A 70,201-nucleotide genomic window follows, 5' to 3' on the forward strand; every position below is an offset into this window, starting at 1 on the left:
ATAGCTTATAACAAAACCCTGCAGACCCATGCCACACACAGCTCTCTACCCTCTCACCCTACTACCTAGAGGCAACCATTTTCAACTTAAAATTTCAGGAAGAGCACAGAAGAACACTGGAATGGGACTGACTGGCCTCCAATCCATCTCTCCTACTTACCAGCCAAGTGACCTTGGTCAAGTGAATTATAATCTTTTATCTTGGTTTCCTCATCTGTAAGATGGGAATGATAGTTGTACCCTTCTCACAAGGTAACACATCATTGACTGGCACATGGTCAACAAACGGTGATATGAAGAAGGCTCTAACTTGAAGAGCTGCTATGAGCACAGATATGGATGTTTAGCTTCACACTGTCCAAATAAATGTAAGGCATGAATGTGAGTCGAAGGAAATGACAAGAATACAGACTCATTTGAAGAGGTCTGTCTCTTTTCTTTGTCTTAAGGCTAAACTCTGTGTTTGTTCCTAGTTCCATTCCCTTCCTATCTCTTCTAGAACTTTGTCTGTATAATTATCCTGACCCTCATGACAAGCATTCATCTATTTTTTCTTTCTATGAAATATACACAGGCCTTTCCCATCTTGGAGAACATCCTTTATTTGATCCTCCTGTGTTTTTCAGCTCCTATTTCATTCTCTCCACTGTCAGATTTCTTAATTAGCACACACATCGCCTCCCATTCCTTCCTGACTCCTTCACTTTTCAGCTGCCCCCCAGCTTCCATCGCTGTTCTTCTGACACAGCTGTCACCAGGGTCATCAAAGACCACCTCATTAACCACCTGTGGGCCCTTGCTCAGTCAGCCTCCTTGACCCAGAGCATTTGACTCAGTTGACCATCCACTCCTTAACTCTCACATACCAAACTGCTTCATCATCTCTCTTTCTTATTTCTGTCAACTGTATCATTTCCCCTAACCATTCAGGAATAAACCTTGAACTCAGGGTTCATTCAGCTCCTTTCTCTGCCCACCCCCACATTACTTTTGAGTCTTACTGCAAATATTAGAAACTCGTTGAAGCTAGCTTTTTAGAAAAGTCTAATCAGAATATGGAGGAGTGGGGGACAGCTTAATGGAGCCCCAAAGACAGGATGCAGCTGGAGCTCAGGAAAGCCCAGGACTGAAGACTTGGAGTTAATGAACTGAGTTCTCTTTCTCTAGATATCTCCAGAAGGAGACTTTTGGGATGATCTGCACCCCAGAGTGTCAGACACACCCACACCCAGCTAGTCACAAGTCCTGTAAAAATTGCCATCTTTTGTGTCAGGTCCTTGAATCTGTCTCCTCTCCAGCTTCCCTTGTACTGGATCTCCTGTGTTTGTTTACCTCCTGATTACTGTTTCTGCCATTGCTTCTTCCTCCTGACACTGAGTAACAGCATTGATCACATTTCAGTTCTCTGTCCATTGCTCTTTCTTTGACTATCCTTCTGGGCTGCTGACTCCTAAACAGGAGTAGAGTGGTTAAGAGCGTGAATTCCTGAGTCCTAATGGCCTGGGTTTGAATCCCCTACCACTTTCTGTGTTGTTGTTATTTGTTTTTATTCATTTATTTTTGGCTGCTTCTGGTCTTAGTTGCCCCAAGGCATATGGGATCTTAGTTCCTGGACCAAGGATTGAACCCATGCCTCCTGCAGTGGGGGCACAGAGTCCTAACCACTGGACCACCAGGGAAGTAACCCCCAACTCCACTTTATAGTTGAGTGAACTTGGCAAAGTTACTTGAATTTTTGAGCCTTAATTCCTTGTCTGTGAAATGGGGGTAATACGGGTCCCTTCCTAACAGCGCTGATGTGAAGATTCACTGGGCAAGCACACATGAAGTGCTTACCCCTGCACACAGAAAGGAATCGATAAATGTCAGCTATTATCAGCCTTATCCTTGTTCTCTTTCCCAACATCACCAGCTAGTCTCTTCCATTGGATATCCTGCTGTGACCTCAGGTCCTCCTGTCAGAATTTGCAGGAGCCATTGGCTGAAAGATGCAGCTTTCTGAGAGCTGGAGGAGGGGCAAGCTGAAAAAGAGGAGTGGTCTCATCAGATCCTTGAAGGAATTCTGACCTAGCCTCAACCAGGCTCAAGCAGATAAGACTGAAGAACAGTTCCCCTGTAACCCTCCAAAAGCTGGCTGATTCTTGGAATCTGGGAGAACAGGCAGGGCTGCCTTTGAGAAAGCAAATGAAGGATGTGAATCCAACCTTTAAAAAAAAAAGCCCTGGGGGTGATGAGAGGAGAAGTAGCAGGATCAGTGGAGCTTCGGGGTGGGTGTGAACGGTGAGAACAACACCCTCAGGGCACTGAGCCGGCTTAGGCTGGGGCCTCCCTCCAGAGCTGGGGCTCGGCAGCAGAGAAGCCAGAGGCACTCCTGTTTTTAGCTGAGCTGTTGCACGTCCCCTTTGCTGCCCTGTGAACACTCCTCATTAAGCTCTTGTGTGGAACAGGGTGTACAGCTTTCACGTGCCCCTCAGCCTGGTGCTCCCACCTCCCTGTCTGCTGCTTGGGTGGCGGGATTTCTACCAGCAGGAGCATGGTGAGGGGCAGTGCCCCACTGTCACTTGGTCCAGAACCAGAACTGGGGTCGTGGGGCAGGAAGAGTAACCTCACTGAAAGCCCTTTGCTCTGAGGCAGAAGGCCAAGTAGTTAAGAGCTCTGGGCCTGAAGCAGAATGCCACCCCTCTTTGAATGCCACTTCTGCCATGGCTATCTTTGGGATCCCAGGCAAGCTGTTTAACCTCTATGCTTCATCTGTACAATAGGGATGATAACTGCTCACTCGCTCAAACATGTCCAACTCTTTTCGACCCTTTGGACTGTAGCCCACCAGACTCCTCTGTCCATGGGAGTTTTGACTCAAGAATACTGGAGTGGGTTGCCACTTCCTCCTCCAGTTCCGGACCCCGGGGGTTGAACCTGCATCTCCTGCATTCCAAGAGGATTCTTAGCTGCTGAGCCATTGGTGAAGACAGGGATGATAATAAGCCTATCTAATAGTTGTGAGTTTTAGTAAGATAATGCAGGTCAAGCATGAACTTTAGTCAACTTAGACCACCTGGAACCAAGGGTCCTATCCTTGTAGACACAGTCTTCCCCATCCCCGCCACACACTCTGTTGTCTCTACCCTATCTGTGTTGTCCTCTATTTACATGTCTATCTCTGCTATCAGACTATGAGCTCTAGTAGGTCAGCAACAGAATTGTATGAATCTGTGCCCTTGGTGCGCTGCTCAATAAATACATTTATTGTTGGAAGGAAGTGGTAAAACAATATAGAAGATTCAAGATTCTCTGGTCTCAGAGTCCCATCATTTCACCACAAATAGAGGGCCTACATCAGTCACTGTCCTGGGGGCTGGGGATTCCACAAGGAATGGAACAGGTTGCACTCCAGGCCTCATGGTATGAACTGTCCAGGGAGTGACAGACATTAAAGATATAACCAAAATGATGATATATTACAACTGGAGCATTGCTAGTAAGAAGCCTGGGCTGCTATGAGAGTATAAAAGCAGAGACTACATTTGAGGGTGGTAATGGAGAATCAGGAAATTTCCTGGATGATGTAACAAGTAAACTGAAGCCCTAAGAATGGGCAGCCTGGGTTGAAGTGGAAGGTGGAAAATAGCCTTCCAAGCACAGGAAATAGCATGTGCAAAGGTCCCGAAGTGCAAGGGAGCTAGGCTGCTGTGCAAAAGTTAGTGACTGGAGCCTACTAGGATGGAGTGGTCAGTGGCTTCTCCAAGGCCAGAAAGCTGGGAGCATGGATTATGCAGAGCCTTGTAGGTTATGGTGAGAATCTAAGCCTTTATCATGATGATAATAGATAACATTTATTCAATTTTATGTGTGTTTGTACTGAATAGAGCACTTTATGTGTGTTTTCTCATTTACTTTTCACAGTCCCCCAGGAGGGTGGTGATATTATTCCCATTTTACAGATGATGAAACCCTGGCTCAGAAGTTAACTTGTTCAAGGTCAACCAGTTGGCAGTGACCGATATGGGATTTGAACCATCAGGATGCCAATGCTTGCCCTCTTAATCCCTGAGTGGCTCAACGTAATGGGCTAAACGTCGTCTTCAGTCCGTGCGCTTCATCCTCAAAGCCTGCATTTTATTCTCAGCATGTTCCCAGTCCTTCTCCCGGGAACTGGAGGAACTCACGCAGAGGCTCGCCCGCAGATGAGCTCCCTGGCGGCGGGCCGGACTGCGGGTAGGGGCGGGCACCCAGCCGCCTCTGCGCAGGCCTCCTTCACCCACGTGAGGGGTCGGCGCGCGGGCGCCTGGAGTCGTGGAGCGCGGCCGCAGTGCGGTGGGCACTGGTATGTATGCTAGCGTTGCCGCGGCAGCTGTGAAATCTGGAGGTATCGGACCCCAGAGAGCCGCGGGGGTGTGGGGAAGGAGGGGCGCCCCTCGGCGTCCTGCCGAGGGCCCTCTCTCCCGGCGATGCCCCCCGTAGTCCGGATCACGTTCCCTCCACCCTTGAGGGAGAAAACAGCGTTCATTTCTGATTAAAAAATGACTGTTTTAAAAATGGGTTTTATTTTTTTCTCTCTGTCCTCTTCCAGAGCTAGAAAGGGGCGGAAAGAGACAGCGAGAATCCATTCCAAATGAGCAGCCAAGAGGAGACGCGGCAGCTCCCAGATGTTGATGTTTTGTTTTTTGACATAAATCTTTGCACTCATATGGGAGTTTTCATTGATTTATGTTTCCATCTGCTGAATTTCCTTTTATTTATTTAATACGGCTTTTTGGGGAAATCTTGCTCGGAAGCTCTGGAGGAGCATAAACTGTGCCCACCGCTGTACCCCTCCCCCCTCCTCCAAACCTTGGTTGCCAGGAGGAAGGGAGTGAGTGGCACCCCGTGGAGAAGGCAGCGGCAGGTCCTCTTCTGAAGGGGCGGGGCAGGCGCCCTAGGCCCCAGTTAACATGGCTGTTGCTTGGTGCCTGCAAACCCGACAAAGAAACGGCAGGAGAGACTCCAGTCTGTTCCTTCTCCCTCCTGCCCACACACAGTACTGCCCTCCCTTCACGCCAAGACACTTACTCTCCATCTCACAGTGGATGTCTTATTAAACAAATTAAAGAGTATCTCTTTCTACACCCCACCTCCGCCCCTGCACACCCCACCCCAGTAGTGATTCTTTGAGCTTCACTTCTAGAGTCAGACTGCCTGAGTCTGAATCCTGACTTCACTTTGCATAGTGAATTCTTGAGCACCTTAACTACTCTGAGCCTCTAAAATGAGCCTGTAAAACTACTCTGAGCCTGTAAAATGGGGATGATTATTGTTTCTTCCTCAGATACAGTTACATTTTACAGATGAGACATTGATGCTGAGGGTAGTTAAGAGATTTGCCTGACTAGCTTGGAGCCAGGACACATTCCTGTCTTTCTGATCCTCACCCTACTCACTCCCAACTCTTGCCCCACTGTTCCTCCAGCTTTCTCAGGATAGGCCATTTGCAGCAGAAAGGGGGCACCCTCTTTTCCATGAGGCAGAAGAAAAGATTAGTAGTTATGGTTCAGGATGTCTGACATCTTAGAACAATATCCATCTAACCTTAGAACACAGGCCCTGATTTGGGCAGCACCTACAGGTCATCTTATCCTGTCTTCTACCTAATCCATTCAGACTTTCCCCATAGATACAGAAAACTCACCTCCTTATAGCCCCTTCTATTTGAGGGTGCCTCTAGGTGGCTCAGATGGTAAAGTGTCTGTCTACAATGCGGGAGACCCAGGTTCAATCCCTGGGTCAGGATCCCCTGGAGAAGGAAATGGCAATCCACTCCAGTACTATTGCCTGGAAAATCCCATGGACAGAGGAGCCTGGTAGGCTACAGTCCATGGGGTCGCAAAGAGTCGGACACGACTGAGCGACTTCATTCACTTTCTAGGTATCAGGAGACTCACAGACCCTTTGAATGTAACAAATGACAATTTCCACAGACCAAGCGCCTTAAGACCCCTTATTGCTCAGAGGGAGGGATTACTCAGTGTGAGATTTTTCCTTAGCACGTGAGAGTTGGACTGTGAAGAAAGCTGAGCGCTGAAGAATTGATGTTTTAAACTGTGGTGTTGGAGAAGACTCTTGAGAGTCCCTTGGACTGCAAGGAGATTCAACCAGTCCATTCTGAAGGAGATCAGCCCTGGGATTTCTTTGGAAGGAATGATGCTAAAGCTGAAACTCCAGTACTTTGGCCACCTCATGCGAAGAGTTGACTCACTGGAAAAGACTCTGATGCTGGGAGGGATTGGGGGCAGGAGGAGAAGGGGACGACAGAGGATGAGATGGCTGGATGGCATCACTGACTTGATGGACCTGAGTCTGAGTGAACTCCGGGAGTTGGTGATGGACAGGGAGGCCTGGCGTGCTGCGATTTATGGGGTCGCAAAGAGTCGGACACGACTGAGCGACTGAACTGAACTGAACTGTGAAGGACATTCCCTCCCTATGTATATTCCATCCAGTCCAAGTTTCTCTGCATGTGCTCTGTGGGGCTCTCCCTGCAGGGCAGGACATGGCTATATATCTGGGACTCTGTGATTGATTGGTTCTAAGCTCACTCTGTAGGTGCACATGTCCTTAACTCTTCATCCACACGAGCTGTTTTCTGAAACTCCCTTATATGATAAACAGACATGCTGGATGTCTCTGTATGTGCTCAGTGTCTTGAAGTAAGCCCTCAAAATAAGATTATTAAAGAGAATGAGATGGTATACGAGGGCACTTCTGTTCAGTTTGCTCAGCAACTACCTGAAAGTGAAAGTCACTCAGTCGAGTATCACTCTTTGCAACCCCATGGACTGTATAGTTCATGGAATTCTCCAGGCCAGAATACTGGAGTGGGTAGCTGCTCCCTTCTCCATGGGATCTTTCCAACCCAGGGATCAAACCCAGATCTCCCGCATTGCAGGTGGATTCTTTACCAGCTGAGCCATCAGGGAAGCCCAAGAATACTGGAATGGGTAGCCTATCCCTTCAGCAGATCTTCCCGATCCAGGACTCAAACCCGGGTCTACTGCATTGCAAGAGGATTCTTTACCAACTGAGCTATCAGGCAAGCCCCCTACCCCCGCCCCCATTACCTTCTTCTTGAACTGAAACCTACTACTTGGTTACAGAATTTATCCTTGAGATTGCCATGAGACAGAAAAGAAGAGGAACATTATTAGTAAGGTAAGCAAGGAAGAAACAACTCTAGAAATAATGGGGGGAGGGGAGGCAAAACATTGTGGTGAGGGGGCTAATTATCCACCAAAATCCATCTTCCCCCCTGTCCGTGGTAACAGATTTGAGCTGGGATATGTCTGTCTGGTCAGTCTATATTTTCCACCATCCATCACAGCTAGGTATAGCCAGGAGACTAAGAAGTGATATAGAGCACTTTCAGGCCAAATTTATAAAACCTTACATGTACATAAAATCTTGCTTTATTTATTCATTTGGCTGTGCTGGGTCTTAGTTGAAGCACATGGAATCTTTAATCTTTGTTGTAACATACAGGATCTTTAGCTGCAGCATGCAAATGCTTAGCTGTGGGGAATCTAGCTCTGATCAGGGATCGAACCTGGGCCCCTGCACTGGGAGTGTGGAGTCTTAGGCACTGGACCAGTAGGGCTTACACATGATTCCACTCTCTCGCCAGCTGGATCTCGAACATGGCAGCAATCTGGCCTCAACTACGTATTTCATGACAAAGTCCTAGAGTAACCTAGATTTCTTAATGGCTTGTAGAACAGAACTGCCTACTGATCTGAAACATTCCCTTCAGACCATTATATGAGAGATTTATATTTTAAACTACTGAGTTATTACTGGTTTTCTAGTTACAGCAGTTGAGTATACCTTAATTAGAGCAGAGGGTAGGTAGTGAGCTGGTTAAGAGCCTGACCTTCAAAGTCAGATTGACGTGGTATAAATCCTAGCTCCCCTCCACTTGGAACCAGTGATCCTGAGTATCCGTGTCCTCATCAGTAAAATGAGAGGGATAAACACAACACGAAACACAACCACTTTGAAAAACAATCTTTGGGATTGTTCATCACAGCTGAAGATACTCATATTCTATGATGCAGCAATTCCATTACTAATTATATATGTGCTCTAGAGAATTATGGACCCATGTACACCAGAACTCATGTACAAGAATGTTTGTGTGGTCTGAAAAGGAGAAACAACCCCAATGCCCATCTATAATGAATGGAAATATAAATTGTGGTATTTCATATAGTGGAATATATACCAATGAATACTAGTTAACTTCAGATATGTGAAACAACATAAATGAATTCTACATAGATTCATGATAAGGAAAAACCTTTAGAAGGTATATATTGTATTATTCCATTCATGTATAGTTTTAAAAGAAACAAAAGAAAACTATACGATTTAGTAATGCATGTGCTAAGTTGCTTCGGAAGTGTTCAACTCTTTGCGACCCAGTGGACTATATATATAACCTGCCAGGCTCCTCTGCCCATGGGCTTCTCTAGGCAAGAACACAGGAGTGGATTGCCATGTCCTTCTCCAGGGGATCTTCCCAAGCCACCACTCTTATGTCTCCTGCATTGGCAGGCAGGTTCTTTACTACTAGCGCCACCTGGAAAGCCCTAGGAATGCATGCTGCTGCTAAGTCGCTCTTCAGACTCCGTGTGACCCCATAGACAGCAGCAGACCAGGCTCCCCCGTCCCTGGGATTCTCCAGGCAAGAACACTGGAGTGGGTTGCCATTTCCTTCTCCAATGCATGAAAGCGAAAAGTGAAAGTGAAGTCGCTCAGTTGTGTCCGACTCTTTGCGACCCCATGGACTGCAGCATACATGGGTAATAAAACTATAAAGAAAAATAAGGGAATGTTTACCACAGATATATGTGATAATGATACATGATCTACCAATGTTATAATATTGTTATTATATTAATATATTATAGGGGACAAGTATGTGTCAAAGAGTTCATATACATGTTTTAGACATCTTCTGTGTATCTGTTATATTCTACAATTAAGCTTCTAAAGCATCGTATACCTGGTAGGGTCCTGTGAGGATTGAACGGGGTAATGCATGGAAGTATTAAGCTCTGTTTCCTAGTGTATAGTATGTGCTTAAAGGAAGTGACTTTTTTCATGTTGAGAGAAATATCGGGGGCCTTGGAGAAATGCCACGTAATTAGCCAGTAATAAAAATTTTAAACGCTCTGGTTTTTCCTTTGAGACACACTGTCTTCCTATTTTTGTGATATCTGGTATGTAAATATAAGTCTGTGGGGGGCGGTGGTTGGTGATTTAGGGTTAATTGACAGTCATAAGCTTAGTGCAGAGCTGGGAAACTTCACTCGCCCCCTCAGAGAAGACACAGAGGGGAGGGTAACCCTAGGGAGCCTGGATGGGAGGGGTAAGAGCAGTGAAGAGAAAACTGCATTTTGCAGGCCTCATCGGAGAGGTCCAGGCGTGAGGCTCTGGCCATCTTCTGGGATGTCTCACCTACACCTTCTGGACTCCATCATGCTTCCTGCAGTGTGGTGGGGCCTCAGAAGTCTGCACAGGAGACAGCAGGGTGGCTCAGGCCCAGCTGAGTGACAGCGAGGGAAGCCACTCTGCTGACAGTATGCTTGAAGGTACCGCGGAGGCAGCCACCCAGCCAAAAGGCACTGGGCTCAGCCAGGAGGCTGGGAAAACCTGGCTAAGTCTTCCAGCCAAGAGATGCCAACAGAGGTGTGTACCTCTAGATGCCATGTCTGAGGGCCCCAGAACCGAAATTGCTGTCCCCAGGCTTGGCCAGGAGCTCCCTAGCTGTGTGCCTTCCCATGGGGACCCCAATCTGGGTCCTGGGGAAGGCCTTTCCCAACCAGAGTGTGCTAGTTTCCACACCAGGGAGGATACACTTCATCACTCAGTGAAACTCATGGAGAGACGGGAGTTGAAACATTGGATGCGCTGCCATGAAGTGATGGGACTGGATGCCATGATCTTAGTTTTCTGAATGTTGAGCTTTAAGCCAACTTTTTCACTTTCCTCTTTCACTTTCATCATTTCATGGCAAATAGATGTGGAAAAAGTGGAAACAGTGACAGGTTTTATTTTCTTGGGCTCCAAAATCACTGTGGACAGTGACTGCAGTCACGAAATTAAAAGACGCTTGTTCCTTGGAAGAAAAGCTATGACAAACCTGGACAGTGTTATTAAAAAGCAGAGACATCACTTTGCCAACAAAGGTCCGTATAGTCAAAGCTATGGTTTTTCCAGTAGCCATGTATGATGTGAGAGCTGGACCATAAAGAAGGTTGAGTGCCGAAGAATTGATGTTTTCTAATTGTGGTGCTGGATAAGACTCTTCAGAGTCCCTTAAACAGCAAGGAGATCAAACCAGTCAATCCTAAAGAAAATCAACCCTGAATACTCATTGGAAGGACTGATGCTAAAGCTGAAGCTCCAATTCTTTGGCCACCTGATGCGAAGAGCTGACTCATTGGCAAAGACCCTGATGCTGGGAAAGATCAAGGGCAAGGGGAGAAGGGGGCAGCAGAGAATGAGATGGCTAGATAGCATCACTGACTCAATGGACATGAGTTTGAGAAAACTCTGGGAAATAATGAAGGACAGGGAAGCCTGGCATGCCGCAGTTTGTAGGGTCAGAAAGAGTCTGACATGACTTAGCCACTGAACAATGAAGCAATGAACAAAAGGAAAAGCTTAGGTCCTGTGGGAAAGTATAGTCAACAGGAGACTTAAGATGGTTTCTCAAAAATATTTACCTGTACCTGCATCAGGCACCTAAGGTCTTTGCAGAAAATTCAGATTCCTGGGCTTCATACCAGATCTACTGAGTCAAAGACTCTGAAGGTGGGGCCAGGAATCTGCTTTTTTCTTCATCGGAGCAAAATTTACACAACAAACAATAGCTTTAAAAGTATACATTTCAGTGGCATTTAGCATATTCACAATGTGGTGCAATCATAACTTCTATTTAGCTCCAAAACATTTTCATCACCCATCCAGCAGTCATTCCTCATGTTCCCCTCCCCCCATCTCTTGGCAACCACTAACCTGCTTTCCATGAATTTACCTATCTTGGATATTTCATCTGAATGAAATTACACACATATGACATATAACACTTTGTGCCTGTTTTCTTCAACCTGTAATATTCCTGAGGTTCCTCCATGTTGTGGCATATGCCAGCACTTCATTTCCTCTTATTGATGAATAATATTCCATTAGATGAATATACTATATTTTGTTTGTCCATTCATCCATCGATGGGCATTTGGATTGTTTCCACATTTTGGCTATTGTGAATATTGTCGCTGTGAACATACATGCACAAGTATTTGAGTATCTGTTTTCAATTTTCTTGGGTATATACCTAGAAGTGGAATTGTTGGGTCACATGCTAATTCTATGTTTAGCTTTTTAGGGAACCACCAAACTGTTTTCCACAGTGGCTGCACAATTTCACATGCTCACCAGAAATGTACAGGGGCTCCAAGGTCATCACATCCTTGCCAACAGTTGTTTTTTGTTTTGGTGAGTTCGTTTGTTTGCTTGCTCTGTTGGTTTTAGTACAGCCATTCTAGGGGATGTAAAGTGGTATCTCATTGTGGTTTTGATTTCCGTTTCCCTGACTAATGAATGATGTTGAGCATCTTTTCATGTACTTATTGGCTACTTGTACAATCTCCTTTGGAAAAATGTCTATTCAAGGCCTTTGCTCATTTTTAAACTGGGTTATTTGTCTTTTCTTCGCTGAGTTGTAAGAGTTCCATATAGAACCTTATTGGAAATATAACTTGAAAAATGTCTTTCCACTTTCTTAATGGTGTCTTTCAATGCACAAAAGTTTTAAATTCAATGATGTCCAATATGTCCATTTTTTCTTTTGTTACTTGTGTTTTTGGTGTCACATGTAAGACCGTTGCCAAACCCAGGTCATGAAGATTTGCTGTTATGCATTCTTCTCACAGTGTAATAGCTTTAGCTCTTATATTCAGGCCTTTGATCCACACTGAGTTAATCTTTATGTATAGTGTAAAGTAGGGGTCCAGCTTCTCTTCTTCTCTTCCCTCTTCTCTTCTTTCTTCTTGCATAAGGATCTCTGGTTTTTTCTGCACCAAGTGTTGAAGAAACTATTCTTTCTCCATAAAATATTCTTGACATTCTTGTCAAAACTCAATTAACCATAGATATATGAGTCTATTTCTGAACCCAATTCTATTCCACTGATCTATATGTCTATCCTTATGCCAGTACCACACTATTTTAATTATTGTAGCTTTATGGTAAGTTTTGAAATCAGGAAATGTGAATCCTCCAACTTTGTTCTTTTTCAAGATTATTTTGGCTAGTCAGGGTCCCTTGTAATTCCATATGAATTTTAGGGTCAGCTTTTCCATTTCTTCACTGAGTCAAAACCTCTGAAGATGGGGCCTATGAATCTGCTATCTGAATTTTTTAAATTGTGGTAAAATATACATAATATAAAATTTACCGTCTTAACTTTTTAAAAAAGTATACAGTTCAAGAGTGTTAAGTATATTCACATTCCTGTGCAACCTATCTCCAAAATTTTTTCATCTTGTAAGACAAACTCTAAACACATTAAAAAAAAACCTCCAGTTTCCTTTTTTTCAAGCTCCTAGTAACTCTATTTTATTTTCCATCTGTATAAATTTGACTACTCTAAATACCTCGTATAAATGGAATCATATAGTATTCATTGTTTTGTCACTGATTTATTTCACTTAGCATTAAGGTCCTCGAGTTACATCCATATTGTTCAGTTCAGTCACTCAGTCGTGTCCAACTCTTCATGACCCCATGAATCCCAGCACGCCAGGCCTCCCTGTCCATCACCAACTCCCAGAGTTCACTCAGACTCACATCCATCGAGTCAGTGATGCCATCCAGCCATCTCATCCTCTGTCGTCCCCTTCTCCTCCTGCCCCCAATCCCTTCCAGCATCAGAGTCTTTTCCAATGAGTCAACTCTTCGCATGAGGTGGCCAAAGTACTGGAGTTTCAGCTTCAGCATCATTCCCTCCAAAGAAATCCCAGGGCTGATATCCTTCAGAATGGACTGGTTGGATCTCCTTGCAGTCCAAAGGACTCTCAAGAGTCTTCTCCAACACCACAGTTCAAAAGCATCAATTCTTCGGCACTCAGCCTTCTTCACAGTCCAACTCTCACATCCATACATGACCACAGGAAAAACCATAGCCTTGACCAGATGGACCTTTGTTGGCAAAGTAATGTCTCTGCTTTTGAATATGCTATCTAGGTTGGTCATAACTTTCCTTCCCAGGAGTAAGTGTCTTTTAATTTCATGGCTGCAGTCACCATCTGCAGTGGTTTTGGAGCCCAAAAAAATAAAGTCTGACACTGTTTCCACTGTTTCCCCATCTATTTCCCATGAAGTGATGGGACGGATGTCATGATCTTCATTTTCTGAATGTTGAGCTTTAAGCCAACTTTTTCACTCTCCACTTTCACTTTCATCAAGAGGCTTTTTAGTTCCTCTTCACTTTCTGCCGTAAAGGTGGTGTCATCTGCATATCTGAGGTTATTGATATTTCTCCCGGCAATCTTGATTCCAGCTTGTGTTTCTTCCAGTCCAGCGTTTCTCATGATGTACTCTGCATATAAGTTAAATAAGCAGGGTGATAATATACAGCCTTAACGTACTCCTTTTCCTATTTGGAACCAGTCTTGTTGTTCCATGTCCAGTTCTAACTGTTGCTTCCTGACCTGCATACAGATTTCTCAAGAGGCAGGTCAGGTGGTCTGGTATTCCCATCTCTTTAAGAATTTTCCACAGTTTATTGTGATCCACACAGTCAAAGGCTTTGGTATAGTCAATAAAGCAGAAATAGATGTTTTTCTGGAACTCTCTTGCTTTTTCCATGATCCAGTGGATGTTGGCAATTTGATCTCTGGTTCCTCTGCCTTTTCTAAAACCTGCTTGAACATCAGTATATGTCAAAATTTCCTTCCTTTTTAAGGCTGAGTAATATTCCATTGCATGTATATACCACTTTTCATCTAGTGATTCATCCTTCAAGGAACATGTGGCCTGCTTCCACTGTGAATAGTGCTGCTGTGAACATGGGTGTATAAATATCTCTTTGAGACCCTGTTTTGAATTCTTTCAGGGTTATACCCAGAATTGGAATTGGTGGAACATGGTAATTCTATTTTAAGTTTTTGAGGAACTGTCATACTATTTTCCAAAGTGGCTGTACCATTTCACATTCCTACCAACAGTGCACAAGTGTTTCTGTTTCTCCACACCCTAGCCAGCACTTCTTACTCTCTCTCTCATTTTAATAGTATGTGGTGTTATCTCATTATGCTGTGACTTGCATAGGAATCTTTTTTAAATAAACTTTTAAATTAATATTTTAGAATAATCTTAGATTTACAGAAAAGTTGCAAAGATAGTAGAGAGTTCCTGTGTATCTCTCATTCAGTTTCAGTTTCCCATGATGTTTCATCTTACATTACCATGGTACTTTGTCAGACTGAGAATCTGCTTTGTAATAAGCCATCCTCACACACACACACACACACACACACGATTCTTACATGCACTAAAGTTTGAGAGCCATTGATCTAGGGTCAGGAAAGTCCTTCCAGGGAAATACATTTCAGCTGTTACTTGACAGATGCATATAAGCAAGTAAAGGAAATGGGGTGTGATCCAGGCAGAGGGAACAAACTGTGCCAAAGCCTGGGGGTAATAAAGAACTTGGAGCGTTTGAGGATAATCATAATAGCAATAATAGTAATTTATTGACACTTACCATATGCCAAGCACTGGTAAGCACTTTAGAACATTATTTTACTTAATTTTTCACAACAGTCCTATAAAGTGGGAAATGTTACCATCTCCATTTTATAGAAGAGGTGACTGAGACTTGAAAGAGAGAAGTAGCTTGCCCAAGGCCACCTAAGTATAAAGTGGCAAAGGCAGAATTTGAACTCAGCTCTTTCTTTTCCAATTCCTTTTCTCCCATCAGGCCCCAGGAAAGCTTCACCATCTACTTGCAGCAAGAAGCAAAGCACTGAACACGTGCCTTTCTCTCCCCTGCTTTACTCTTCCCACTCTCTTCCCCAGGCTACTCAACCTTCAGGGCTCCAGAGAGGCCTTTTCTTCCAAAGCTGTTCCCTATTACTCTCCCTCATTGTCTTGGTATTTGAACGAGTGAATGAATACAAATAAATAGCATTAGCAACAGTTTGCACTTATTCATGTGTGTATCTGTTTAATGTTTCTCTCTCCTGTTATCATATAAACCCACATGAAGGCAAGGATTCAGACTGTTTGGTTCTTCTAGTACCTGTAGGTGCTTACTAAGCATTTATTGAATAAAGGAAGAAAGGAACTCAATGAGCATTTTTTGGATGTTGAATGAGTGTTTTTTATTTTTGAGAAAGAAAATCAAATGGAGTTTTTGGATGTCATTTAAAACATTAACCATAGATTCCCTCTCTGTCCAGCAAAACCCTCAACCTCACTTCTCCAAAACCCATCACACCCTATAGAAAGTGCCAATGATTTTGATTCCTCAGAAAGAGATACAGGAGAACTTGGTCTGACCTAAGAAACATCTCTGTCACTTTGGGGAAGTTTAAGTCCTGAAATGGGGATGGGAAGCCTCTATTCAAGAATATTCTCAAGAAGAAAATAGAACATCATCTTAACAGCCTCAAAAAGTCAACTGCCTACAAGCAGGGAAAGGGACAAGTCACCTCCCCCACCTTTTCCCACTCTAGGATTCTGCTTTCCAACATAGCATCAGAGAGCTAGCAGAGTGACCAGGCTGCAGGTGAAGGCATAATTGCTCCTCGCCTCCCTTGGCTTCCCCAGTGTTAAATTAGCTTTATGTCAATACCACACCCGCAGCTGGGATGAATTATTGAAGCTCATTCACTGCAAAGGGCCCAGGTTCCACTTGCTTTATGGGATGGAGGTGAAGGTGAGCATATTATTTCTGCTTGCCTTGTGGTCAGTACATTTTCGGTCCATGAATATGAAAGGACTCGGCCCTGACCAGCAGATAATCCTAGCCTCTGCATCTCATGAGATCAGTGGAGACAGGCATAATGGGAGAGGAAGAACACAGGAACATGCCTGCCGGCCCCAGACTCTTAGTTATCACAGTTGACACTGGTCCCAAACACCTATTCATACCCACATAAGCACGTACAGTCAGCATTCACACACATATAGATGTATGCATACATTCAAAGTCTCAATAAAGGTATGCTCACTCACCAGGGGCTTCCCCAATGGCTCAGCAGGTCAAGAATCTTCCTGCAATGCAGGAGACACAGGAGATGAGGGTTCTATCCCTGGGTCTGGAAGATCCCCTGAAGGAGGAAATGGCAACCCACTCCAATATTCTTGCATGGAAAATTTCATGGACTAAAGAGGCTGGCAGGCTATGGTCCATGGGGTTGCAAAGAGTTGGACACAACTGAGCACGTGGCACTCAGCGAGGGCCCAGGAACAAAAATATGGAGGATGCTGATGTTCTAAATATCAATTTTCTAAAAGACTGTGCAAATTTTAAAGCCTCTCCTCCTCCCCCACCTTCAATACCAATGCTTCACTAGCAGGGCTGCTTAGTCTGCCCCTGACACTTGGCAGAGATGGATGATCTGAGATGTCCAAGGTCAAGGGTGCGGGGTTTAACTGGTGGGGGCTCTATGTGCATGCAGGGGAAGTTTTCCTTCTTGGTTCTCCTGCATCTCCCCCATGAATTGGCATATCCCTGGATTTAAAGATATGTTTCTGCTGCATGGCCCAGATGTCAAAATTATTACTTATAGCTCTGCATTTATTCATACACACCTGCACCTACATTCACAGTCTCAAACAAGCATTTACATTCCAACACAGAACGCATACCCAGAGATAGGCTTCCTGGCCACATGGTGTGGTTCGAATGCTGCTGAGAAGGCCTCCTTACCCTATCAGCTGGTCACATGTCTCTCAAAAACCCCACCATTAAATATTTATCCCTCTGGGAGTCCCCAGTCAAGAATCAAATACCTCTGGTGAAGGCAACACACCATAAAGTTATCATCTAACATTTTGGCAGGAACTCCCTTTGCCCAGGGCACTTCCCCCTGCCTGGCTGGCTGACTCTTACTCATTCTTCAGGTCTGCTCTGGCCTTCCCTGCTGCTCCCTCTTCCTCTAGACTAACAAGGGAGGTTACGTTCCTCCATCATCCACTCTCATTACTCTCTGTCATTTTCCTTAAATACATCCACTATAACTGTAATTAAATGATTATTTGTGTCATTATAGTTGCATAGTTTGTGGCTGCAATAAAACTGAGAGCCCCCAGGAGGTTAGGGGCTGTCTTTTTCTCTGATCTTCACTGTACCCCCAGTGCCTAACATGTTGCTGGTACATAGTAGATGTTCAATAAAATTCAAATGGAGTTGGAGGGTTTGAGGAAAGGAAAGGAGGAAAGGGGGCACAAAAGGTCAGAGCAGATAATTCCAAACTTTTAAAATCCTGGGCCTGTCAATATTACTAGTCTTGCCTTTCCTAACCTGCCAGAGTGACATCAGGTCCACTTCCCTGGGTGATGTTAAGATGTCTGAATGGGTCCACACAGGGACAGCCCTAGGATTTAAGCTGACAGAGACTTCTCAGCTGGAAGAAAGAGGGGCATCCTGCCTGGTCTGGCTCCCTACTTTTCCCAATCATGACTAAGAACTCGTACTTCTAGAGCAAGCCTTGTATGAGGATGCCCCTCTTCTAGATATCTCCTGGTAAATAAAATGGAAGCTTTTTGTATTGTATTGTCTGAGAAAGTACGACATCAATAATAATAACAAAATACTAACAGCTGGCATTTACTGAAAGCTTACTATGTGTCAAGAACTGAATCAAGCACTTAACAATAGTTACATATATAATTATTTCAATTAGTTCTCCAACCGTCTTGAGAGGCAAGTATGTATTATTCCCTTTTACAGATGGGGAACAAGCTCAGAGAGATTATGTCATTGGCCCAAGGTCACCTAGGGCCAAACTAGAAAGCAGTTGAGTCAGGACAGGACTCTAGAGGCCAAGTTTTTACCCACCGGGATATACTACCTTCCATTTTAAGCCCTATTCACACTGTTCATGGAGTTCTCGAGGCAAGAATACTGAAGTGGTTTGCCATTCCCTTCTCCAGTGGACCATGGACTGCAAAGAGATCAAACCAGTCAATCCTAAAGAAAATCAACCCTAAATATTCATTGGAAGGACTGATGCCAAAGCTCCAATATTTTAGCCACCTGATGTGAAGAGCCGACTCACTGGAAAAGATTCTGATGCTGGGAAAGATTGAGGGCAAGAGGAGAAGGGGGCAGCAGAGGATGAGATGGTTAGATTGCATCACTAACTCAATGGACAAAAGTTTGAGCAAACTCAGGGAGATAGTGAAGGACAGGGAAGCCTTGTGTGCTGCAGTTCATGGGGTCACAAAGAGTCAGATACGACTTAGTGACTGAACAACAATTTTAAGCCCATGAAGAAATGCCAGCCTATCCCTTATCCTTAGACTTTCATACTTACTCAGAAGATAGAAACTGACACCATTTATAAACTTGGGGTTTATTTGGGATCTTGTCCTAGAAGCACCTAGACTCAGCTCCTGGTTCCTAGAGTCAAAGAAGAGGAAAGATGCCAAAACATCTGGAATTGCAGGAGGAAGCAGATACATACTGCTAGAAGGTGCCAGTTCCTGGATATTCCCCAGGAAAACATGCCTGGGTTCAGGCCCTCCTGCTTGAAAGTCGGGCCCACTTTAGCCTTCCCTCTGGACTTCTCTTCTCCCAGAGGTGATCCTGAGGGCTCATTTTAGACTGATGGCTTGAGGTAAGTGATAGATGAGCCACACAGGGTCACATAAACCCAACCCAGCCAGTATGAGGGAGGGTCTACCACGGAGCATGGGTTCTGTTTTCTTGGGATCTCACTTAGGGTCCTGGATTATTGCGTAGAGCCCCGTCTAGAAGATGAGAACTATTGTGGACACCAGGTCATGGTCTCTTTTTTCCCCACCTCTCCCTCGTGCGCTCACCTCAGTTTTATTCCTCCAGTGATTAGCAGAGCCTGAGCTCCAAAGTAGGTCTGGACTCAGTTTAAGACCATTAAGGTCCCATGCGGCTGAAATTTGGTCTGTCACAGATACTTTCCGGCTTATCTTTTTAGCCTGCATTGATCCTGATGTTTTCTCCTCTAGTCTGTGAACTGCTAAAGGGCAAGGTCCAAATTAGTGTTGAACAGGGTCAGTGGGCATGCATCCTCTACTGTTGCTTTCTTCTACTGTGTTCTAGAGACTAGAAAGCTAGACTACATTTCCCTGACTCCCTTACAGTTAAGTGCACTTGTGTGACTGGAAGGCAGAAAAGTGGGAAAGGCCTCCTTTCTACTATTTTGGGCTTTCTGCTGGTAAGCAGGATTCTGGAGAGGTGCAGTTCTCCTGCAACAGTCATTCCAGCTTCCTGGTCTCTTCTTCCTAATTCCTAGATGGCAAAGCTTTGGCAGTGTGTTCTTTAATTCAATAGTACCGATGGTGGCCTTTTGAGTCCCCATTTCTGATTATGGAATATGTCCTAGCCCTCTTGGTACAGCTTCTAGGAGTCCACTCCACAAATCTTTAAACATATTTTTGTAAGGACTCAATTCCCTATATTAAATTCCCTTCAGTTTAAAACACCTAGAGTAGTTTCTGTTTCCTGCACTGAATCAAGCCCTCAAAGAGTTGTGGAATGACTTCTTGGCGGGGCAAAGTAGGTAGATAGTAGGAAAAGAAATAGACATATTTCAAGGGCTGTAAGCCTTGTACAAAGGGGATAGAAGGCAAATAAGTACACAGTTCAAATGTATGAGTTCAGAAGTCTGTTACAGATCCACCACTGAATGCACACTCAATGTGTGTGATCCTTAGATACAAACACACACGCACGCACACACACACACAGAGCATGACTCAGGATTCTCTCTCCTAGCTTGAAAATTCAGCCACCTTTATTTAGTATGATGGCCCCAAATGGGATGGAGAATCATGTAGAGGATAAAAGGTGTGTGTGTGTGTGTGTGTGTGTGTGTGAGAAGGATAAGAATCAAGGTGAAGTGATAAGACTGCAGAGAACGAATGAAGTAGGAATAATAAAGGAAGAGCTGGAAGTATGTGGGAGAGTAAACTGGGAGTGAACTTAAATTGAAAAGAGGAAAGGAAGCGAATGAAGGGGTACTTAAGGGGAGATAAGCAAGAAAACCAACCTCCTCACTCCTGAATACTTGATTTCTATTGCACAGTGCCTGGAAAATAGCAGGCATTACATATACATTTACTAAACTGAAGAACAAAGTTAGGAAGGATGGAGGAGGCAGGATCACACAGGATGGGGTATGTGCGTACTTACAACCACTAATATTCATCAAGTTTTACCGTGAGCCAGGCACTCTGCTAAGCATTTGACATGCATTATGGATTTAAACACACAAAGCTCTCTATGAGGCAACTGTTAAAGTATCTTCATTTTATAGATGAAGAAACTGAGGCTCAGGCAGTTTAACTCATCCAAGATCACACAGATAGTAAGTGGCAGAGTTAGGACTTGAATCCTGACTTGTCTGACTTCAAAACCAGTATTTCTCACCACCACATTATATGTATTCCTGTTTGAGTCAAAGGTAGGTCCACCACCCCACCCCCCATCCCCCTGCATAAGTTCAGAGGGCACACAAAGGGACATGTGCCCAGACCTGGTCTATCAGAGAGGAGAGGGCTGGCAAAGGAGGATAGGGAAAGCAGCTGGGGCCAGGCCAGTTTCCCTATCTGGGGAGGGACCATATTAAAGCCTCATCTTCAACAACACACAGAAAAACAATTTGAAACTTAATCATCTCCCAGAATTATGATCCCTCCCCGCAGCAGGGAGCACATTAGCAGAGCTGGGAAATGATAATTCAGCAGCCCCCAACCCAGCAGGGAGGGAAAGAGAGGAGGAGGGTGGAGAGAGTTAGGAAAACAGAAACAGAGGCAAGGCAGAGATGGGGGGAAGGGAGGCAGGGCCTGAGCTCTCCCAGTTTTTTATTTAACTCTATCAGAGACAGCATTCCAGGGGAGTGGCCTGGTGGCACTTGACCCTTCAATTCTCCTCAGATAGGGCAGGAGTCAAGTTGCCCCTTGGGTCAGTTCTCAGCACCCATGGATGCCCATGTCCAGAGCTGCACCCATGCCCACCCAGGCTAGGTGTGGTTTGCAGTGTTAGCCTAGGTGGAGGAGAACTCCCAAGCTCCCAGCCAGCTGAGTCTGGCCCTGAGCCCCTTCTGGTGTGATGGCACCTAGGCGAATCGTTGGTCCGTCAGGACCCGAGGTGCTGGACAGCTCCCAGCCCCAGAAATATTTCTCCAGAGAGAGCCAGAGAGTTGGGGCGAGGCTTCTACCCAAAACCGCGGCAATTCCCACCCTTAGGAGAACCGCGAAGGCTGCCGGGAGCAGTAGGGGAGAGGGCTTGGGGTCGTGAGGGGGTCCCGATGGAGATGTGGTGGGGACCTGGAGACTGGAGCCCTGGGGGCAACTTCTCCAGACACATTCCTTCCTTCTGAGTCGAGACCCCCCACTGATTCCACCACCCCCTGCCAGGGACAATGGTGCCTTCAGCCCCCAGAGATGAATGGGGCCTTTCAGAGCCGCACGCCAAGGGGTCAGCAGCGGCCACTGGGTCCCAGGGCTGCCCAGCCTTCAGAGCACAGAGTCACTGGTCTGGGGCGATTGCGTAGCTCTTGGGGGAGGGAAGGTATTCTATGATCCTGGTCTTAGACTAAGACTGGTGCCTCCTGGGAAAGAGAATCATCCCAGATCAGAAAGTTCCTGGTAAAGAAGGATTTTAGGGGTGTGGGGAAAGAGGAACTCCCCTTCTTTGTGCCAGGCAAGGAGACAGTTGTGTGCCTCCTTGGGAGGCAACAGAGAAAGCTGTGTAGGGACAGAACCTACAAAGATTCTCTCTCCCCTCTCCAAATCAAGGTCCCCCCTCCCTTAGGATGGGGCAGTGTCCTCCTCTCAGTGTCCAGGTCCCTTCTTCTATGGCTGTCCCTGAGGTCTGGTCCCTCCTCCCTGCTCCTGTCTCCCCTCCCCATCTCACACTGCATAGACTATCTGGTTTCTATGGTAACAGGCCCAGGAAGGCTCTGCCAGGAGGCCAAGGCCACTATTGCTGTTGGTGGGGAGAGGGCTATAGGAATTGAACATAAGGAGCAGAAGATGAGTTCTAGCTCTCAGAGGGGGACAAAGACCTGTTGGGAGTGAGATTTTCACTGCTGGAGGGGCTCGAAGAAGAGAAGCCAGAAATATAATTTTGTGATGTGACTCAGGCAGAGTTGAAAGGCACCTTCTTGTTGCTCCGGTTCTTAGAGGTCTAGAAATCTAGACAAGCCCCATCAGAGGGGTAATTAGTGGGTGAAGAAGTGAAACAGGTAGTACCAAGAGTTTTGCCCCTGCCTTTTCCACCTGAGGCTTTATTGTTCTACTTCTCCTGGGGACATGCCCACTTGAGAGAAGGAAGTCCCCAGGAAACTAGAATGCTATTGGGGGGAAACCAGAGTGGGTGTGGGTATTCAGGGCTGTTCAGGAATTTCCTGTAGGCAGCTGGAGCTGGAGGTGGCCAGAGCCTAGGAGTGTCAGGTGCTTTTGTGGCATCTCTCCTCATATCTCCGTTGAAGAGTTGGGGGTGGGTCTGGAGGCTGCAGCTTCCTCCCCTCTATCCAACCTGTCAGGATGCTGGGGTATGAAAAGAAGAGAGTGGAGGTGACCAAGCAGGGGTTGGGAGGAGAGAAAGTAAAAGAAGCCTGAGGAAGGAAGGAGGGCCAGAAGAGGGGTGGATGGAGTAGTGCAGACATGTATGGTGAGGGCAGGGAGGGAGCTTCATAGAGGCTTGACTCAGCTCCTGGGAAGTGAACCCCAGTCCTCACATCTTCTCAATACCTCTTGGGCAGGGACCATTGGAAATCTTAGAGTCCTGGGAGAATTTGTTGGGGGGGATTCCCTTGGGAAGAGGCCTCTGAGGTTATCAGAAGGTTTAGCAAAGCTTCCCTGGGGAAGAAAAAGGGTCCCTTGGGAGCCTAGAGTTTCCTGGACTTGAGCCATTGGCTCTCCCTCGGCCGGAGCCCCCAGAACAGTCGTTTTGGTGTTTGCTTATTTTGGTTATTTTTTGATCAGATATTTTGGCACTGTGCAAACTGTCTCCTGTTGCCATGGCAGCCGTGACAGGGGCTGAGGCACCGTGAGAAAAATACCAAAATTAATGAGTGAGCAAAAGTGCAGCCGAGAGAAAAACAAGGTTAAAAAAAGAGTTAAAACAGTAATGAAAACAGGCTTCCCAGCTTCACAGCAAAGCAGCTGCTGAAGCCTCCCAGAGCAGCAGCCCCCGCCCAGCTTTGGGCTCCTGGCATCTCCCAGACCTCAAGGCAGAACTCATTCGCCTTCCCCCACCCAGCCAGCCACAGACGAAACAGCCACTCGGGAGCCGTCCCAAGTACAACAGTAGATCAGCTCCAACAGAAGATCAGCTCCCATCTCAGGTAGCATCCTGCTTCCCAGAACAGCTTCCCAGGGAACAGCTTCTCATCTCCTAGGCAACGGAGTCTGGGCTCCATCCCCCACACAAGAGTGGTCCAGCTATATTACCAGGAAATGGCCTCCCAGCTACATTTGAGCTTCAGAGCTATGGCTGCAGGCATAACAGCATCCCAGCTAGAGTCCCGCACACAATAATAGACCAGCCACAAGCCTGGGCAACAGCATCTTAGCTATAGCCAATCCCCAGTATGCTGTCATCACAGCTATAGTTTCAGGACCAATAGCATCCCAGCTACAGTCCTATACACAACAGTAGCTCTGCTCTTATCCCAGGTAACAGCCTTCCTCTCAGGTACAGGCTCCTAGCAACAGCCTCTCATCTCCTAGGACCTAAGCAACGGATCCAGCTACAGTTCTACCTACGTCATATGAACAGAGAACAGCTTCTCAGCTATAGCCAGTCTCAGGTATGCCAGCCTCTCATCTTCAGCTTCAAGGCTTACAGCATTTCAGTTACAGCCCTCCTTTCCACATGAACACACACGACAGCCTCTCTCATAATCTGATTGTTCTGGAGATAGCCTAGGCACACCAGCATCACAGCATCACAACAGTGTCCCAGCTGCTATCAGTGGCAACAATTTTTTTGTTACAATGCCAGGATCTACACCATCCTAACTTTCTTAGTCACAGTCCATCCCAGGCACATACATATCACAGCAAGAGCCTTAGGCCCCAAGCATCCCAACCACTTCCACACCAAGCATCACCCAGGGTCCAATCCCCAGCCATAGTCTCAGCTGGAATCTCAGGCACCATCAGTTTAGAACTTGACCCCATATCCTACTTGTCAGTCAGGTCCTCCTCCCAGTTTGGTATGGGGCCAGGAACCTGGCTTCTCTCCTCAAATGTAACCTCCCGGTCTCTGCCCTCTGCCTGCCCTCCTTCTTTGGGAAAACAGCCTCATCTTCATTTCTACACTGTCCCAGGCTCAGGTCCCCCAGAGTGCCCAGCCTGGCAGAGGGTTAGGAAGGGAGAGAGAGCAGGGAGAAGAGTAGACACACCCTGGCTTTGCGCCGGCCCAGTTCTGCTCCCACCACTTGGTGCAGGATTTGGGCTTGATGGTGGTAGAGTAGGGAGGACGGAGGAGAACATCTGGGAGATTAGCATTTCCTGCCCAGCTCTGCGGCTGCCTATCTTGCTCAGCCCTGAGCAAGGGAGGAGAACAGAGGAGCCTTTGAATGGCTCCCAGCAAGCAGACCGGGGAGGGTTTGCTGCAGCGGGCAGCAGGCACATGCTGGGGGCAGGGAGGCTGGGGCAGCTCCTCTGTGGAAGATTTCTTGTCTCTGGGCCACTGATTCCTCCCTTGGAGCTGTGCTCAATGATGGGGAGAGTGTGAGTTTTGCAAGGGACAGAGAGAAACCACCTAAAGGACAGATTTGCCTGCCACTAACTCACCTCATTTCCCACCCAGAGCCCCCCACCTGGGATTCTAGGGCTGAGGGCTAGGGGTGCAGACTAGAGCAGGGCCCAGGCCAGAAAGGGAGTCCAATGGAGAGGGGGCTGCTCTCGGAGAGATCTTGGCCAGCCCTTAGCTGGCCGGAGAAGCCCACCCTTACCCTGAGGAGGGCTCCACCGAGAATCTAGGTGTCAGAAGGGGAGATAGCAGGGGAAAGAGACAAGGGGTAGAAGAATGATAGGGATGGGAAAATGCGGTTGGATAGGGAGGAGGAGTCAGAGGCCAAGGCAAATAGAGACGCAGATATCGGTCATCCCGTATTAGACCTTTCCACATCCAGTGACAGTCCTTGCCAGGAACACAGTCTTTCTCACTCTTCTGAACTTCAACCCTCTGCGTTGGCTTATCCATGGCGAAAGGCTGGAGATCGTATTGGACTGGGGTACTTAAGAGCCTCGGGTACCAAACACTGAGCGAAGGAAAAGGAATTCCCAGGCAGCTCAGCCACCTCTAGATGGCGCCAGAGAGCCAAAACTGAGTGGGAGAAACTGAGTTATCGAGTGTGTGAGACACTGCGTGTGCCACCGTGTGTGAGTCGGTGAGTGTGAGTGTAACAGAGTGTGGCACTGCGAGGGCGTGTGATACAGGCCGTGACACCGCGCGGCTTCGCGGGGTAGGGACCCGTGTGACTCAGTGTGAATATGTTTGTCACTGGTAAATGTGTTGGGGCCACAGCTCCATGCCGCCCAGAGGACAGGTGATTGGGGGATCCTCTAACAGCCCGAGCTGAGGCGCGTCACCTCATCCTCACACTTGCATATTTCCCCAGTCCTCATTCTAGGGGAGCCTCCGGGTCCCATTACCCTCCCCCTTCCACGGTCCCCTCCGTAGCCCCACCCCCAAGACTTGCTGCGGCCACCGACGCTGACCGCTCTGCGGCTTCGGCCAGAGGGGGAGGGGTGGACTTCCCCAGAGCGCAGTGGGAAGGGAGGGCCACTCGGGGTGCTCTGGGGGTCTGGGCAGGAAGAACGTGGATCTGGAGGAGCAGATGCCCAGAGAAGGCATCGGGAGACATTTCCCGTGCCTCGACTTCCCAGGGGGGCAGAGTAAAGGACAGGTGTTTGAATGAGGTTGGGAAAGGAATTCGGGAGGGGTTCCAGATGGGGGCACGGGTGGGATAAGTGTAAACTGAAGAGCCTGGGAGGGGGACAATCTACGTATACGGGCCTCGGGTAGCGAGGAGATAGCAAAAGGGGTCCCGGCTTTGCGGAGCGGTGCTGGGGTCCCCTCCCAGCAGAACCAGAGCGGTCCCGAGCTCCACCTCCCGGCCACGGAGCGGGGGGAGGGGGACAGGGAGGCGGGCGGGAGGCGGGCGGGCGGGCCAAGAGGGAGGGGGAGGGAGGGGGCGGGCCCGGCTGTGCGCTCCGCTCGCTGCTGGCTCCGCCGCCGCCACCGCCGCTGCCGCCGCCGCCGCCGCCTCACACACTCCGGGAGCGGGAGCGCGGCGCGGACGCGAAGCCGCCGGGGCTGCTGCGCGCAAAGCCAGCCGGAGCCAAGCCTGAACCGCAGCGCCAGCCCGAGCCGTGCTGAGTCGCAGCCCGGGCCGGGGCCGGTGGCGGCTCATGGACTGCAGGGCCCGCGGCCGGCGCTGCCCAGAGTCGGGTAAGGATCGGTGGCGGTGGAGGCGGCGGTGGCTCCCGCCCGTGAGCGGCCATGGCCGGCGGGAGCCGAGGGAGGGGCGCTCGGCCGAGCGAGGCCACGGGGGCCCAGTCGGTGCTCCGCGTGCCGGGGTGGAAGTGGGGGCGTTTGGAAGCTCGGAGTGGGGGTTGCGGCCGGGGCACCCTGGCCTCCAAGGTCCGCCGCAAGAAGCCGAGCGAGGAGAGGGAGTGCTGGACTGGACCCCAGCCTAGGCGCCCTGCACCCCGGTGCGCTTGGAGCTGCGAGGATAAGGGGGCTCCGGGAGCGCGAGAGATGGAGATGGTTTGGGGCAAGAGCGCAGCCCCCAGTTGGGGGGGCATTCCCCGAGGACGTAGCAAGCAAGGACCCTCATCCACAAGCACACACACTTGTTGGGCGACCGGCTCGGATCACTCAGGCGCGTCCAGCTCCCCGCGGGCACCCGGAGGGCCAGACCACGGACATATGTACACACATACATACATATGTGCACACAGGCATACCTCCCGCACACCAGCGCCCGCTGGGGCACCGTCACTAGCTGAGAATCCGCTTCAGCGCCTGCACGCTCAGCGGCACGGACACACAACCTGTGGTCCGACAAAGCAATAGAACACAACCGAGGGTGACATTCGGCGACTTGGACACACAAACGCAATCTCGTGCTCTAAAACAGGAGTGTCACGGCCACAGTTCGCCAGATGAACACTCAAAACCCAGTCACAAACACATTCCTTTAAGGAACACACCCTAACATAAATTATGTTACACTCCTTGGCCAGAACACAGGTACACAACGCGTCTTGCTTGCACCCCTCGATTGCACCCATAAACACAGAACCCAGTGTTTCCGCACACGCCTTGAAGGCATACACCCTAACACAGCAAGTGGCACCCACAACAGCGCTTCACGGTCACAAACACAGTTTATTGCTTCCCACATCTTAACACTGGATTCCACACACACCTTCCACCAACAATATCATATTACACCTTGCGGGGTATACACACAAACACACGCGCTCTGTCCCTCTCCCTCAGAGGCCAGATTCCGTCCTGGGAAGCTGCCGGGCCGCTGGGAGAGCCCCTAGCGCCCCTTCCCCTTATCACGATACAGGCAGTGTAAATATCGGCGGCGGGAACCCTAGGGGCGGGCTGGCCGGACCAGCTTCCCCGCCGGCGCCTCCCCCACCCCCACTCCCGGGCCGGCCGGCTGGGTATTCCCGGAACAAGCTGGACCTGGCAGGCCGCGCCACCCCGCCTCCCCAAAGCTCCGGGGCACTAGGCCCTTTTGCAAAGGGTGCCAACCTTGGGCAGTGTTTGCGACCCTCTTCGGACCATTCAGTTGCGTTCTCCGAACCACCTGGATCCCCAGTAGACCTGGGTCCCACACACCTGTGTCTCTCTCACACCTGGGCGTCCCTTGCGCCAGGTCCCGGCTGCAGGCCAGAGTCTTGTGCGCGGGCGAGGCCCTGGGACCAGGAGGGCACGCGCGGCACGCGCAGGAGCAGAATTGGCAGGCGACAAGGACTCGCACTCCTTCCCCCCACCTACCCTCGGGAGCCCAGACTTCTGGCCTCTGTTTCTCAGCAGTGGCCGGCGACCATTCCTTCTAGCAGGAAATATTCGGAGCGGCTCTGACATCTTTCATGATTGAGAGTAGGGTAAAGCCCCCTTTTCTGCTGTCCGCAAGAGGCTCGGTTTTACGAAAATTTCTCCTCCGGGCCGGGCTCGCCGCTTTGTGATTCCGGCGCCGGCTCCTTCCCTGCCCCCTCCCGGCGCCCGCGGCGCGGCTCTCGGCGACGCCGGCTTGTGGGGGTCCGTAGGCTGAGACCGGGAGTGCGGAGGAGGAGGGATTCCCCGCGGCGGCCCCTGGGGCAGGGGGCGCCTGGGGCCCGCTGGTGAGGCGCATTCTCCCGGCGCCGCACTCACGTCTCGCCTCGAGCTCGGGGAGGCCCGGCGCCGCGGGGGTGAGGGTGGGGGTGGGGTGGGGCCGAGCGATCCCGAGGATGCTGGAAGAACTGCCGCTGTCCCACCCCCGACACTCTCCAGTGTCCTCTGGGAGGAGATGCCCCGAACGCAGGGTGTGTGCCGCGAGCGCCCGCTGACCGCAGCGGTGTAGGTTGGGGTCTGCCTGCTCCGGCCTGTCCGGCTGAGTCCAGGATGTCGTGCCGGAAGACGCCGAGAGCCTTCCATTACCTGCTTTGAGCTAACCCTTGGTAGCTGCCTGGAAAGAGGGCGCCCAGAAGGTGTTTGTGACAGCCAGAGGTCTAGGTGTGTGTGGGTTAGGGGTGGGGCAAGTGTTACTTGCTTGATGTGGGGGTCTCGGAGGATTGAGATCTGTAATTATAACTAGACCAGGGCATGGAGTGGATCGAGGAGAGAGGGATGAGAAGGGCCTCCAGAGACTGCCGAGCAGGATGGCAGGGGAGCAGGTCTGGTTTCAGTTCTGGCTGCATTTAGTTTCTCCCCTTCCCTCCCACCCAGTCCCCACCCCCAAAAGGGATTTCAGCTGGAAAGGGGCGTCTTGCTGGCAGAGGTTCTGCTGCTGTGGCTACTTGGTCACGGGACCTGGGCTAGGTAGAGATGGTGAGCTAACTGCTTCGGAGTGTGGGTGGAAGGGTCAGGAGAGGGTCTGGGAGGATGGAGGGAGGAGCTGAGCAGGAGTCAGGGCTGGGGAGAGGAAATGGGGAAGGAGGAGATCCTCACATGGGGTGAGGGCTGCCCCTACCATAAGAAAGCATAGTTGGTGCTGCAGAGATTCTTTCAACCATGTATTGAGCTCCTACTGTCTGCCAAGGCCCATGGTGGGTGATGAGGATGCAATACTGTAGTAAGATACACAACTACCCTTGCCTTCATAGGTCTTCCCAGCTGGCAAGGGATTTGTTCCCTTATTGATGAAACCAGTGAGCACCTACTGTGTGTCTGATGCTGGAAATGAAATGCTCCATTTAGGTAGAAAGATATCGCTCCTTTACAATAGACCTTAATGTATCAGCTCTCATTTAATCCTCCCAAATAATTTCAAGAGGCAGGATTATTTCCATTCCACAATATAGAAATATCTTCAGAGAGGTAAAGTCACTTGGCCAAGTTCACACAGCTAGCAAGTGGTGGAACAAGGGTTTGAACTCTGACAATCTGACTCAAGAATGCAGGTGCCTGGAAACCCCACAGAGGCTAATAGAGGGTTGTAAAAGAGAAGGGAGAGGAGCTGAGGGCTGTGCACTTATTCACTGTGGGAAGCCTGTGAGCAGCTCCACCCCATACAGCCCAGCTTGCTTGCCCTCCTCTCCCAGATGTTTGCTTTGTCCTTCAGTGTTTTGTGCCCGCAGTGGTGGTGGCTGTTTGTTACACTGCAGGGGTGGGGGTCACAGCTGACCTGGCCTCTGGGGCTGTGACATCTGCCCATGTGTGTTTCCTCTCTGGCCACAGCATTCAGGAGGAAATGGCCCCTGGTCCCCGAGGTGGGCTGGCAATGAAGGTTCCAGGTGACCCCCACAGCCGTCCTTCCTGCCCAGATGTTGACACAGATGGCATTTTCCTTGGCCTTCCCTGGCCTCTGCCCTCCCACTTCACTGTGCTCGTGGAGCCTGAGAAGAATGAGTCACTGACCCTCCTGAGGCTCTGACTGCTCAGGGTCCTGGGTTCCCAGTGTCACCAGGTGGAGGTGGGGACACCCCTGCCGGGAAGGCAGCCAGTGCCTGGGCAAGGGCAGATAAGGCACTAATGGCTTCAGAGGCTGCCGTCTGGGACTAATGACTCCCTGTAACCAACCACCAGGACAAAGTTCAGGGATGGTGGGAGCAGGAGTAGGAAGGGCTGCCTCACTGCCACTCCTGGCTGTTCTGTTCTCTCTCCCTGCATCCAGGGAGGCCTGGAGTCCTTCCGTCCTTGAACCCTAGACCCTCTCTTTCTCTTTCACTCCTTGCCCTGCAGGTTTGGCAACCCAGGGATTGTGTGTGTGTGTGTGTTGGGGGAGGGGGGGTACATAGCAACCAGTGATTTCTGTTGATTTCTCTTCCTCCATCCAGCCTTTTCTCAACTCATGTGGGAAGGCATTCTTATTTCTCAAATCCCAACTCTTCAGCTTACTAGGGGCTTCTCTAGTGGCTCAGTTGGTAAAGTGTCTGCCTGCAATGCTGATGACCCAGGTTCAATCCCTGGGTAGGGAAGATCCCGTGGAGAAGGAAATGCCAACCCACTCCAGTACTCTTGCCTGGAAAATTCCATGGACGGAGGAGCCTGGTAGGCTACAGTCCATGGGGTTGCAAAGAGTCAGACACGACTGAGCAACTTCACTTTAACTTTTCAGCTTACTATTTCTATGACCTAAGGCAGTTATTCTTTCTGAGCCTCAGTTTTATCATCTGTACCAAGGGAAGCCATGTAATAATAAACAGGACCCATTTCAGAGGATTGGGAGGATTAAATGGGAAATGGATGTAAATGTAGTAGAATCTCTGGGAGTGTTAGAGATGATGATGGTAAAGGTGATGACAGAAATTATACTTCATTCTTAATTCCAAAGACCTAGAGTACCTCAAGGTTGTTCCCAGAAGGTTCCAGACCCTTGCTGCCTCCACCTTGCTGCCTGGGGGGTTTCTCCAGGCCCCTCTTCCAGAATCAGAATTCCTAAGGGTGGGGCCAGATTGTACTCATTTTAAAGGGACTCTTCAGGTACTTAAAGAGCCTAGCCTTCTTCAGCTCTTGATCCTACTCTGGGCAAGCCTCTCCCAACCCCTGGAAACTCCCCCTGCCCCCAACCATCTTTGCCTTGGATATTCCTTTTTAGTGTTCCTCCCAATCAGAAGTTAGATGCCACAATCCTTTCCTGACTCCTAAGGGTGACAGGGGGGCTTCCCTGGTGGCTCAGTGTCACAGAATCTGCCTGCCAGTGCAGGAGATGCAAGAGTCGTGGGTTTGATCCCTGGATGGGGAAGATTCCCCGGAGAAGGAAATGGCAACCGGCTCCAGTATTCTTGCTTGAAAAATTCCATGGACAGAGGAGCCTGGAGGGCTATAGCCCATGGGGTCGCAAAGAGTCGTACACGACTGAGCGACAGAGCAAGGGTGACAGCGTGAGTGAGAGAATGTGTATGAGTATTAGGAGGCAGGCGGGAGGTGGGGAGAATGTGTCACAAACACGCTATGTTTGTGCTGCCTGGGAGGCCTGAGGGGTCAGAGCCCCCCTGGTTGTGACCTGAGATGGGGAAGGAAGCCCCCAAGAATAGTGCTTAATCTGTAGCTCTTAGAGCAGCTACAAATCAAAGTCACCCTGACACTGCCAGACCACGGACCTCTGAAGTTGTAGCCAAAATTTGTGAACATTCGTTCTTCTTGGAAAAATCTGCCATGTAGTTTCATAAAATTCACTAAGGGGGATGTGACTCTAAAAGGTTGATCTGGAGAGAGTGAGTGGAGGCAGGCCGTCACTGCTTTATTTCTCCTCTTTGTCAGGTTTAAGCCCCACCCAGCCAAGACTTGGAGTTGGTGCTCACAGTGATCCCATATTGTGTGTGTGCTGTGCAAGGGAGGACAGAATAAGGTGCCCAGAAGAGAGTGAGGTTCTTTGGAGATAGGTGTGTTTGGGTTGGGGCTTGGTGGTAAGATGAGCCCAGTGCCAGGTCCATGCGGAGAGGGGAAATGGCTGAAGGATGGATCCAAATCGAGTGTCAGATAAATTCCTCTCTCCTTTAAAGAGATTAAGATTGCAGCTGGGAACAAACACACACTACTCATCTGATAACAGCCTCACATGTGTTGAGCCTATTAGTGGGAGAAACGACCAGGGAGGGGCTGTGCTTGTGCAAGGAATCTGCATTCAATGACCATTTGCTGAGATCTAACCTACACAAGAAGGGTTAGATCAGAGCCCGGGGGGTCTTCAATGGAGTGGAGAAAGTGGATGAGGACGAGCAGTGAACACACACCAAGTTCCAGGATAGGTTAGCTAAAATAATCGCGGTCATTCATAAGCTGAGGCTGAGCACCCACTGTGCTGTGCGGAGGGGCTTCCCTGGTGGCTCAGTGGTAGAGAATCCACCTGCCAATGCAGGAGACCCGGGTTCAGTCCCTGGGTCAGGAAGATCCCCTGGAGAAGGAAATGGCAACCCACTCTGGTATTCCTGCTTGGGAAATGCCGTGGACAGAGGAGCCTGGCGGGCTACAGTCCATGGGCATGCAAAAGAGTTGGACATGACTTAGTGACTAAACAGCAGCAGCAGCAACTGTGTGCAGGGTCCAGGGCGAGGCCCTCAGGATGGATATACGAGTAAACAAAGCAGAGGCTCTCTTAGTTTCTGCTCACAGAAAGACAAACCATTCACAAATTATTCCCCAAACAGCTACCTAACTACAACTGTAAGTGCTTTGAGGGAGCGTTTGTTGAGTGCCCATGTGCTAGGCATTCAGCCCACATGATCTCAAACTCCCTAGGAAAGAGGTAGTAATATTCCCATTTTACTGACAAGGAAACCGAGGCTCTAAATCAACTGCTGCAGCTCACATGGTCAGGACGTGGGCAGCTGGGGTCTGCCTCAGACTGCCTGATGTCACGGTCCCTGCTGTCTCCATCCTGCTGCCCTATACCTGTCAAATGGGTACAACCCAACAAAAGTGACAACTAGTCTTGAGTTAGAATGGTCAGCTCCACAACGACAGTCTGCCTCTGTCTTGTTCACTGCTGTGTTCCACTGCCCATAGAGCAGTGTGTTCCACTGTGTTCCATAGAGCCTGGAACATTTTAAGTACCCAATAAATGTTCCCTGAAAGCATGAATGAGCACTGTAGTGAGCCCAGCTCTGGGAAGGGGATGAATGCGGGGAGCCCTGTCCCTTCCTTCAGCATGCTTGGGGAGGTGGAGAACACAGGACTAGGTGCACAATATGGGGACTGAATAACACAGGCGGGCGGTGTCCCCGGCTGCACGGTGATTCATTGCCGAGGGATTGGTACACACAATAAGTGGCTGTGAGTTGGAGGAAGGAGAGGTCACTGTGGGCTGAAGAGGCTGGGAAGGCTTCCCGGGTGACCAGCGGCTGCCTTCAGTGGGGTGGGTGTGGCCTGTGACAGGGCCTGAGTAGGATTTCCAGGTGCGGGGCACCTATTCCGGGGGCAGGCAAGGAGCTGGGGACAGGAGATCCAGCCTGAGCCTCTGTTGAAGATGCCAGGCCAAAGACTTTGGATTTGCAAAGCAGGGCTGGTTGTGGCGTGGTGGTGCTGGAGAAGAGGAGGTAGTCGAGGCTGGTACTGAGCTGGAGTCTGCTGACACACAGCTCAAAGCTGAGGAGACCAGCAGGAGCAGCAAGCTGCTGTCGTGACTGCGGTGCAGATTGTGGTTGGCTGGGGCATACAGGCCTCTCACTGGAAGGATTTGGGGGTGGGCAGGGAGAGGCAGATGCGAGATGGGGCTGGACCGGTTAAGGCCGGGAGGGGCCAGGTGTGAGGCAGGGGCCAGATACACACTGGGAGACTGAACAGACGTGTGGGAAGTGGTCTGGGCAAGGCTGCTCGTGTCATAGGCAGCCCAATCCCAGTTAGACCTGCTGGACTCCTAGTTTCTAAGGACAGGCCAGGGCGGCTCCCAATGCCAGTTCCAGGGCTAGTCAGCTCTGACCACTGACTGCCCTGACCCCAGTATTGACGTCTGCTATCTTCCACGTACCTGCCCATGTCTCTCCTCCCCACCGCCCCCGTGGAGAGTGAAGGCGGAGGAGCTGTGTGTGCACACACAGGTGTCCATGCTCAGGGGCATGTGTGTTTGCAAGGAGGTCGGGGAGGGAGAACCCCCTATTCCTCAACCTTGTTTGCAAGCCTCAGTTGGGGCCCTGTTCAAGCTGGCCCTTTGTAGGGGTGGGCACCCTGGTTAGCAGGGTGATTAGTGTCAGAAGGGCATTTGAGATGTCCTACCTCACATGCGCACACTGACTTGGCATCTCAGAAGGGATAGGAATGTGACGTCATCCCTTCTGCCTGCAGCCAACTTGAGCGGCCCTCAGCGTGGGCGGTGGTGATGATTGGGGTCTGGGGAATGTGAGGGTTCCTGCGTCTCTCTCCTACTGTGTTCACGGCAGGGGGTGGGGGGCTCCAGGTCTCGCCCTTGCACTTGCTGTCTCTCCCTATCTCAGTATCAGGGTAATTAGCATGGGTGACTAAGGCAGGATGCTGGTGAGAAGGAGGTGTTGGGCAGAGAGCAGGGAGGGAGGGAGTGTCAGGTAGGTCCGGGCATTCCAGGGGCGGGAACTGCTCTAGACCTGTTCCGGCGCCTACCGGCTCCTCCAGCTGGAGCAGACACCGCTGCTACGCTGGGCTGTGGGTGAGACTCCGGGTTCTGGGTCCTGGAATCAGTATTCTCTCTCCTGGAGATCAGTGTGTGGGTGGGAGAGGGGGAGTTGGGGGCGGCTCTGGGCAGCCCTCAGAGCCTGGGCTCTCCTCCCAGCTGACCACTCTGTTCTGTCTCTCCCCCTTACAGCCCTCCTGATTCTGGAGCCTGCCCCAATGGGGCCCCTGAGGCACAGCCCAGGCCCCGGGGAGCGACGTCTGCTGCTGCCCACCCTGCTGCTAGCACTGCTGCTGCTGCTGGCTCCGTCCCCGGGCCATGCCACTCGGGTGGTGTACAAGGTGGCTGAGGAACAGCCGCCCAATACCCTCATCGGGAGCCTCGCCGCTGACTACGGTTTTCCCGACGTGGGCCACCTGTACAAACTAGAGGTGGGCGCCCCGTACCTGCGGGTGGATGGCAAGACGGGCGACATCTTTACCACCGAGACCTCTATCGACCGTGAGGGGCTCCGTGAATGCCAGAACCAGCTCCCTGGTGAGCCCTGCATCCTGGAGTTTGAGGTGTCTATCACGGACCTTGTGCAGAATGGCAGCCCCCGGCTGCTGGAGGGCCAGATAGAGGTTCAGGACATCAATGACAACACGCCCAACTTCGCCTCGCCAGTCATCACGCTGCCCATCCCCGAGAACACCAACATCGGCTCACTCTTCTCCATCCCGGTGGCTTCGGATCGAGATGCTGGCCCCAACGGTGTGGCGTCATATGAGCTGCAGGTGGGGCCCGAGGCCCAGGAGCTATTTGGGCTGCAGGTGGCAGAGGACCAGGAGGGGAAGCAGCCGCAGCTCATCGTGATGGGCAACCTGGACCGGGAACGCCTGGATTCTTACGACCTCACCATCAAGGTGCAGGATGGTGGCAACCCCCCACGTGCCAGCAGCGCCCTGCTTCGGGTCACCGTGCTCGACACCAATGACAATGCCCCCAAGTTCGAGCGGCCGTCCTACGAGGCTGAGCTGTCTGAGAACAGCCCCATAGGCCACTCAGTCATCCAGGTGAGAGGCCCCTCCGTCTGTCAGGGTGACCCACTCTACCCTGGGTCTACTCTACCCTACGTCTTCCCTGCTCTACCCCGTGGCTGACTTCCATTTAGAAATGGAAGCCCACCCCAACCTCATGAGAATTCCCTTCACTTAAGGGCAAAACGGTCAAAATACTGCAGCGAGATCTCTTTTCCCAGCCCCTGCTTGGTGAGACTTTCCTACCACACCCCAGCAGGGGAGTGACTTTCCTCTGTCAAGCTATTTACGTGACAGTGACACAGCATAAGAACAGTGATCCCCCGTCCCTGAGGCGGAGTCAAGTTGGAGAAACCTCTGCAAAGTGAAACCCCCTCCCAAGTCAAATGACATTCTCCTCCCCAGCCAAGCGAGCTGAACAAATGAATCGCCTTTTGTCCAAGTAGATTCTCTCCAGAGATGGGAATATCTTCCCAACCAGGGGCCCGTTAGCCAGATGAGAGTTTCCCGAGGCTGAAAGCCACAGCCTACCTTTGCCCATCCCTGACAGTCAAATGAAGTCATTTTAGCCAGGTGAGTCCTCAGAATTCTAGAAACTGTGCTCAGATATCTATACATCTGTCTCCTCCCCTAGGCACTGGGCACCCATGGGTATGGGGTGCTGGGCACAGTTGGGGGGTTGGTGGCCTCTGTTGCAGTTCTCAGCACCCCTTTCCGTGGGAACTGCCCCACGGGCTGGGCAGCTTGGCGGGGCCAGGGCCTGGGAGGGAGCAAAGAAAGCGTCCCTGCAGACAGGTGGGTGTATCTCGTGCTGTCATCTCAGCCCTGGCCTCCTGCCAGCCCCAGAGCCTTTCTCCTTCCCCATGGGCTGAAGTTGTCTGTCTTTGATGTGAGGGAGCTAAGGAGGGCTCAGACTGCCCTGCACACCGTTAGCTGTTCTGGGAAACCATTCCTTCTACATCCCCAAACTGAAGCAGGGCACAGGGGGAGTTTGGACCTTTATTTAGTGGCTGGTGGACTGGGATCTGTAGAAGAAAGACAGAGAGAAGGGAGACAGACAGTCGGGGATGGTGACTAATCATAGCCTAGGTGCTGGGCGCTGTTCTGAATACATTCTGTGTATTATATCATTTAATCCCCACAGTACAAAGTAAGCATTATCCCATTTTACAGATGGGGAACTGAGCCCACAGAGATTAGGAAACTTTCCTCATGTCACCCATCTGATGTATTCAGATCCCACCTCGGCCACGTCCAACAGTTTGACTTTAGAGCCCACGGGTATAAGAGTCAAGAAGTTGGATGAAGCAGGACAATGGGGCATAGACGAGGCTACAGGTAGATAGAGCAGAAAAGAGAGGATAGGAGAGAACCAGCAGTGGGAAAGAGGCTGAAGAACTGAGCAAGATGGGAGAGAGAGACAGAATTCAAGAGTCAGAGAGAGAGGTAAGCTGACACAAAAGGCGGATAAGGAGGTGGGTGACCAAGCTAGAGACAGGGAAGCAGACAGTGGGAATCATAATGAAAAGTCGGTGACAGGCTGAGGGGATGGAGGGGCGAATAGAAACTGTTAGAGGAGTGAGCAGAGATCAAGCAGCTGGGAATCCTGACCCACGTGTCTTTACTGTCAGAAAAAAATCCTGATGGGAAGGAAAGACACTAGCAGTGGCCCATAGAGTGTCAGCACTGATTTTCAGAGGTGAACGGGTGGACGGCTGAATGGATGAACAAAAAGAGACATACATGGTGTTTAGGGAGCCCTTGGCACATGCCAGGCAGTGTTAGACATTTTTACCAATATCATCCCATTTAATCCTCATCACTACCTTGTGAAATAGGTTCTATTATTATCCTCCTTTTACACATTTGTAAACTGAGGCTTGGGGATGTTAAATCACTGGCCCAAGGTCACGTTATTGGGAAGCAGTGGACCTGGGATTTGAACATAAGACTCTGTTGCTCTGCTCTGCAGAGACTGCCTAGTTGCACCCATCTGTTCTCATCTCCCCACACACACTGCCAACGCATTCTGCTGGGCTGTGACCTAACTCTAGGTCGCATGTTTCTGCCTGACCGGTGCTCCCTCATGGCCATTCCCACCTGGCTCCTGTTGCTCCGTCACCACCCGTGTTTGTGTAGACTTGGGCCGGGTGCGCGTCGGCCTCAGCGCAGGAGGGCGTGCCCGCTGCAGAGGGACAGGCAGTTCGTTGTTTGATGCTGGGAGCCCAGCCTGCTGCCAGCAGGCTCTGTGGCCTGCACCAGTCCCTCCTTCTTGGCCGCAGGCTCGGCTGGATTCTTCAAGTTGGTGCCTAGCCAGCACCAGACCTGGGAGGGGAAGAGACTTGAAACAGGTTTCCCCGGTTTGACAAGGGTAGTGGCCTGGCTTGGCGGGCTCCCTCTGACCCACATCCCTATCTGGCTGTTTTCAAAAAAAGCAGTCCCCTCACCTGTGGCCTCCAGGTGGGCATGTGGGTCTCCATTCATGTACAAACACACACGTACACAAACACACATACCTTCTCACATAGTCACAACACGTGTATGTTCATGCATGCCTGTTATACACATATGCCATACATACACACCAGCTCTACTACTCACACATTCCCAGCTCTTCAGAAGGGTTGAAGGTCAGTTAAATTGGGTGGAAGGGCTACCCTGCTTGCTAGCTGGATCCTCATCCCCACGTTTGGGTGGACTAGTATAGAAATGATAAGTAGAGTTCAGTTCTGCCCTGTCCCATCTCTAGTAGTAAGCCTGCAGCACCATCGAGGATTTGTGGGCTGTTATCTGTGCTCTTCAGGAAAATAGATCAGTAATATCAGCTACAGTGTCAGGAACTGGGAAAGGGCAGGGCTCACACGCGCTGCTTTTGGAAAGGCTGCCTTATTAGATTAGTCATGTCTGCTGTGCTCCCTGGAAAGGCAGCCCTGGTGTCCCTTAATTTGTTATCCCCAAGCTAACCCAGCCCTGTTTCCCTCGTTTCTACCCCTGCCCTGTAGGTGAAGGCCAACGACTCAGACCAAGGTGCCAACGCAGAAATCGACTACACTTTCCACCAGGCACCTGAAGTCGTGAGACGCCTTCTGCGACTGGACAGGAACACCGGACTTATCACTGTGCAGGGCCCCGTGGACCGTGAGGACCTGAGCACCCTGCGTTTCTCGGTGCTTGCCAAGGACCGTGGCACCAACCCCAAGAGTGCCCGAGCCCAGGTGGTGGTGAGTGTGAAGGACATGAACGACAATGCACCCACCATTGAGATCCGTGGCATAGGGCTGGTGACGCACCAGGACGGGATGGCCAACATCTCAGAGGATGTGGCGGAAGAGACAGCTGTGGCCCTGGTGCAGGTATCTGATAGAGACGAGGGAGAGAATGCGGCTGTCACCTGTGTGGTAGCAGGTGATGTGCCCTTCCAACTCCGCCAGGCCAGCGAGACGGGAAGTGACAGCAAGAAGAAGTACTTCCTGCAAACCACCACCCCGCTCGACTATGAGAAGGTCAAAGACTACACCATCGAGATTGTGGCCGTGGACTCTGGCAACCCGCCACTCTCCAGCACCAATTCCCTCAAGGTGCAGGTGGTGGACGTCAATGACAATGCGCCTGTCTTCACCCAGAGCGTCACTGAGGTCGCTTTCCCAGAAAACAACAAGCCGGGTGAAGTGGTTGCTGAGGTCACTGCCAGTGACGCCGACTCGGGCTCCAATGCTGAGCTGGTTTACTCTCTGGAGCCTGAGCCAGCTGCCAAGGGCCTCTTCACCATCTCACCTGAAACTGGAGAGATCCGGGTGAAGACATCCCTGGATAGGGAACAGAGGGAAAGCTATGAGTTGAAGGTGGTGGCAGCCGACCGGGGCAGCCCTAGTCTCCAGGGCACAGCCACCGTCCTCGTCAACGTGCTGGACTGCAATGACAACGACCCCAAGTTCATGCTGAGTGGCTACAACTTCTCAGTGATGGAGAACATGCCGGCACTGAGTCCAGTGGGCATGGTGACTGTCATTGATGGGGACAAGGGGGAGAACGCACGGGTGCAGCTCACGGTGGAGCAGGACAATGGTGACTTTGTTATCCAGAACGGCACGGGCACCATACTCTCCAGCCTGAGCTTCGATCGGGAGCAGCAAAGCACCTATACCTTCCAGCTGAAAGCTGTGGACGGTGGTGTCCCACCTCGCTCAGCTTACGTTGGTGTCACCATCAACGTGCTGGATGAGAACGACAACGCGCCTTTTATCACTGCCCCTTCCAACACCTCGCACCGGCTGCTGACCCCCCAGACCCGTCTGGGTGAGACGGTCAGCCAGGTGACAGCTGAGGACATTGACTCTGGTGTCAATGCTGAGCTGACCTACAGCATCGCTGGTGGCAACCCTTATGGACTTTTCCAGATTGGGTCACATTCTGGTGCCATCACCCTGGAGAAGGAGATTGAGCGCCGCCACCACGGGCTGCACCGCTTAGTCGTGAAGGTCAGTGACCGCGGCAAGCCCCCACGCTACGGCACAGCCTTGGTCCACCTGTATGTCAACGAGACTCTGGCCAACCGCACGCTGCTCGAGACCCTACTGGGCCACAGCTTGGACACGCCGCTGGACATCGACATCGCTGGGGACCCAGAATACGAGCGCTCCAAGCAGCGCGGCAACATCCTCTTTGGCGTGGTGGCTGGTGTCGTGGCCGTGGCCTTGCTCATCGCCCTGGCTGTGCTCGTGCGCTACTGCCGGCAACGGGAGGCCAAGAGTGGCTACCAGGCTGGCAAGAAGGAGACCAGGGACCTGTACGCCCCCAAGCCCAGCAGCAAAGTTTCCAAGGGCAACAAAAGCAAGGGCAAGAAGAGCAAGTCTCCCAAGCCTGTGAAACCGGTGGAGGATGAGGATGAGACCGGCCTGCAGAAGTCTCTCAAGTTCAACCTGATGAGCGACGCCCCCGGGGACAGTCCACGCATCCACCTGCCCCTCAACTACCCACCAGGCAGCCCTGACCTGGGTCGCCACTATCGCTCTAATTCCCCACTGCCTTCCATCCAGTTGCAGCCCCAGTCGCCCTCCGCCTCCAAGAAGCACCAGGTGGTGCAGGAACTGCCGCCTGCAAACACGTTCGTGGGCACCGGGGACACGACGTCCACGGGCTCTGAGCAGTACTCCGACTACAGCTACCGCACCAACCCCCCCAAATACCCCAGCAAGCAGGTAGGCCAGCCCTTGAGGCTCAGCACGCCCCAGCCCCCACCCCACCCCTACCATGGGGCCATCTGGACCGAGGTGTGGGAGTGACAGAGCTGGTGTCTTGAACCTGCTCTGCTCACCAGCCCAAGGCAATGGTGGGAGGTGGAACCAAAGGTCAGGGAATGCTGGGACCGGCAATGACCCTGCTGCCTCACCCAGGCTTGGAGGGCTGGGCCCAGTGAAAATGGAGGGTGCGTTCTGTGTCCCCCCCACCCACTGCCCCTCCCCACGGGGAGAGGCCTGTGGTTTGTTACATCCTGGGACAGGACAAGATGCTGGGTGCTGCAGGTGGGGGCTGATGGGCAGGGGAGCAGAAGGGTTTGGAGGCAGAAGCGTGGAGGGAAATGGAGACTAAGTCTCCTTCAAACCTGGATCTCTGTCTGAGACCAGCCATGGGTGCTTCTCTGAAGGGGACACAGGGAGACCTGGGCCCTGGTGGGTAACCAGGTGGGGACTCTGTCAGGGAGGGGGGCCCCCCTTTGTGCCTTCTCTGTGTACTGCGTGTTACCCTCTTCCCCACCCCAGACTCCTGGGCTGGGCCCCCCATTCCTCCTCCCCCATCCCAAACACTTCCCCCTGATAATAAAGTTCTCTATTTTTGGAGTTTTGGTTTCTTATTTTCCTGGAAGTGAGAGAAGAAGTGAGAGAGACTGGAAACAAACCTTTGTCTGGAGGTCCTGCCTCAGTGTCCCCATCCCTGCTCTTTGTCCCTCCCCATGTCCCAGACCTGCACCTCTCTGCCAACCGTATCTTAATTGATCACCTTCCCCTACACCAACCCATGACCATGACCGTGTCCATGTCTGGGTGAAGCACCCTTCAAATAGAGCTGTCCAGCAGTGTATCCCTCTCCTCGTGGTTTTTTGTTTTTTTTTTTAAACAATATTTATTTCTTTAGGCTGGGCCAGGTCTTAGTTGTAGCATGTGGGATCTAGTTCCCTGAGCAGGAGTCAAATCCGGGGCCCCTTGCATTGAGAGCACAGAGTCTTGCCCACTGTACTACCAAGGAAGTCCACCTCCCCTCGTGTTTGTGAGGCCTCCCTGGGAATGATGCCCTTCATCAAGAAAGCGGGTGGAGAGACACCCAAGTCCTGACCTTTCTCCACTGACTAAGACTTGACCTTTCCCCTCTGTGCAGACTGAGCAGTTCCCAATAGAGCTCAGACCAGAGCAGCTGGTAGGGGTAGGTGGAGTACAGTCTGGCTGCCTCAGGTGAAGGCACAGAACCTTTTAATTATACTAGGCAACTTCCCTAGAGGCAAGATCTTCCCAAGTCCCTTTCCCAGCCTCTTCATCCCAGTACCACTCAACACCCAGCAATCAGCCTGTTTTGCCCTGTCTTCCCACCAGGGTCACCAGCCTGGGCTGCCGGGAGGGCGGGCCTAGGGAGAGGGGAGGGAATCCTCCAGTGCCGTGGGCCGACCTGCTCTGTGTCCCCACTGCTGACCCGGGCTGAGGCACTCTAGATGGCCCTCTCCCTTCCCTTCCTTCAGCTCCTTGCTCTGGCCACCCTTAGCTGCTAGCTGTCATTCACTCTCTCTCTCTCCATCTCTCACTTCTTGCTCTCCTGGGTCTGCCCTGTCGCTGGCTGTGCCCAAGGAGGAGGCTAAAGTCAGAGTGAGGGGACTCAGGTCCTGGGGGAGTCTCTGAGGCCAGAGGCAACCTGTGTCCATGGTGACTGAAGAGGCTTGAGACACTCCCAGGAGGTCCAAGGCGCCAGCTCTCTATTCTGATTCCGTCCACAAACTCCCCAATGCCCTGGAGCACCCCCAAAGTAAAAATCCTGGGGGTTTTGGAGGAGTGGGGCATGGGGAAGTGAAATCTGGTTTCATCTCATTTCTCCTGGACGAATAAGCATCTCTCGGGTGGCCTCCGGCAGCTCCTGACCAATCATCCTTTCTCTCTTGTTCCTCTCCTTGCTGCCGCTGCCTCTCCCTCATTCTTCTGTTCCTGTAGCTCTTTCATCTCTTTTTCTTTTCCGAAGTCTGAGGGATTATCCTTTACTCAGCTCCAGACCAACCCAGGGATGGAGCCACACTGCACATTTGAACATAACCAAGTCATGATACCGCTGTTATCATCAAAACACATAGGCTGAATCCCTACTGTGTGCTCAGCACTGTGCTAGACCCTGAGGGAAAAATGGTCATATTTCTACAAGACATACAAGTGAAAAGATGAGGCAGTTGAGAATCTTGGTGTTGCTTCTCGCCAGTGAGAATGCCACGTAGAAAAGCTTTTCCCAACTTGTTCTGCCACTACTCGCTTTCTTTTTTTTTTTTTTTGAGTCTTTACCAGGTGCAACGTACCATGCTAAGCATTTTATGTGAATTAGCTCATTCAACGCTCATAACTCTTTGTGAGTAGGTCATTTTACAGAAATGAAAACCAGGTAGCGATGGAGTCAAATTCAAATCATCACGAGATCTGATTGCCAGAGTCTGCTATTTTCCATTATGCACTTTTTGACTAAGTTCAGATTAACCTAATAAAGGCTCTACAAAGTTCTGCAAGAAGGGAGAAACTGTTAAGCTTTGTATAACTCTGGGTTTTCCACATTTATTTGACCATGGTGTCCCCTCCCTTTCTTTGAGGCATGTAGTATGAGAAGACATGGGAGTGGGCTCCTGAGAGGGGAATGTGCACCTGAACCAGCTCTTCATGAAGTGAGGAGCAGGAGATGGACGGGAGGCTGAGCCAGTCCCTGAGGCAGGAGTGAGTGTCACCAAGCTGGAGGCAGTGAGAGGGCAGAGAGGGGACTCTGAACGGAATGGAGGATGGAGTGGGGAGCTGAGACAGGAGATTGGAAGGTGTAGGCTATAGAGGACATAGATGCCTTGTCAAAAGTTCCTTAAGAGGAAATAGGAGCCCCTGAAAGCTCTTGAATTTGGGGTGAACTTAGTTTTAGAAAGTTCACTGGAGTGTATGGTGGATTTAAGTTGGTAGAGGTGAAGGTACAGGACTGAACCCCTAAGGTCTAGGCAAGGATGGTGGCGAAGGGAATAATGGATGGATGGATCAGGCTGACGTTCTGGAGAAAAGACCACAGGACTCAAGGAATAATTGGATATGGGGTAGGGGTGGGGAGTGAGGGGAGAGCTACCAAGATTTCCAGATAGATACCATCCTTCTGAGTCTGGATAAGGGGGATAATGGTAAGATCATTGCCCATGCAGAAGCTGACTGAAGAAAAAGAATTTGGTTTCAGGCATGTTGAATCTGAAGGGTCCATGGGGACACCAACTAGAAATATCCAGGAAGTGTCTAGAACTTCTGGACTGGGGTGTTTGAGACAGATTTTGGACATAGGCTTTTAAGATTTATTTATTTATTGGCCACACTGCACGGCATGTGGGATCTTAGTTCCTCAACCAGGGACTGAACCTGTGCCTCCTGCAGTGGAAGTGTGGGATCTTAACCAATGGACTGCCAGGAAGTCCCTAGACTTTTTAAAATTTGATAGTCATAGAACTATAGGGAATATTTAGTATTGAGTATGACCCAACCCTCCATTTTAAAGAAAAGCATCATAGAAAAAGACCAAGTAATGTGTATTCCAGGAGGCAGGATTGCAGCCTTGGATTACCAGGCGCAGGTTCTGCAGGGACGGAGGGCTGCTGGCTAATGTCTAAAAAGAAAACTGTGTAGGCAGGCTACTCTGTGCCTCCCAGAGCTCCTGGAACCTATCGTCAGGTCAGTTTGGGAGATCTTGTCTGTTATCACCCAGACCTTTCAGTGTTTTGGATCCCGACATGGATCTCGAGAAGGGTTGCCTGTGCCTGAAGATGGAGTGGGAGGCAAGGTAGGCAGGCAGCTCCCTGTGCTGATGCCCTCCCCCACCCCAGCGGCCTTGAATGGGACACAAATTGTGTAGGGTATCAGGAGGGTGGGTCTGCAAACCTGGACCACCCTCCATCTCAATAATCTCCTATTGAGAGTTTTAAGAACAAAGCAGCACAAAGTCAGAGGATTAGAGGGAACCTGGAGACTCATCAGCAGGGGCCTGGGCATGGGCTGCTCCCACCCCTGGCCTCCAGGGGCCCTTGGTCTTCACCCTCCACAACTCCTAATTTCTAGTTGGCAGGAGAACCAGTGGCAGTCCCAGGTGGGTATCTGGGTGATTGGTTGGTTGTGCCAAGTTCCAGGCTGAGGTTGCCAGGTTCCTGGGATGATCATTAACCCATGGCAGGCAGACGGAGCTGCTGGCTGGAAGCAGCCTGTCACTTTTGCACTCCCCCGACCCCAGCTCCCAGTCTAAATCCTGTCTCCACCAAGCCGGCAGCCCCTCCCAGAAGCTCCTTCCTGTTTCCTAGAAGGAGTCTCCATCTGAAGCCAGTCTTCTGAATCCCTGATGGATGCCACCTCCCCCTCCTATGCCCAGGTCCTCCTGGGCCCTGCCCTCTTCAGTTAATACTGTTTCCTGATGTGGAGGGCTGGGGAGTTTCCATTGTTCTGCCACCCCACCCCCAAGGTGCCCTGGTTTGTTATCAGGCTCCTTTTCCTTCTTCCTTCCCACCTTTTTCCACTCCCAGGCCTCTCTGAAGGGGAACAAGTGGGGACAGGGGCTGAGTGGGAGAGGACTTAGCAGGGAGTCCTGCCTATGGCATTACAAACCAGGGGGCATTGCAGACCAGGGGCGAGGGAACAGAAGCTCAGAAAGCGGTTAGCAACCCCACTGGATGGAGGCAGTAGGAAGTTATGGAGCAATGAAACAGGTGAGGAGCTGGAGTCTGGAAGCTGCTATTTGGAAATTAGGGAACTGTTCTGGTATTGGTGAGCTGTTTTGGAATGAGGAGTGTGTCCTGCTTTCAGGGAGCTGTTCTAGAAACTGGAGGCTTGCTGGTGTTTAGAGGCTATGCTGGAATTAGGGGAGTTGGCTGGTATTGTGCTATTTTGGTGTTGGCTGTCTGGAATGAGAGAGGCTGTGCCAATACTGGGAAGCTGTGCTCTAACAAGTGGTTGTACTGGATTAGGCTTATCGTTGCTGGCCTGGGGGCTATCGTAACACTGGGGCCTGTGCTGTGTTAGGACTTCCAGTGTGTGGTCCTGGCTGTCCTGCGAGATGTCCTAGAATGAAGGGCAGTCCTCTATGAAGGTGTCTGCTTGCTGGGGGGCTGTGCTGTGCTGGGGGGCTGGGCCTCTTCTTGGTTGCTGCTGAGGCCTAGAGGACTAGAAGCTCTGGGGGTAGGCCTGGCTGGGGCTGCAGCCTGGTGTGGTGGTGGGCCCGTGGGGCAGGCTGGCCGGCCAGCAGTGACACTTCCTCTCCCCACAGTTACCTCACCGCCGCGTCACCTTCTCCGCCACCAGCCAGGCCCAGGAGCTCCAGGACCCGTCCCAGCATAGTTACTACGATAGTGGCCTGGAGGAGTCCGAGACGCCATCCAGCAAGTCGTCGTCAGGGCCCCGACTGGGTCCCCTGGCTCTGCCGGAGGATCACTATGAGCGCACCACCCCTGATGGCAGCATAGGAGAGATGGAGCACCCCGAGAATGGTGAGGGGCGTTGGCATGGTCAGGCACCCCAGGAATGAGTAGAAGCCTGAAAATGATGACAAGACCTTACAAAACAGCCTCCATCTCTTGAGCGTTTCTGTGGTCAGCAGTGATCACTGTGCAGAGTGCTTTCTGGCATATATTCGTTGAATCTGCATAACTACTCTGATCTGAGATCTTTATTGTGCCCACTTTACAGTGGAGAAAACTGAGGCTCAGAGAGGTTGAGTCACTTACCCAAAGTCATATACAGGAAGTGACAAAGCTGGGAAGGATTCAAACCCAGGCTTCTCTGATTCCAAAGACTTTGCATTTAGTACTACTCTATATTGCTTCCTGGGAACAGGGACCCCAAGAATGGGGGCTAGAGGGCTCAGACAGTGGTGAGGGAGCCTTGAGGCAATCTTTTGATGTAATGAGAGTCAGAGGGCCTTGAGGATGCTCAAGGGACCCTGGATGCTCTAAGGAGCCCAGAGAAGGGTGTGATGGTCCCCGGGGGAGCAGGAGATGGTTTGGCTGAGGAGAGGGGTGGTGGGGCTGGGGAGGGGAAAGTCTTGTCTGGGAGAAGCTTGGAGAGTGATGGCAGAAGTGAGGTCTGGGCAGGAGCAGTATGGGGACAGATGGGGGATGTGTTGTCAGAATGTATGGGTGCAGTGCGTGTGTGTGTGAAGGCATCTGTGGTAGCCCACAGCGGGGAGCCTAAATCAGCTTGCCCTTGGGATAGACAGACTCTCCAGCTTGGAGCTTTCCTCAGGTCTCGCCCCCTCCCTCAGGCCGAAGTCCCGAAGCCCCCCAAAAGATGAAAGGTTCCACACCTCGCCCCGCGGGCACAGGTTCTTATCTGACCTCCCAGGCCCCAGGTCTCAGGGTGTCCTCTCTCCCCACCCTGCCCATCCATGCGCGATCTCACGCCCGTCTCGTCCTTTTTGTGCCCGCGCAGAGCCGGCTGGCAGGAGCAGGCCCTGAGGCGGACTGCCAGGTATGTGGGAGCTACTCTGGGGTCTGGGGTCTGTGGGACTCGGCCCAGCACCCAGCCCCGCCCACCCAGTGCCTGTGCTCTGCTCCATGCCATGTTGGGTCCCCACTCTGCCCTGAGCTAAAGAGCCTGGGTGCTTTGAGGGTTAACGACAGAGCTGTCCCCTTCTCACTTTGCACTGGCAGGAGACCAAACCAGGGTGGGTGGTGCCAGGGGAGCCCCCACCCCAGGTGGCGCTGCTCAGTCATGTCCCTGGCGGGGGGGGGGGGGGAGGTCACCGCCTGGTGCTGTCCCCAAGAGAGGGCAGGACGGGGGCAACTGTGACAGGAAGTGCTCCAGGCCCAGCCGTTCCCATAGAGACCCCGGCTGCCCAGCAACCACACCGGCTACTGCTGATGTCAGGCGACCAACTCCTGTTCCCGTGGGTGTTCTGGGCAGGGAGCCGGGGCAAGGCCAGGGGTGGTGGTTGCTGTAGGGGCCAGAGTAAGGTGGGGTGGGGCTGCATGAGCGTGCTTGTGGTTATGTGAGTGTGTGCTTCTATGGGAACCCCTGGCTTTGTAGCGGGGCCTTGCTGTGCTGGGGTGGGGTTTCAGGACAGCTGGGGGCATGGTGAGGCTTAAGGGGGCTCAGAAGGAAGATATGTGCCCACCTCTGTCTGAGGATGGAGATGCCCAGTGTAGATTTGTGTGTCCATGCCTATCTGAGGGGAAGGCTATGGGTGTGTGGGGGGAAGGGGGCGACAAGGGAGAAAGAGATTGTGTCTGTAATGAGGATAGGGGTTTCCTCATCCCTATCTGAGGGTAGATGTGCATGTGTCAGCCTGTCTGGAGGTAGATGACAGAGTGCATAGATGGGTTATGTGTGCACCTGTCTGAGGGCAGATACAGTGGGTGTGTGAGAGGAGAGCTGGAGGATGGGTGAGGGTGGAAGAAGGGAGGTGTCTATTTAAGGATAGGCTGTGTGTGAGAGTGCACACGCCGTGGATGGTGGGAGGGTGTGTGTGCCTGTGAGCTTGGTGGGCAGGAAGGGGTATGCACTCTTGTTCCAAGACAGAGTGGAGGTGCTGTTGGGAGGCCATGGAGCAGAGCCCTCGGAGGCTGCCCTGCCTGAGGACCCTCCCCTTTCTTCCCTGCAGACCTGCGCCCTCTGCCTGATGTCGCCATGACGGGCACCTGTACCCGCGAGTGCAGTGAGTTTGGCCACTCCGACACATGCTGGATGCCAGGCCAGTCGTCTCCCAGCCGCCGGACCAAGAGCAGCGCCCTCAAACTCTCCACCTTCGTGCCTTACCAGGACCGAGGAGGGCAGGAGCCTGCGGGCGCCGGCAGCCCCAGCCCCCCGGAAGACCGGAACACCAAAACGGCCCCCGTGCGCCTCCTGCCCTCCTACAGTGCCTTCTCCCACAGTAGCCATGATTCCTGCAAGGACTCGGCCACCTTGGAGGAAATCCCCCTGACCCAGACCTCGGACTTCCCACCTGCAGCCACACCGGCATCTGCCCAGACGGCCAAGCGCGAGATCTACCTGTGAGCCCCCTTCTGGCCGGCCGGCCATCCCTTCCCCAGTCGCCGGCCAGCTCCCAGGTGGGCCCATTCCAGGGTCCCCACTCCTGACTCCTCCAGCGTGGACTTCCTGGCCAGGGCCCTGAGTGGGGGATGGGGTACTGGCCTCATGACCACGCTGGCCCTTCCCCCATGCAGGGTCCAGGTCCTCTCCCCTCACTTCATCCTCCAGACCCTAGGGAGCCCCCTCTTCCCCTTTAAGGGGCTCCTCCCAGCTGATGCCCAAGAGGGCTCCTCTCCGATGACTAGGCTCCCTTCCCTCGACTTCCAGGGAGCACCCCCTTACTTTGGGCAGATGGTGGAGTCAAGGGCGGGTAGCACACTTTTAACTCATTGTTTCCCGGATGGCCAACCAGGGCGGGGATAGGATGCCCCCATTCCAGCCCTGCAGCAGGGCTGAACTGGGGAGCCCCCCTCCCTGGGAACTCCCAGAGGAAATTCAACCGCCAGGGGCTCCCCGAAGGGCTGTTGTTACCAAAGGTGGGGTGGGGATGGGGGTGAGAGTGGGGCAGAGGCCTTGTCTTCCTGTACTGCTCCTGGGCCGGCCCACCTGCCTGCCACATGCCCATGCCTGGTCCCATCTGGGGGCCCCCCCTTCCCCACTGGTCATGCAGTGTCTGTATATAAGGACCTTGGAATGATGTCCCCATTTCTGCCTGATTTGCAACTTTTCTTGTTGATGTTGTGTTGTCTTGGGGGACCCCTCTGGGGGGGACCTGCCCTATGCCCCCTCCTCCCTGCCGCAGTGCCCCCCACCCCAGGCCTCTACTGTTCCATGTTGTAAATACCCCTGGGGCCATGGTGGGATGGGGGTGCAGGCCAGGGAAACAAAGGGTGGGCGGGGGTGAGGGTAACATTCGCCTATCAGCAGAGCTGGGCTTTTATTTAATTTTTTTTAAGAAACAAATCTCTATTTTTTTGGAACTGTTACGCTGTGCCCTGGTGGGGGGAATCCCCGCTCAGGCTGGCCCCCACATCCAGATGAGCATCACAGAGGGGCCCTGAGGCTGTGGGGGGCAGCTGGACAGGGGTGGGATGACTGTGCCTCTGGCCTGGTCGGGTGAGTTGGGAGCAGGAAGGTTTGTTCAGGGGGTGGCTGGTCGCTGCCCCCAGTAGGGGGTACCTGCACCCTGCCCCCTCTCTGCCCCCCACCCCCAGCCCCTGCCATGACTGACCCGTCAGCCTGTAAAACCACCATTGCCTTGATCTCAGGGGGTGGGAAGGGCGCCTCAGGGCACCCTGGGCTCCAGGCCCCCTTCTTCCAGTTGGGCTTCCCTTTGCCAGGGTCAGGGGTCCCATGGGGGTGGGGAGATTGGGGGGCAGAGAAGCCCAGTCAGCCATGATGAGGTGGGATTCTTTTCTTCACCTCAGGGGGCCAGGGTGTGAGGGGCATCCTGCAGAGCCTCCGTCTCCCACTGTGGCCATCTCAAAGCCTCAGTCCCCCTTCCTTCCAGAAACCCCACCGCCTTGGCCCATACCTCTCCAGCTCCCCAGGGGCCCAGGCTGAGAGGCTGGAGACTCAGGGTATGGCCCTTGCTTGACTTCGTCTAAGCTTGGGGGGGTCGGCCCAAGGGTGGGAGGGGTGGGTACAGGCTGCTGGGTCGTCTGGTGCCTTTGGGAGCTGTGTTGCTGGGGTCTTAACTCCTGTATCCCCAGAGACCCCACCTCCACCCCTGAAAGCCAGGGGGCTGAAGAATCACCTTATTCTCTGCTCCTTGCCCCTAACTTGGCTTGGGGTAACAGTGCTGGGAAGGAGAACATTGTTAGGCTGGTGGCCCCAGCATCCACAGCCCTTCTATGGAGGGCAGGGTGTACAGTGGGCTGGGGTGGCAGCAACCAGGTCCAGGGATTGGCCAAAGGCTCCTTTCCCTCTGGGAGGCCCAGGAGGCGGGCTGGGGCTGGTTAAAGAGACAGCCCCTTCCCCCTGCACAAACGGGGCAGGTGCAATACTGGAGGAGTTGGTAACATGAGTTGCCCAGCTGGTGGGTCAGTGGCTTTGAGGGCTGTCCTGGGTCCTGGAGTTCAAGATTCTGGCAAGATTGTATGCGGCCCATTTGCTTGGTGGAGAGGGTGGTCCAGACAGGAGGCATTCCTGGGGTCGGCAGACTCCCCTTGGAAGCCCCTGGTGGCCTGGGCACCCTGCCCTGGTCTTGGAGGCCCCTGAGCACTAAGTGGAAGGGCAGAGGAGCACTTTGCACAATGGAGAAGCCAGAAGGAAGAGAGTGGCCCAGGTGGCCAGGAGGGCTGAGAAGCACAGAGAAGCCCTTCCCACAGGCGAAGGCAGAGCCCCTAGCCCCCTGGTTGGGGTCGGGGCACTGAGTCTGTCACCACCTGGGCACTGGAGAGGTGAAACCAAAGGTGGGCAGGGGGTGGGTGACAGCACTGGGGATCACTCCAGTTGGCCCTAGGTCCGTGAAGCCCTTCCCCAATGGCTTGTGTCGCGTACAGTTTTATGTACAAATAGGCGACATTTGGCCAGAGGAGACCCCGCTCAAACCCAGCCTGACCCAGTCAGTGTCTTCCTAGAGGGGACCTAGTCTGTCCTCACCCCCTACTTCAGAGCATGTCTCTTGGTTGGGGGAGGGTATATGGGGACATACTTCTCTCCTAGGGTCCCTGAAGCGTGTCTCACTTCCCCCGGGGAGACTCTCTGGGGCATCCCTCACCTCTGGGGGCTCCCTAGGCCCTATCTCTCCCCTTGGGAGTCTCTAGAGGGATATGTATTCCCTCCGGGGACCATGGGAGCATGTCTCCCCCCTACCCAGGCTCTCTGGGGAGCCTGTTTTCCTCCCAGGGTTCCTGGGAGTATTTAAGGCATGTCAGTCTTGGGCCATCTCTCTTCCCAGGGAAGGGGGCTATCTCTGAAGCATGTCTGGGAAGAGATGTTTCTGGCCCTCCCCGTACCTCTCCTCCGGGGTGTCTCTGACCTGCAGCACTTGGGACGAGACTGGGCAGCTCTAAGTTGTCTTTTCTCCTAGGGGCTCTGGGATACCTCTATCTCCTGAGGGCCCAGCCTCTGGAGCCATTTCTTCCCTGGACGGGGGCTGTCTCCTGGTGTTGGGTTGGCTTGTGTTGGCCAAGAGAAAGCCTCTTAGGGGGCGTCTCCACGTGGGACTTCTCTGGGAGGGGGGACTGTGTCTCGCCCATGGGGTTTCCGGGCAGTGTGTCTGCCCGTGGGGAGGGGGAGACTGTGTCTCCTCGGGTTATCTGAGTGGGGAGGGGGGCCGTGTCTCTCTCGTGTGTTGGGGGGGGTGGGGATCAGGGAGGGGGGTTTTGGGCGCGTCGGGTGCCCACACTGGGGTCGTGTTTCTCTTGGTTCGTGCCACTTCCCACCGCCTCGCTCCTCCCGGGAAGGGCCCCCGCTCCGCCCCTACTCCACCCCTGTCCCTGGCGCTGCGAGCACAATCCCGTTGATTTGTAATGATTTCTGTCTCTCTTGTCTTTCTCTTTCTCTGACCGCCCCCCGCCCCCCGCCGCGAGCATGCGCAGGCACCGCCCCTACCCCTCCGGTTCGGTTCGTTTCCGGTTTGTTTGCTGAGCTGTCAATGAAAGACCCGTGTAATTATTCCCGAGCTTTACAATAAAAGTGTGAAAACCGGACCCCACTTGGCTTCTTCCAGCCCCTTGAGTCGGCGTCCCGGGGAAAGTGGAGGCTAAATCTGGGGTAGCGACCTTGGAGAGGGTCGGGGGGCGCGGACGGGAGAAGAAGGATCGAGATCCATAATGGCATTAATCGGCGCCACGCAGGGATGGGGACAAGAGGACGGAAACTGATGGCAGATCTACTTCGTACTCCAAAGCCATCCACTGGGCTCGATCCGCTCCCAGCAACCCATTCCCACCGGAGTTAAGGTGTAAGCTAGGCCTTAGGCTGGAGGGCGCGCCGCGCTGCGGAGGGTTACTCTATGCTGCCGTCTTCCGTAGGGCACGTATCCATTCCCGCTACCCCTCATTTAGCAGTTTGAATCACAGAACTGGATGAGAGAAGGGGCAGGGGACACCTGTCTGTCGCTCCGTCGCATGCTCAGGAACGAGGGTTGGAAGTCTTATGTATGGGGACCCGATAAGGTCTCAGCCTCTGGCCCCGAATGCGCTCCCCTCCCCCCCCGCCCCGCTTCCGTGCCGAGTGGCCAGGCCTTCTCCGTTCGGCTCCCTGGTAAACACCAGCTCGGAAGAAGTCGAAGAACAGAGACCTGATCAGCCGGTTTCGTGGCCCCGCCTGCCGGGGCTCCCCTCCCCCCGCGTGCGCTTCCGCTCAGTCCGCTTGCACACTTCCCCATCCCACCACCCCCAGCTCTCGCAGCGTGGGCCTGACTCCCGGACCCCGGGGTCGGTTCAGCTGCTGGGATTAGTCGAGCGCAGGGACTAATCCTGGATGAGCCTCCTTGTAAACCCGGATCGACCGCGGGTACGGCGCGGGTCGTGGGGGCTCCTTTATCCGTTCCCTTACTCCGGCCTTCTCAGGGCTTGGACCCACCCCACGCCCCCTCGCTAGTGTCGCCTCCCTCGCTACAGTCGGAGACAAGTGGTTGGATCTGCTGTGCTGAAGATGTGGGGAAGAATGGGAGGGGGCAGAGTGAAGACACCACCAAGATCAGGTCTGATCAGTTGCGCTCAAGCAAGCCTGGCAGTGGGGTGGGGGGTGGACACCCTGAAAGGAAGAGCAGAGGTCCCTCTGGCAGCCTCTGAATCCACCAAGGGTGAGATCAGCTCCCTGGCTCAGTGCGCAACCCTGTGATCCCACCTTCCTCCAGTTACAGAATCTCCTACCCTCCCTCTGCCAGTTAGGCCAGGGAGACCTGCACCTAACCTCAAGGCCTCACTTCCTGATCAGAGGCGGCACTGAGTCAGCAAGAGGACCCCATGTCATCTCTGCCTCTGAGCTGGCCAGACAGTGAGGGGTGAGGCGCTCCTTCTGTTGAGGCCAAGCCCTGGAAATGATGTCAGGGTTAAGGGACTTGGGTGCTAGAATCCTGTCGCTGGTTGGTTCATTCATGCTACAGACATTTCAAGGTCTCTTTGGGAGAGGCAGACAGGTAAACAATGACCACATCATATGTTCAGCCCTGCCCTGAGCCATAAATTCAGGCTGGAGAGCCAAAGGAGGTGCCTTTTCCAGCACCTTGCAGCAGGCTTCGTGGAAGAGGTTGGGACAGAGCTGAGTTTTGAAGGGCAGATGGGGAAGAGCCCATGAGGAAGGGGTCTGCCTCCCAGGCTATGGAGCCATGTGTGCAAGGGCCTGAAGGTACAGCAGGAGAAGATGAAGTGGTTCAGGAGGGCCAGAGAGATTGGAAAAGACAGGGGCCAGAACTGACAGGGCCTGCTGGTCAACCTAAGGAGGGCAAGGGAGTCATTCAGGGATTCTAAGCTTCTAAAAGGAGAGATCAGATTTGTGTTCTTTACAGATTCTAAAACTGTCCTCTTGCCTTCTCTGCCCAGGTTTCTGGAGATGCCTGGGGTAGAGGTGGAGGCATATACCCACAGATAGTGGGAAAGAGGAACCACAACACAGTGTATGTTAGGAAATTCAGTCCCCACGTCCTTCCATCATGCCTGGAATCAGATCTACATTAGAAATCTATCTGTAGCACTTCCTGTGGTATGAGCTTGGGCACGTGACTGAGTCTTGGCTTCTTCATCTGTAAAATGGAGCTAATAATGCTTACCATCACAGAGGATTATTTGGGGACTTCAATGAAATAATGTGTCCACTCTTGTATTTAACACATATTTAGCACCTATTGTGGGGCAGGCTCTGTGCCAGCTGCACTCATTTAGACAGGCCTGGTCCCTACTGTCTCTTAGAACTTCCATTCCAGTGGAGAAGACAGACAATAAACAAACAAATGAGATAATTATAGACTGTGTTAAAGTGCTGTGAAGGAAACAGTGGGACATGAAGGAGGATAACGAGGTAGGGGAGAGGAGGGGGCTGCCTTACTCTGTGCGGCCCAGGAAGCTTCTCTAAGGGAACCTTACGTTTCAGAGCTCAAAACAGAGTATTCCAGTACAGAAAATTGCAGCTGCCAACACCCCGAGATGGGAGATGATAAGGAAGTTAGCCTGATTCATCTAAGATGCTAAGCTTTCTGTGGGCAGGAACTGAGGTCTCTCACTTCTTAGAACCTTCTGGATAAACATGGGGTGAAGTAAATGGAGGGGAATTTCCAGCTTGCTGGCCAACCTCCCCACCCCTATCCCCTAGAGTGTGTTGGGGTGGGGTGCTTTTGGCCTCTTAGCAGCCTGTCCATTTGCACAGCTTAATCTTCTCTCCAGCTGTTCTATACAGGAAAGGTCTCTGCCCACTCCTGTTCCTTTCTGGGGTTCCCAATCCTCTCCTTGGACAGGAGGGGCAGTTTGGGGCCCCTCCAGAATCTTTTGATCAAAGGCTTGGATTGAACATCATATAGTGTCTGACCTGCAGAGGCTGAAGGTCATTGGGGCCCTCTGGAGTCTCCCCCTCAGCCAGGGTCTCACTTCAGGGAGCCCTTGAGGAAAGCTTCCTCGCACATGGATATGTATCACACACAGCCACCCGTGCTGCAGAGTGCACACAGCTCCTCTCACCCGCTTACCATCCAGCTGCACATTGTGTCTCCATGGCAACCAGTAGGCCTGGTCCATGGATGTTAGAAATAAGTGCCAGAGGAAGAGGAAAGAGAGAGAGAGGAGCAACATTATAAATAAAGAGACTCAGGAAGATAGCCTTCCAAGGAGGCCCCTCTTTCTCCTTGCATCTCCTACCAGGAAGACTTGAATGGACTCTCGGTGCCTGAGAATGGAGGGCCTCAAGGTGGGCACTAAGCAATGGACTGACAGCTGTCTGGACACAGGTAACTGGGGCCCAGTGGCCAGTGAGGGAGGAGCAGGATCAGGAGAATCTGAGCAAGTCGGGAGTTTGGGGCACAGAATACTTGGTCTGAGTAAAGGGCAGATGAAGGGGGAGGGATGGGAGACTTGGGGGAGCTTCATTCCCTTCTCCCCAGCCTAATTGGCTGTTCAGGCTGAAACCACCTCTTAGTCACTTAGTCTAATTAGAATTGTTCGGTAGAAGACAGTGGGGGAGGGGAAGAGAAGCTGGGGTGTGAAGGGGGAAGGGTGGGAGGAGAGGGAGCCCCGTGGGGGTGGGGAGTGGAGCGGGAGTTCCTTCTATCACCTTCCATCCATTCTGTCACCATCCAGTGGATGGGCTGGGCTCTAACTGTCCAAGCTGTGGGTCATGCTAATCCCCCCACCCATCTGTCACTCATGTTCCCTCACACACACCTGCTTTCTGCTTAGTGTCTGTCTCTTCCTCTAGCTCTTCCTCCTCCTCTGTCTCCTCGCCTTCATTTTCCCCTTTGCTCAGGGTCTCCCAATCTCTGGCCAACAACGTTTGCCATTAGGAGTGCTGACTGGGACAGATCCACTTTGGAGTGGAGGAGGAGCAAAGGGATGGGATTATATTGAGAGCAGCCTCATCTTTTGGGAGTAAGAGGGAAGACAGCAGACACTACCCCAGTATGACTCCCCACACATGGACACACACACACACACACATATGCAACTCTATTCCCACTTCCCACCCCTAACCAAGTCTCATCACCTTTCTGGAGCATGTGGAGCTTGACCTCTGACGTTGAACTGTCTGAATTGCCTTGGACAAGTAACTCAACCTCTCTGAGCATCAGTTTCTCTAGCTATTGAGATGGCGATAATAGATCCTAACTTTGTAGTGTAGATTTAAAAGGATAATGTATGTGAGCTGCTTAGAACAGTAAGTTGTAAAAGCTCAATGAACACAGCTCTTATCATCATCAGTCCCCAGCTCTTTTCCTTTCCTGGGGCCCTTTAGGAACCATAACGTGTGCATTTTCCTTTTCTTGTTCTTCTTCCCTCTTATTGTGGCCCCCAAATTACCTCTCAGCTCCTAGACTCAACCCCACTGCCTTGCTCTCTATCTGCGGGTGGCTGTCCCTGTTATGGGGTGGGGAGGGGATAGGGAATAGAAGGTTAGGCTTGATTCCTGCCCCCGCCCACGGGGCCAGGATGCGGGGTTCAGGACGTACCCTCCTCCAGTCTGGAGACTGGTTTTCCCTCCTCTGCAGGACTCCAAGAAGAGGAAAAGGGACAGCCATAAATGATGTAGGGGAAGTGCACTTGCTGAGGGGGACAAGAAGGGATAAGCTGAGTCCAGAAGCCTAAATATTTCATGGGGCTGCAGCACTGGGAAGGGCAAAGTCCCCGAGCTGTGTTTGTGAACGTGCCCTGGACTCCACGTGGCTTGGAGCCGTTCCACATGCTCAGTGCCCACACCTCACGGGAAACTGCCCATAGTGAACCCTTTCCTGGCCAGATACGTGTCTTGGTATGTGCATATTTTATTTCTTACAGCTGTGGTAGTTTGTTCAGGCTTGAGGCTAAACAAACTATTTTGACAAGGTCATGTTTTTTCTTACCTGTATCTCAGTTTCCCCCTCTAGATGCCCCAGGACTGATGCCCTTGCCATCAGGAGAGCTGCTGTTGGCAAAAGCTGGTGGGGCGGGGGCAGGGGCAGGGCTGGCAGGGAGGAGGTCTCTCTGATTTCCTGTCTCTGTCTGTCATGGTTGACTGAAGAGCAAGGTATCTATGAGAGCAGGTGGGGAATGCGTGGAGAGCAGCAGGATCTAGTAGCTCCCCTGTCTACTGCTTAAAGAGGAGCTGAGGGACAGCCTCTGCCAAATCTCTGCCTCCAGGTGGCCCCTGTCGGCTGCTCTCCATGATCCTTTTCCTGACTCCATATCTAAGAGGGGGATTAGAAGGTGCCCTTGTGATCTCTGTCACAGGTTCTCCTTTATCCTTTTCCTTGACCTTGCCCAATCTGTCATTATTTCATTTCTGTGTTTACTTTTTCAATTTCGGCCTCTTCTCACTAGAATAAAAGCTTGCTTGCAGGAGGCAAAAATCTTGTTTAACTTATTTGTCAGCCCTCAAAAATGTTTGCTGAAAGAACAAATGAATGGGAGGAAATCTGCTTGGGGTTTCTGCAGCCTGAGCAAGAAAAGGAGGCAGAGCGAGGGTGGTGAGAGGTGAACAGGGATATAGGTGAGAGGGTTGTGGTGGAGAGGGGAAAGGAGGTGTGGAAGGTGGGTGGGATGGGGATGAGAGGGAGACTGGGGAAGAGGGCTGTAAGGAGGGGGCTAGGGTGGAGGTAGATGGAGCTGGAGCCATGAGGCATGGGCTTTGGGGGAAGGGATCCAGGCCTCCAGAGGGGCTAGAGGCAGGTACTTGGGCAGAAAGAGATCAAGTCTGGAATAGAAAGCTAAGGACAGGCTCTACCCTCAGCAAGGCTACACTTGGAATTCGGTTTGGGGTCAGAGTAGGTGGAACACAGAAATCTACCAGGAATAGCTGAGCCATGGGAGTTTCCCAGGGCCTGCTGGTACCATCAGTGTCCCTCCAACTCACCCTCATCTGAAATCTGGGCCAGATGCCCAGTCTGAGAGCCCCTCCCTTTGCCCTTCTAAGCCCATAAACAGGAAATGCCCCAGGCTGGGCTGACCAGTGCCGCCCTCAGAGAAAGAGCCAGCAATCCTCCCAGGGCAGGAGAGAGGGAGGTATAGAAAATCAGTAGGGGGTCCTGACTCTGATTACCCAAGCTTCAGAAGCCTCCATCTGCCCAAATCAAAGGTGACAGCAATATTAACTCTTAGCACTAAGCCCACAGAGGAACCTGGGCTTGAAGGAGGAATCCTTTCCCAGGGCTCTTCCTTAGCCCTGGGCCCCTTCCTGAGGCTGTGGCTTCCTGAGAAGGCAGGAAAGGGACAGGGATGGTAGCCTGGGGTGGGGATGGGGAGACTCCCATCAGATAGATGGTGTCTCCCCCAGCATTGGTCAGAGTGGCTGTGGAGGGGGAAGCAGAAAAGATTGGAGGTGCTGTGCACCTGCAGTGGTTGTCATGGCAACCTGACTTGTATCCCAAGAGGGTGGCCTGGAACGCAAGGGTGGAAACACACACACACACACACACACACACGGCTTTGCAGAACTCTATCCCTGAGAGAGCCCTATCAGCTTCCCCGCTTCTGCTCTCTACTGCCCTGGGTGAGGCTGAGACCAGGGACTGAGCCCTGAGAAAAAGCTGTATGGGGAAGGGGCAGGGATGGGGAGGCCCTCCACAAGGCAGGGTGTGCTTCCCAAGGGTGTCGGTGTGGGGAGCGCATGGAGTGTCCCTGAGGTGATGTCCCTGGTATACATAGAGGATGTGTCTACAACTCACCCACTGCCAATCCTGCAGTCAGACCACACAGGAGAGGGATTTGGGAGGGAGATGATTATTAACAAAGACAACAGCAATCACAGTTAACCTTAATTGAGAGCTTATTAAATCCCAGTCCTGTGATTGTGGTGAGCATTTTACAGGCAGTCTCATTTGATCCTCACAACAACTGTACAAGGTAGGAATTATTAGCCCCATTTACAGATGTGAAAACTGAGATTCTAAGAGGTGAAGTAACTTGCTGTAGGTCTAGGAACTGGACAGGGAAAGAGACAGGGCAAGACTCTGCAGGAGGGGAGAAGGCAAAGGACAGGGTGCCAGCCTCAAAGGCCCCACATGACACTCCTGCCCACGTGCCCCTATGCGCCTTGGCAGAGCTAGTCTGGTACTGTGCCAAGAGGCAGGGCCTGGGAACCTCAGATTGCTGGACTGGGGCAGCTGAGGGTACCTGTGAGGATGTGGGGACATTAAGCAGCGGGCACCGTGATTGGCACGAGCCAGGGGAGCGGCTGGCAGCCTTGCTCCTGGTAAACATGAGGAGAGGTTACTTCACAAGGAAACAGTAATTAACTTTAATTAGCACCTTGCATCTCGGAATATTATTAACATCTCAATTTCTCTAATCAAGGCAGCAGGAGAGGGGCGGCATCTGCCTTGCCGACTCCTTCCTGGCCGTGCTCCCTGGCTTGGGGTGGTTTCTGCCCAGCCCCTTCCCGCTGGATGGCACCAAGGAGCACCTCCTCAGAGCCAGGCTGCCAAGGGGAGCCAGGGAGTGAGGGGAGCCTAGACTGACAGGACAGAGAAGCAGGTCCAGGGCAGGGACACGGGAGCCTGCAGTATGGCAGGAGCACTGGGGCCTCACCCTTTGTGTGGCCACCTGTGTTTCCAAGCAGACTATAAGCACCAAAAGAGGGCTAGGCTGCGTCCCCCGTCAGAGAACACCACAGCTGCCTCATAGTCCCCTCTCCCTTCCTCCCTTTCTCCTCCCTTCACCCCTCTCCTTTCTTCTCCCTCTCTCAGGTCTTTCTCTCCCTTCTTTTCAACTCCCCTTCTCCTCCTCACTCTAATTTTCTATTTCAACATGGATTTATTAAGCATCCTTTACAGGCCAGGGGCTGCCCTCCCCCACTGGGAATGCAGCAATGGACACCACTGGATAAATCCTGCCCTGGGGAGTTTAGAATCCCACAGAAGAGATAAGGCTTGGGCATAAAGAACTGTAATTGGGCTCCATCCTGATAGGCATCATAATAGAGGTATAGATAGAAGGCTGGGGTGGGGGCGATTCTAGGAGGGAGGAGGAATGGGAGAGGCAGGGACCTTAATGGTGCAGGGGTGGGGTGGGGGGGAGATCAAGACAGAGACCATCTTGGAAGGCACCATGAAGGCAGGGAAACCCTGAGCAGGGAGGGCACTGGGAGCCGTTCAGCCGTCTTCAGAAGGCCAAAAAGGGAGGGGAGGCCTTGAGGGCGTAGCAGGTGCCTCTCTCGTCCTTACAGCCACCCTCCAAGGCTGTTAACCCTGCCACGCGTCTGATATTAATAACTGGCCATCCTCCTTGGTCTAATTACAGTGGCTTGCACTTGCACAATTGGTTACTTACTTGGCAGTGTTCTCATGGCTTTCTCCTCATTCCACTCAATTTGTATATATTGAGTGCCTACTGTGTCTTTTTTTTTTTTTTTAAGGAGACATATTTGTTTTAATTTTTATTTATTTGCCTTTTAGTTGTGGCTGTGGGCTCTTTATTGCATCATGTGGGATCTTTGGTTGTGGCTCAGGGACTCTCTAGTTGTGCTGTGCAGGCTCAGTAGGTTCACATACAAACTTAGTTGCTTGAGGCACATGGGATCTTAGTTCCCTGACCAGGCATCAAACCCGTGGCCCCTGCATTGCAAGGGGAATTCTTAATGACTGGACCACCAGGTAAGTCCCTGAGTACCTTCTAAGTCTTGAGGGCCAGGTGTGCCTGAAGTAGGTTCCAAGGGCCAGGGGTCCTCACAACAGGGTCAGGAGGGGTCATGGTTGGTAGAGCTGCCTACAGGTCTGACATCTCAGCAAAAGAAAGGCAGTATGTGCTGGGAGTTCCCTCAGGGAAGAGGCTGGTTCCACACTGGCCTCAGCAGTACTTTTGCCTGCACAGGTATACTTCCCTTCCATCTCTGTTCTAACAGAGGACAGTGCCAGAAGGCTAAGGTTCAACTGCAAATCTTGTCCAACATTAACCCAGAGGGCAGGGTAAATGCTCAGTGGAGACCCTGTGTCACGCTGCCAGGTACAGAATGAGGCTGGTTCTGTCAGACCCCCTACTGTGGGCCACGAGTGGGGATGGGCATTTGCTTTTACTTAGCTCTCACTCTACTTGCCAGTTACGATCATCCTTGGGTGAGGCCTACAGCATCTCATTTAATTCTCACCGGAATGTAAAGAAGCAGGGATTATCATGCCCATTTAACATTGAGGGGAAAAGACTATGAGGTGACTGGCCCATCGCTGGTCAGAAAGTGAAAGCAGAACAGGGCAGGGCCCACTGTGGCTGCCTCAGGATCACTTTCTTTATCTCCAGTCTCCCCACTTGATTGTGAGCCTGGCCTCAGCCTGGAGCTGGGGCACTGGGGCACTGGGAGAGGCCTGAGCAAATCCCCTGCCTTCGAGGACAATGAGGGAACAGCTCCTTGCCTTTTAGCAAACCCTAGCTCTCTCCCCTCCTCCTCCCCTCCCCCCAACTCCTCCCCTCCCCCCAACTCCTCCCCACCCCCGCCCCAGCTCCCCAGGGCCAGGGGGCTGCGCCTCCATAATTGCAGAGTAGCCTGCACAGGGCGGGGAAGAATCTGACGTTTCCAAAGGCCTTTTTGATGTTGGTGATTATGGCGATGATGAGGCTGTCCATCTCCCACCAAGACTGGGGCCTTTCTTTGTTTCTCTCTCAATCGGGATCTTTCTGCCTCTCTCTGCCCTGAGGACTGGTGGAGATCAGCACTTGCTCCTCCTTGGGGGAGGAAGGAGAAGGAATGGCCAAAGTGAAACCTGGGGAATCAGTCCTTCCTTCACCTTCCCTGAGCTCTAGGGTGTTCTGACGTGATCATTAGCATGATATTTGCATAAGGAACAATTGAGGAGATTGGAGTCTTGCCTCGGAGGAAACACCTGCCAGGAGCTGTGAATGAAAGCCTTTCCCGCCCCCCACCCTGAGATCCCCCCCACCCCCACCACAGGATGGGGGAAGTGGCAGGAACCCAGCGTGCCTAATGACGATGATGATGACAATGTGGTCACACATCACAGTTATCATTCCCAGAGTGCCTACTAAGCTCCAAGCACTAGAATGTGTCTTCTGTTTTCTCTTAGTCCTCAAAGCCACTCAAGGTGGTACATTTTATTATTCCATAATACAGCTGACAGAGGAGGAAGTTGAGGCTCAGCTGCCCCGAATTCATCTAGATGGTGACAGTGGCAGAGCTGAGTTTTGGAATAGGGCGTATGCCCTCATGCCCTCAACCACTTACAGCGGATTGGGGTGCTCTGAGCTCACCTCGGGCGCCTAAGATCCAATCTCAGTGGGCCCAGGGAATCCCAGGAAGATTAGAACAAGGGCGCCAAGACAGGCTCCTACACACAGACACACACACACACACACACACACACACGCTCACACACTCATGCACAGCTGCTCTGCCCTGCCCCCACCTGTGCTTCTGGAGGCAGAGGAGCTGGGCTGACTTGGCTCATAACCAGGTTAGCCAAGATCCAATTAGCTAGTTAGCGCAGGCAGAGCTGGGGGCAGGCAGAGCACGCAGGAGGGCCGGGACGGATGGGTCGGGTAATACGCAGAGACAGCCAGAGACAGCGGCTCCACGCTAACCTGATAAGCAGCTCCCAACATCAATGAGGCCCAGCCTGGCAAGCGGAGGAGGCCTCAATCCTGGTCGGCCGGCGAGGGTGCAGGGACAGCCTCTGACCCTCCGTTCCCTGGCCCTGGCCGCCACACAGCCCTGCACAGTGCCCTCATTCTCTGGCCTCCCGTCAGCAGCACCCACTCCTGCTCTGCCTCCTCTGAGGGTTTTGGGGTAGGCAGCTTCTGCAGGATACATTTTCATCAAATGAGTTTGGGAATGTCTGTGTCAGGCAAGCAAGGTATGGGTGAGACCATCACCTCCTGCAGGTGGGAGGGCAGGGCTGAAGCAGCTGGAGGAATTGTTGGAGACCAGTGCTGAAATAATAACAGCTATTATTCATGGAATTTGCTATGCACCAGGCACTGGGGAAACCATTTATATGTAGTCTCTCTTTTATACCTACAACAACCCTTTACTGTAGGTACTATTAGAATCTCCATTTTGCAGATGAGGAAATGGAAGCTTTCAGAGGTTTAGAAACTTGCCCAAAGTCACACGACTATCAAGACTCCTCAACCTCAAAACCACCATACTTTGTACTACCCCTGAACTGGGTGAAGGATTAACAAGAATGTAACTGATGGTCATACTTCTTGATTTTTTTTTTTTTTTTGTATATAATTCTTTTGCTTTAGAATTTACAAAGGCTTTCTGGATTTATCCTGACAAGTCCATAAGGTAGATGTTTTATTTCTAATCCCTACTTTGCAGAGAAAAGAAATCAAGGTTTGGAGGGGCAAGGTGACCTGCCTGAAGCTTCATAGTTGGTGAGTAACAGTCAGAACTTGAACCCAGGCCAGGTCCTTCTGCTTCTAGTCTAGTGCTCTTGAGGAGACAATGGAAAGAGAAAGAGACATCCTAACCCTAAATCAAGGGTGGCTGGTTCATCTATTTACTCATCGGTCACAAGCCTGTTAGAAGAATTGTGCAAGGCACTGTGCTAGGCATGCTTATTTAGGGGTGGAAAAAGCAAACGTTTTCCTGTCTCCATGGAGCAGGTGGAGAAGAAAGCCTTGAAGTTCAGTGTCCAGGGATGTGGAGCTGCATTGGTCAGGGGACACCAGGGAATGAAGGCCCAGAGAAGGGTGTGCCCCTTATGACACCAGGTCATCTCTGGTCTGATTTCCTCATTTTGCACAGGCTACAGCTGAAGCCCAGAGAGTTAAATAACTCCCCAAGGTCACATGTGGGCAAGCGAACCAGGACTCCTGACTCTTAAGTTTCCCCTCAGCCCGGGGCCTCCCATTCACAGTAGCATGTACTCAGTCACTCAGTTGTGTGCAACTCTTTTCAGCCCCATGGACTCTAGCCTACCAGGCTCCTCTCTCCATGGGGTTTTTCAGGCAAGAATACAGGAGTGGGTTGCCATTTCCTACTCTGTGGGATCTTCCTGACCCATGTCTCCTTCATTGGTAGGCAGATTCTATACTATCGAGCAACCTGGGAAGCCTTTACAGCAGAATGGGGACTTCTTTACCTTCTGAGCTGGAAGTTCTGTATGACATCCCCTAACACCCACCAGTGAAGGAAAAGACGCTGTGCCAACTATCCCTAGGGGGAAGTGCCCCCATGTCCCTCTTTGTGGGCTCTGGGAGAAGACAATTAGCTGAATTCTTGCTGCTTCAGGCCATCTGGGGCTTTGGGGTTGGGACTCCAGAGATGCAGAGATGCCTATTAAGCAAGGCATCATGAGGAAGGCAGGCACAAAACAGCATTTGGGCTACCTGGGTATACATCTGTGTTCCTCTCTGCTTTCCCTGATACTGGCAGCAGAAGGGTTAAGACGTCCCCAGCCCAGGAGACTGAGGAGCTGTCTGTGCAGGAAGCTGCTCTCCCAGTCCCCAAGGCCTCAGGGAGTGGGGAGGGGAGCCGCTGGCTCAGTCTCTTTCCCAGGCTCCTCAGCCTCCCTGGGGATCCAGCTACATGCCAGAGAGGTGACCCTTGACCCTTCCCCCTCCACCCACCCGAGCTCCCCAGCCTAAATGGGTAAAGACTCTGATCCCTGCTCAGGGTGCTGGGAGTGTGGGATCCCCCCCTACTTCCTCACCTCGGTTTTCCCACCATCTCACTTATTCCCCTTCACGCCTCCCTTCACTCTTATTTCAGAGTCATCATATTCATATTCAGACCCCTGAGTTTCTCCCCTTCACCCCAGTTCTGGGGCCCCAAGCCTCTCCTCCCAGCCCCCTGCATTTGTAATTTTCTAAAAATATAAGCCTGTGTTTCAAGTAGGCAGCTCCGGAAATATACAATCCAGGCCAGGCATCCGCCGGGTGGGGACAAGGAAGGACCGTGTCCAGAGAAATACCCAGACACAGCAGCCCCCACCTTCCCAGGTAAACACAGGAACACAGTGTGTTCCCGATGAGAAAGAAGGTAGGAGTGGGGGATGGATGTGGGGAGGTGGGTGGAGAGCACTCCTCTGGGTGGGGCTCTTGAACTAAGGTCCCTAACAGAAAGGGTCAGGTCTCCCTGTGGCCGCTCCTGTCTGTCTTCACAAGTGATTGCTCCCCTCCTACTTCCTCAGCAATTGCTTGGTGAGGTGGGGGGCTGCCTTCCCCTATGGAATCATCTGGAGTCAGGACAATGGGTGGCAGACAGACTGGGACCAAATCATACCAGACTTGGCTAAGACCCACTCCCTCACTGGCCCTCATGGACCTCCTGGCTGGAATTGGTGTAACTGCCCAATCTGAGGCAGTCACAAGCAGTAAAAATAAACATTTGAGGATGTCACAAGCCATAATAGTAATTAAGTGGAAGATTAATAGCTCACATTTTTTTAAGCACTTACTGTGTGTCCAACCTGGGCTAAACAGTCATGTGTCATGTGTGCATGCTCAGTCATGTCTGACTGTTTGCGACCCCATGGACTGTAGCCCACGAGGCTGCTCTGTCTTTGGAATTCTCCAGGCAAGAATACTGGAGTGGGTAGCCATTCCCTTCTCCAGGGGATCTTCCTGACCACCCAGGGATCGAACCCACTACTCCTACATTGGCAGGCAGATTCTTACCCACTGTGCCACCTCAGAAGCCCTGGGCCAAATAATTAATACTACACATGCTACATTCTTACTTAATCCTGTCGGGAGCTAATTTTTATCATCCCTAATTTATCGGCAAGGAAACCGAGGCACAGATTGCTCAAGAGCTGACCCAGCCCCAGGTCATGCTAGTAAATGGCATTCTGACAGCCGACTCACCCTTGTTAACCCCAGCCAGTCGGACTCCTGCAGCAGCCTCACAGGCAGGGGCCCCACTGGCCTGATCGCTTCCTTCAGAGGGAGGCTGGGCGGGGCCGCAGCCTCAACAGGGCTCACCCACAGCACAACAGGGAAGGAGACAAAGACTGGAGAAGCTGCCCCTCTCTCTGCTGAGCATCTTGGGGCCCTTTCCCAGCCTCTTGCCTGGCCGTGGTGCTTTTCCCTATACCTCTGTTTTCCCCCTAAAGAAAAGGAGCCCCTCTTCTCAGACCCAAAGGATCTATCCAGCTCTTCCTCTACCACCCACAAGCGAAACCAGAGAGCAAGCATTTTGAATTGCAGCCTTTTGGGTTCAAACAAAATGTATCTGTCACATGGGAATTTGATGGTGTACCAGTGCCTGGGAGAATCCCACGATTAAAGTCAGTGATACAGGTAAACACTTAGGCCAGCACCCAGCATATATATATACAGTAAGTGGATTAGAGGGTCCCTCATGGGGCCCCTGAGATGCATCACCCATGGTAATACTATTGCTAGCATTACCAGCTTATCAGCTCCTGGCTATTATCAATCTCAAACCTGATACTGTGCTGAGCACTTTACAGGCATTTAATATTTTCCATGACCTATAAGTTAGATGCTACTCATTCTCATCTTACAGATGAGAAAACTGAGGCGAAAGTCTCCTAGTACGTGAACGAGCTGGGATTTGAACCCAGGCCTACAGCTAAGTGGCTTTCTTGTAGTCACTAGGCTCCTGAATGACTGGCCCGTGCGCCTGTCGCACAAGTACACAGGTCCCTCTGGTAAAGTTGGCAGCATTTCCTGAAATTCCAAAACTGCTCCAAGCAATTCTGATGGGAGTGTCCTGCGACTTGGGTCAGGCTTTGCTTTAACCCTCCAGTTGGCTGTTGGCCAGCACTCACCTTCCTGTATCAAACTCTTCTGATCAATAACTAGGGGATGCTTTTATGTTCATAAAGCACCCACTAAAATACCATCTCATTATTATAATTCTTGATAGTCCTTCCCACCAAAGAATCCCCTTTCCCTTTTCCTGTTTGTCAGCTGAGCTACTAATTTATGTGTCCTCTTTGTCCTTTGCTTTTAGGTTCTACCTGATCCTCCCTCCTACTTGACCTTGGGGGTCCAAGATAAACTCCCTTTAAACTCCCCTCTCCCCACTCCCACCCATATGGCCTTGAGACAGAAATTTAACTCTAGCCCCTCTATCTGCCCACCCTGTTATCTCTTTCTTAATATTTCTCTGGATGTCACTCCTGCTTCTCCTCTGACTGCCTCTGGTGTCTCTATCATTGCCTCCCTCCCCTGAGCCAATGCCACAGAACCGCCCAACATGTGTAAGTGTGACTGCCTGGAAAATGTAACTTTCAAAGAAACTGAAGTTGAGTGACAGTAAACAGAACCTTGGAGACCCAGACATCATCTCGGGTATACATGGACTCAGCAGCAGGAACTTAGACATAAGGCAAGATGGGAGAGAGAGAGGGATGGGACAATCAAAAGAATGAGCTGGAGGGAGAAATGGGAAATGGGGGAGATGATATCGATTCAACCAGGCCAAAAGAATCCTTGACTGTCAGTGTTGGAATAGCCCTTAGAGATCAGCCAGTCCAGGAGTGGCAAAGGAGTTTCAAGTTAATGCTAAATGATGAATAGCAGCTACCTGGAAAGTGTCCTGAGAAGAGAGTGTCATTATTGATTAGCAATGTCTGCCATGGGCACTGAATTAGAAGTGGTAGCATGGGCGCCAGAATTTACATCCCTGATCTAGTTTCAATCTCTTCATTCTGGAGCAACCCAAAGGTGAAGAGACCTGTTCAAGGGTCTCAGGGCCCTTTGTTGTCTCCTAAAATCTAAGTGAGAGTTGTACGATACATCCTAGACAAAGACAAGGGACCCAGGGAAAGTGGATCCTTAGTATGGGGTAAGATCAGCCAACTTGAAGCTGTGGAGAAGACCATGGAGGGATCTCACACTGGACACTGAATGAGTGCTCAGTTCTTACTGGGTGATCAGTTGACCGGATGTGCCCAGTCCCCGGTTATATCACCTCTGACCTCTGGCCCCTTCCATCTTAGTCCACCCAGGGAGGACAGAAGGCTCTCTGAAGCAGAGACCCTGGCTCTCTGTAGACAAAGAGTAGAGAATGTAGTCAGAGGGAGGCAAAGAAGGGGAAAATGGTCTTGGGGTGGGGATGGCCCCCACAGGAGCAAGGCACTGACTGTGCTGTGGAGAGGGCCTTGGAGGAGATGGCAGTTAGGAGACCATCACAGAGGCGCCTGTGCAGGTTTGGTGTGTGGGCCAGAGGAGAAGAAAGAACCTCCAGGTGACAAGAGCTGCAGAATGGGGATAATGATACCCTGACAAAGTAGTGGGGGCTTGGAGCTTAGCCCGGCCAGGTGCTGGCACCGCTAAGCCATGATGCACCACTTCCAGGCTGGGGGGTGTGGGTGGCGGGGGGCAGGGAGGTAGGCCAAAGTGCCCAGCATCAGCACAGCCTTAGAGGTTTGCTACTGAACTTCTGCCTCCCTCCCAGTCTCTGTCTCTGTTGTTTTTCCCTTGTCTTCCTTTTCTAGCCTGTCTCTTCCTCTTTTTCCCCTCCCTGTACTGCTCTCCACCATAGTCTCCACCAGGAGCAGAAATGGGGAAGGGAGTGGTGACAGTAGAGGTGACACCAAAAGATCTGGGAGCTGCTTTCCTGCAGATCACCTGCCCAAGGTTCTGAAAAGAACCCAGGCTGAGAAAATGTCCAGGAGCAGGGGATCCGCTGTGGACACCACACCCAGTTTACCACACAAGGAAACTAAGAGAAGACCAGAGAAGTGAAGACCCCGCCCAAGTCAGTGTCACACTGATTTGCATACTACTTTCCATCTCCCTTCTGCTGCTCAGCACTCCTAGATTTTTCCTAGGAACCACCGCTTCCCTACTTCTGTCCATGAGATCTTAGGGTGGCCTATGACTGGAGCTGGCCCATCTGTGCCATCCATCCCTGGGTCACATGTCTTGGTAACAGCTGATCCAGTGAGATCAGCACTGGGTCTTTTTGTGGAACCAATGGAAAAGGAGTGTTTTCTTTCCATTGGATTTGTCCATGTTGGTAAGTTTAAGCCTAGAGCTGCTTAAAACGCTTGGCAAGTGTCTATTAAAGAGTAAAGCCAACACAAAGGAGAGGAGAGCCAAGAGCTGAAGAGAGACAGATGCCACATGACATTGTCTAAGTGCTTGGATCCAGCTATACCTGAAGCCTAACTTTAGACTTTTCAGTTATGTGAGTAAAACTTAAGCCAAACTGTGTTGGATGTGCATCAAAGAGACTAAGGCAGCTTAGAGAAACAGGAGGACAGAATGACTGACAGAGACAGTTGTAGGAATGAGGACCAAGTCTGATAGGAGAGCAAAGAAAAGTGAAGCAGGGGTAGGGCTGGTCCATTAGGATTACCGAACTGACATTCAACCTTGAAACAGGAATACCAGAGTTTATTGGAAAGAAAGCACAGCTGAAGACGAATCTGCAGGTGGGTTAATCTGAGGTG

At 51.9% G+C, this 70,201-nt stretch overlaps 1 protein-coding gene, 1 long non-coding RNA gene and 1 other non-coding gene across 6 annotated transcripts; all 3 read left to right on the plus strand.

The window, feature by feature from the left end:
* The first annotated feature begins 3,970 nt into the window (after positions 1-3,970).
* LOC123335062 lies at positions 3,971-4,683 on the plus strand. The gene is made up of 2 exons (XR_006553353.2): positions 3,971-4,324; positions 4,571-4,683. It is a non-coding gene; the product is annotated as an uncharacterized LOC123335062 (long non-coding RNA).
* A 21,815-nt stretch (positions 4,684-26,498) lies between these two features.
* Positions 26,499-52,901, plus strand: PCDH1 (protocadherin 1). 4 transcript variants are annotated; one of them, XM_006062652.4, is made up of 6 exons: positions 26,500-26,719; positions 35,211-36,073; positions 39,040-41,235; positions 46,544-46,763; positions 47,704-47,742; positions 48,875-49,006. In XM_006062652.4, exons 1-5 carry the CDS (start codon positions 26,680-26,682, stop codon positions 47,727-47,729), a joined length of 3,345 nt encoding a protein of 1,114 aa, XP_006062714.4. In that variant the 5' UTR covers positions 26,500-26,679; the 3' UTR covers positions 47,730-47,742; positions 48,875-49,006. The 4 variants fall into 4 exon arrangements, with proteins under 4 accessions (XP_006062711.4, XP_006062714.4, XP_025148318.3 ...); XM_006062649.4 differs by lacking the exon at positions 47,704-47,742 and having other exon boundaries at positions 26,499-26,719; positions 48,875-52,901; XM_025292533.3 differs by lacking the exons at positions 26,500-26,719; positions 47,704-47,742 and adding an exon at positions 28,380-28,398 and having other exon boundaries at positions 48,875-52,901.
* On the plus strand, positions 30,841-30,912 carry TRNAC-GCA. Its single transcript has one exon. It is a non-coding gene; the product is annotated as a tRNA-Cys (tRNA).
* Positions 52,902-70,201: the final 17,300 nt, after the last annotated feature.

Source organism: Bubalus bubalis, chromosome 9 (assembly GCF_019923935.1).
Source record: "Bubalus bubalis isolate 160015118507 breed Murrah chromosome 9, NDDB_SH_1, whole genome shotgun sequence".
NCBI lineage: Eukaryota > Metazoa > Chordata > Mammalia > Artiodactyla > Bovidae > Bubalus > Bubalus bubalis.

What these genes read in the sequence shown, in the direction of transcription:
- PCDH1 (XM_006062649.4), top strand. Translation starts at nt 26,680, where the DNA reads ATGGACTGCAGGGCCCGCGGCCGGCGCTGCCCAGAGTCGG. An exon ending in CCGGCGCTGCCCAGAGTCGG is followed by an intron (nt 26,720 to 35,210) that starts GTAAGGATCGGT and finishes TCCCCCTTACAG; the next exon opens with CCCTCCTGATTCTGGAGCCT. An exon ending in TAGGCCACTCAGTCATCCAG is followed by an intron (nt 36,074 to 39,039) that starts GTGAGAGGCCCC and finishes CCTGCCCTGTAG; the next exon opens with GTGAAGGCCAACGACTCAGA.